General features: G+C 40.8%; 8 protein-coding genes and 1 non-coding gene across 9 annotated transcripts in view; 1 reads left to right on the top strand and 8 right to left on the bottom strand.

Annotated features, from left to right (window-relative positions):
• The window catches only part of LOC111762772 (protocadherin beta-15-like), a 13,179-nt gene extending 2,053 nt beyond the window's left edge, over positions 1–11,126 (bottom strand). The window contains exon 1 of the mRNA XM_023587129.3: positions 1–11,126. This exon is cut by the window's left edge and continues 2,053 nt beyond it. Within this exon, the coding sequence (XP_023442897.2) occupies positions 8,381–10,753 (2,373 nt within the window). The 5' untranslated portion in view covers positions 10,754–11,126 and the 3' untranslated portion in view covers positions 1–8,380.
• A 622-nt stretch (positions 11,127–11,748) lies between these two features.
• Positions 11,749–18,664, bottom strand: LOC101446173 (protocadherin beta-15-like). The gene has a single exon (XM_023587130.2). The coding sequence runs from the start codon at positions 15,509–15,511 to the stop codon at positions 13,160–13,162; it is 2,352 nt and encodes a 783-aa protein (XP_023442898.2). The 5' UTR covers positions 15,512–18,664; the 3' UTR covers positions 11,749–13,159.
• On the bottom strand, positions 18,596–20,179 carry LOC101433381 (protocadherin beta-18-like). Its single transcript, XM_058285102.1, is given in 4 exon segments — positions 18,596–19,770; positions 19,773–19,908; positions 19,911–20,023; positions 20,026–20,179. Coding segments are annotated over 4 exon segments (1,578 nt in total).
• Positions 20,180–36,057: 15,878 nt separating this feature from the next.
• On the bottom strand, positions 36,058–40,020 carry LOC101445710 (protocadherin beta-14). The gene has a single exon (XM_004452573.5). The coding sequence runs from the start codon at positions 38,917–38,919 to the stop codon at positions 36,538–36,540; it is 2,382 nt and encodes a 793-aa protein (XP_004452630.2). The 5' UTR covers positions 38,920–40,020; the 3' UTR covers positions 36,058–36,537.
• Positions 40,021–41,650: 1,630 nt separating this feature from the next.
• Positions 41,651–41,759, top strand: LOC111762783 (U6 spliceosomal RNA). The gene has a single exon (XR_002795810.2). It is a non-coding gene; the product is annotated as a U6 spliceosomal RNA (small nuclear RNA).
• Positions 41,760–45,821: 4,062 nt separating this feature from the next.
• On the bottom strand, positions 45,822–48,752 carry LOC101432940 (protocadherin beta-12-like). The gene has a single exon (XM_058285931.2). It carries the CDS (start codon positions 48,551–48,553, stop codon positions 46,172–46,174), a length of 2,382 nt encoding a protein of 793 aa, XP_058141914.1. The 5' UTR covers positions 48,554–48,752; the 3' UTR covers positions 45,822–46,171.
• A 6,575-nt stretch (positions 48,753–55,327) lies between these two features.
• Positions 55,328–58,919, bottom strand: LOC105745576 (protocadherin beta-10-like). Its single transcript, XM_012522964.4, has one exon. It carries the CDS (start codon positions 58,379–58,381, stop codon positions 56,027–56,029), a length of 2,355 nt encoding a protein of 784 aa, XP_012378418.2. The 5' UTR covers positions 58,382–58,919; the 3' UTR covers positions 55,328–56,026.
• Positions 58,920–60,207: 1,288 nt separating this feature from the next.
• On the bottom strand, positions 60,208–63,293 carry LOC101444351 (protocadherin beta-16). The gene has a single exon (XM_023587127.3). The coding sequence runs from the start codon at positions 62,924–62,926 to the stop codon at positions 60,557–60,559; it is 2,370 nt and encodes a 789-aa protein (XP_023442895.2). The 5' UTR covers positions 62,927–63,293; the 3' UTR covers positions 60,208–60,556.
• A 119-nt stretch (positions 63,294–63,412) lies between these two features.
• Positions 63,413–69,480, bottom strand: LOC131272968 (protocadherin beta-8). The gene has a single exon (XM_058285911.1). It carries the CDS (start codon positions 69,478–69,480, stop codon positions 67,099–67,101), a length of 2,382 nt encoding a protein of 793 aa, XP_058141894.1. The 3' UTR covers positions 63,413–67,098.
• Between the last annotated feature and the right edge of the window lie 1,831 nt (positions 69,481–71,311).

Here is a 71,311-nt window from a genome sequence, read left to right as displayed (position 1 = left end):
ACATGTAGTGCATTTCCACCATCTACCAAAGTCATCCCACACATACGCACAAATGGACACATACTCTGGGTGCAGCTGTGGAGTTGTAAATTGTTGCGGCATTATTATTCTGTATAATGATAGAACATTTATTGATTTTTCTGGACTATGCTGTTAAACTAGAAGTAATGCTCTTTTCCAGTTATTCCAGATTAATCCAAGAAAAAATAAAAGTATTAATTATTTGGAATGCCTCTAAATTCTACATTTTCCCAAAAAATTCTTTGTAAAGTAAGATAAAAAATGAGTAGTAGATACTTTTCATTTAGGTCTCTTGTCCTGAGTTAAAACATACATCTGCATCCAAGACTATTAAAAAAGATTGTTAGCTTTAAAAAAAAAAAGATTGTCAGGAATTATATTAAATAAAAAAGGAATAGGAATGAGCTTCCTTCTCTTGTTTGGTATTCTAATTGACATTATCTTAAAAATGACCCTCATTGCCTACAAGTGACAGGAACTACTTCTAAGGACTTGAGTGCTACTGATAAGTGACTGGAGGAAATAGTATTTGCTGCCCTCTAGCCCATTAGGAGACATAATGGGTATCACAAGTATGGGCCCAACTCCTGAAAGTGGTGATATTCACCAGACATTCTATAAAGTCCCAGTTTGTCAGAAACTGTATGTTAAAAGCAATTGCTGCTGTCAGAAACATAAAAAACAAAACTTAACCAAGGAGCTAGATCACTTTGATATTGCATCTCTTCCTTTGATATATTACTGAGGGTGTGGTTAGCCTTGTGAGAAAAAAATCACTGAAGAAAACATGCTAATGACTACAGTAGTGGCTAAAATGAATGTTTCAAGGGAGACTTTGGAGAAGAAAGAGGTATTACAGGCTTCACTGGTCTTATTTCTCATTGAATGAGGAAACACCATCCATCAACTGCCACCACTCCAGAAGGTCTACATTGATCTCCCTTGGCATCAGTTTTCTTTAGGGAGCTCAGTAATTTACTTAAATTCAGCATGATTGCTGAGTTATTAAATAGAACCATTACACAGAAAAATTTCTGAATGTTCCAAGTAATTGACATACCATCTCTCTGCTGCTCTGATTGTGAAATAAAGTTCTTTAATTTTTGTGGATATACACATAAGAGTTAAGAAAGGTTAGCTGTGATTCCCTTCACCTTAAATCACTAGTAGTTTTGTCTACTGACATATACAGATATTTATTTGCTTCTCTTTATTCTGGGGAGAACATGTATCTCTTACCCCATTATAATATGTGAAACAAATGGGAACAGCTATATTATTTAAGAAAAAACAACACCCACCTCCTGCCCACAGCTTAGAGCTGACACATACACATTCCCAGGATTTCTAAACTTGGGACCAGAAAAAGCATGAGTCAGTTTTGGTTAAAAAAATAACTGAGCAACTGCAGGGAGAGGGAAGAAGAGGTGTGATTTGGGGGCATTTTCAGGACTTGGACTTGTCCTGAATGATATTGCAGGGACAGTGCAGGATATTATATATCCTACCATAACCTACTGAATGGACTAGGGGAGAGTGTAAACTACAATGTAAACTATAATCCATTTGCTGTAGCAGTGCTCCAAAATATATTCATCAAATGCAATGAATGTGCCATACTGATGAAAGAGGTTGTTGATGTGGGAGGAGTGGGGGTGGGGTGGGGAGTGGGGTATATGGGAACCTCTTTTTTTTTTTTAAGATTTATTTCTCTTCCCTTCCGCCACCCCCCCACGTTGTCTGTTCTCTGTGTCTATTTGCTCTGTCTTCTTTGTTCGCTTCTGTTGTTGTCAGTGGCATGGGGAATCTGTGTTTCTCTTTGTTGTGTCAGCTCTCCATGTGGGCGGCACCATTCTTAGGCAGGCTGTACTTTCTTTCGTGCTGGGCGGCTCTCCTTACAGAGTGCACTCCTTGCGGAGTGCACTCCTTGCGTGTGGGGCTGCCCTACGCGGGGGACACCCCTGCGTGGCACCTCTGTGTGGCAAGGCACTCCTTGCGCACATCAGCACTGCACATGGGCCAGCTGCACATGGGTCAAGGAGGCCTGGGGTTTGAACCGCGGACCTCCCATGTGGTAGACGGACGCCCTAACCACTGGGCCAAGTCCGCCGCCCCATCTTATGTTTTTTAATGTAATATTTTGTGTGATCTGTTATCTTTTTTTAAAAAAAGACAATAAAAGATAAATTAATTTTGAAAACCTGAGAATTTTTAGGCTCTTGAAACATGAAGATATATTTTGCCATGTATAGGAAGCTGTTCTGCAGCAAAAAAAGAATAAAACCAGCAGGTAGAAAAGAGCACAGGACAGATAGGATAGAGATACTGGTTTTTCAAGTCCTTGTTTCTAGTTGTTTTTAAGGTCTTGCACTTCAGTCAGTTGGTTTCCATACATATCTTAAATTATACTATATACTCAAATACCTTTTCACCTAATTCTGTTTTTTTACTTCTTGAGTTTGAACTGGGTTTCTTTTGGTTACAACTAAGAGAATTTAGAACAAAACAGAGATATGAAGTTTGTAAGAGATCTGTCTGTTTACTACATTTCTTTGTTACTGTCAAGTATGAATTTCTAAGTCATGTTTAAATAATAATATAATAGAGATGTGGAAAATCATATGGTTTCTGTGGTATGTTGAATTATGAACTCCAGAAAAAAAACGTTGTTATTCTTAATCAATTGTTGTGGGTGTGAACCCATTGCAAATAGGACCATTTAAAGATGTTATTCTTAGTTAAGTTGTGGCCCAACTGGATGAAGCTTGGCCTTAATCCTGTTACTGGAGGCTTTAGGAGAGAAAATCAGGGTAAGAATCCAGAAGCCAGTAGAACTTGGTAGAGAAAGGGGAGGATATTGTCATATGATGGCTCAACCCAAGGATCGCCAGAAGCCAGTGCCAGAACAGACTTCACGGAGAAAGCATCATCTTGCTGATGCCTCAATTTTGGAATTCTCCTACCCTCAAAAACCATGATCCAATAAATTCCCATTGTTTAAGCCAGCCCATTGTGTGGTATCTGTCTTAACACCCTGGAAAACTGGAGATGGGTTGAGAGAGATGAGGGTCCTCCAAGAAGTATGCCCAGGAATATCTTTAGCTTCCATTCTCTGTGTTCTGAAATTAGGGATGGTGTGGCTTCTCTGAGACAGATCAGACTTTTAATAACTGTCATACAGAAATTTCATGTCAGAAAGTGACAGAAATTGGTCAAAGGGATTTTTGTTTAGCATCTAATGTAATGTCCAAACAATGGACATTTTCAATAATTTGAATAGCTCTGGTTCTTGACCCACTCACTCATTTTTGGTGACTGACAGAAAGTGGTGCCGATGACTTGTGGTAGAGCCCATGCAGCAGTTTTCAGGCTAGTGATCCAGCAAATGGAGAGAATGTTCTGATTATTTTTTGTTGCTTTCTCAGCATAAGTGGTGGAGGTTCTGCCCAGATTCAATTTCTGCACATGGAATATTCTAATTAGGCCTTCTTTCAAGTTAAAGTTCCAATATCCACCATGAAAGCAAATTCTCATTGCATATTTTGCTGTATTTGGGGAAAAAGGCACAAATCCCTCCCTAAATAGATTGGGAAACATAGATAAGAAAAAAAGTTTCCTTTGTTTAGCACCTATATTCTATTGTTTTTACAGGAAAGTGATAAGAGAATAGGCTTTGGATTAATAAAAGTATTTATTATTTTCATGTATTCTCATTCTCATATGAAGAAAATATATCATTACAGAGTGCTCATCTAGGATTTATGAAATATATTAGGGGTTTATCCTAAGAATAACTCATAATATTCCATTATTACTTCCTAACACCCAGAAAGATCCCTGCTGGTATGGTCAAAGTTCCAAATTTCACCATACTTCCTCAAAATTTAGCCACCAGACAAAGTAGATTCATTCATATACATGCATATATTAATATCAGCTAATTTTCCATTTTTATGTTAATAGTGCTAGAATAGAGGCAACATGATATTTTCAACAGTGGTTTGGAGGACAGTGAAAGAAATGCTGCAGCTCATTTTCATGATTATGTCAAAAAATACAGTGAATATAATTCTTAGGAAACCATCCTCCACATTTAAATACTTCTCTGTGAAGGATTTAAGCTCTTTTACTTTCCATTTATTGGGCTAAGGTACCTCACATATGAATGATGTTGTGTGACCACAAACACTTATGTTCTCCAAACAAACTCTATTTGGGAAGAAAGGACAATTGCCTTAGCTAATATCATAAAAGGCAAATTGGAACTCACAGAGACTTTGAAGGAAGGCTACAAAGTCTGAAAGAGAAAAAAGGAAGGAAAATGAATGATTCTATGCTGATGGAAGTTTCTATCTTGGTAAGCCTACTTTGGAACAATGTTCAAGATTCTGTTCTAGGTGCTATGTGTGACACAAAGATTTCAATTCTCATCAGCAGCCATTTCCTTTTATAATTTCAGATTGCTGACAAGCTTATGAAGATTTTCAAGATCTATACTAAATCAATTAATTTCACTAAGTAAAATTTTTGGCCCTGCTATTTCCATGCCTGAGAGAGAACTGGGTGTTCTGGATTGCTAAATAAACACCATAGTCTTCTTGCTCAAGACATCATTAATGCTTGTTTGAAAGTATGTCTGGCATTCTATTCCCTAAAATTCAACTGTTTTGGATGCCACTAGCCAGGAATGTTCGTTTGAAAGCTTAATTATCTGTGTGGTGTGTTTTGCATTAGCCAAATCAAGAAATAGTTGAAAATATAAAGTCAATACTAGAGGCTCAGAGTACAGAGCACTTTTCTGCCAAGCGTCTCATACATCCTCAATAGACAATGTGGAACCCAGTCAGACAACGGTGTAACTAAATCTTACTCTTAAGTAGGAGTGATATATAGTTTGGAATACATTTATTTGTAATCCAATGGAAAACCCAAATGAAGTTGCATAAACACATAGGTGATTATCTTTATTATGCAACAGAAAACCTGGAAAACACAGTGTAGAATTGTTTCATCAGCTCAACAATGCTATCAGTAATTTAAGGGCTTTCTATCTTTCCATTTTGTCACTCTTAGCATATAATAAGCCTTTGTATTAGGGTATTCATCTCATGGTTGCCAAGTTGGTTGCTTCAATTCCAGGCTTATTCCCCATTATGCATTCCAGTGAAGAAAAAGGAAGAAGGGTAAAAGATTTAAGGACCATGCCACTTCAGACAAACCTGTTGAAAAGCCCAAATCCCCCAACTGAACTTTTAAACCAGTGACAATAAGTGGGGAGTCATATGACACTCCTAGCTGCAAGGGGTTATGGTAATGTGAATATGTGGGGAGGCAAGGAAAAATAGACTTGGGAATGCTTTTTTGGGTAGACATTTGTATTAGTTTCCAAACACTGCTGAATCAAATTACTATAAACGTAGGGACCTAAAATAATATGAATTTATTATTTCTACAGTTCTAGAGGTCAGAAGTCCAAAATTGGTCTCATCAGGAAAAAAATCAAGGTGTTGGCAGGGCTTTATTCCTTTCCAAAGGCTCTAGAGAGAATCCTTTTTCTTGCCTTTTCCAGTTTCTAGAGGCTGCCCACATTCCTTGGCTAGTGACCTCCTGTCATTTTCAAATCCACAATGGCCATCAAGTCTTTTTGACATCTCATCACATCACTCTGACACACTCTCGTTCTGGCATCCACTTCTACTTCCAAGGACTCATATAATCATATGTGTCCACCCAGATAATCTAGGATATATTCCTATTTAAGACCAGCTAATTAGCAACCTTAGTTCTATATACAATCTTAATTCCCCTTTGGGATGTAATTTAACCTACTCAGTTTCTGGAGATGAGGACATGGACATCTTTGAGAACCATTGTTCTCCCTACCACATTCCACTCTCTGATCCCCAAAGATTTACATCAGTCTCAAATGCAAAATTCAATTGCTCCATCCCAAGGTACCCAAAAGTCTCATCCCATTACAGCATCAATTAAAAATTCAAAAATTTATCTATTAATAATTCATCAGCTCAAAAATACCCAGTCTCATTATCTAAAGCTTCTAAATTAGGTATGGGTGAAAATCTGGATATGAGACTTCCTGGGACACAATTCCTTCCACCTGTCAAATTAAACAAGTTTTCTGCTCCCAATATGCAGTGATAGGACAGGTGCAGGATGTACAGACATTTCAGTTCTAGAAAGGAAGAAAATGAAATTAAAAATAATCACCTTTCCCAAGGTAGAAATTCATGCAGGAAAACTCCATTTTCTCCATTCAAGGCCTGGGAATAATCCTCTATGGCTTGCACCTCCACCCTCTGGACTTGAGGCTCCAACTTCTGAGTCATCCTTCCTTTTACTTGAAAGATAGCATGTGTTTGCAGGTGAGTAGTTCATCAGCCTGGTTTCTTGCCTATAGAATTTGATGTGTATAATGATCTTATTTCATTTTGTCTTCTCTGTCCCTTTCAGTCCAAGCTGGCAGTGTGTGGGTCTGTTGGTATAACATTCTCAAGAATCTTATTGGTCTCCTGTGTATGTCACAGAGATTTACTTCATTAGACAAGAAGCTCCTCCACAGTTCTTTCATGGATAATCTCATCTCTTTTCCTGGTTTCTGCTGAGTGGCATGCCTAATATACTCAAAGAGCCTTCTGTGTGGCTGAATACTCTGACCTTTTGATCTTTTCAAGGCACTAGCAAAAGATTGTCCAGCTACATGGTTGGCTTCCTCTTTAATGTATGATTTTATGGCAGTGAATTTCCTAATGTTAGCATCTTTTGCAGTCTGGATAGGTTGATAATTTCCCAAATTATCAAGTCTTAATTCTTTTTTGCTTTACAGTTTCCTTTGTCAATTTCACTTCTCTTACTTTTTACTGTAAGCAGCAAGAAAAAAATCAAGCCACATCTTCAATACTTCACTTGGGAATTACCTCAGCTAAATACCCAAGTTCACTGTTTACAAGTTCTGCTTTTACATGACTACAGGGCACAATTCAGCTAAGCTCTTCCTCCCATTATAGAACAAGGATTCCTTTTCCTCCAGTTCCCAATAACAATTCTCATTTCTTTTTGAGTCTTTACCAGCAGTACCTTTAACATTCATATTTCTACCAAAAGTCTGTTTACAATGATTTAGGCAAAATATATTTTAGCTACCATGCTTCTCATTTCCTTCTGAGTCCTCACTAAGCAGAGTTTTAACATCCATATTTCTAGTAACAGTATGTGCAAAGCATCCTAAGCTTCCTTTATAAAGCTCCTCAAAATTCTCCCAGTCTTGTCTCCATTGCCTAATTCCAAAGCAACTTCCACATTTTTAGGTATTTGTTACAGCAGCACACCACTTCCAGGTATCAAAATCTGTATCAGCCAGGGTTCAACCAGAGAAAATGGACATGTATGGGATATATGTTATGAGATTTATTGTAACAAATTGACTTATTTGATTGTGGGAATTGTCTAGGCAAGTCCAAAATCTATAGGGCAGACCATGGGGAATTGCAGGTGAGAACTCTGGGGCATGAGCTGAACTGCTGTCAGTAGGAAGAATTTTCTCTTTCTACTAGGGAAACCTTGGCTCTGCTTTTAAGGCCCTGAGCTGACTGAACCAGGCCCACCCAGATTATCTAAGACATTCTCCCCATACAGCTTAATAACAATCCTAATTCATATGAACTTCTATTTCCCTTTGCCATATAACATAACATATTCACAGGTTCCAGGGATTATTAGGTAGTCTTTTGGGGGGACCATTTTTCTATCTATCACACCATTCTCTAGTATCCACAAAGGTGAGAGGCTCCTGGAGATAGAGGAGTGCCGGCACTGATTATTTTTCCAAATCAATCAACCTCACTCCAAACTATTTTTTAATAAATGGAAAAATACAGTCATTGAGAGAAACTGGGCAAGGGTAAATATGTACTTCTTCCACCCCAGAATGAAAAAGGGTTATAGAGAAGCCATGGCTCTGTAAATAAATAAATCTAAAAGGGGTTCTATTATTTTTAAAATACAGTAGGATAAAAGGAATTACACATTTTTCGGTAGTTTCATGTAGTATGAAAGGTACTTATAAAATCAAAATTATGCTTATAGGAGGGATTAACTTAAATCCATCATGAATAATAAAAATTTAATTAGAAATAGGAAATTGTGAAATTCCCTGACATAGTTTTTACTAAAATGGAATAACTAGAAAAACAATTACAGAACCTAGTCAATAAGTCAGGAGTAATATTAGTAAGGAAAATAGTAGAGAAAAAAGAAAAAAGTGGAATTACAGATTATTACAGGATTAAATAAAAGAAAGAATAATAAAGGAGACTAAACTAATAAACTCAGTGGGGAAGTTTTAGATATCTAAACTGTTCGGGAAGACGGGGTTTCCTTCTGTTTTCCTCCCAGGTTCCTGGCCCAGAAGGTTGGGAAAGACAGGCTTAAAGAATTTGAACTCATTACTCTCAGAGCCTCCCCTCAGACACACCTCGTACTGGTAGCTCTGGGACAGGGTCCCGGTGCCGCTCACGTCCACCAAGTGGCCCGGAAAGGGCCCCGCGGGCACCGAGGCCGCCCTGCTCCTCCTGCACAGCCGCACCGCGACGAACAGCAGCACCGAGAAGAGGAAGAGCGACGACACCGAGGCCAAGGCCACCACCAAGTAGCCGGTGAGCGCGTCGGCCCGCGCAGGGCCGGCGGCCGCCTCGGGCAGCGGCAGGTAGGGCTGGGAGAAGCCGTCCACCAGCAGCACGTGCAGCGTGACGCTGGCCGACAGCGGCGGCTCGCCGTTGTCCCTGACCAGCACCAGCAGCCTGTGCTTGGGCGCGTCGCGCTCGCTCAGCAGCCTGGCGGTGCGCACCTCGCCGTTGTGCGCCCACACGCCGAACAGCCCGGGCTCCGTGGCCTTGAGCAGCTGGTAGGACAGCCAGGCGTTCTGGCCCGCGTCGCCGTCCACCGCCACCACCTTGCTCACCAGGTAGCCCGCCTCGGCCGCCCTGGGCACCAGCTCGGTGCAGGGCGCAGAGCCGTTCTGCAGCGGGTACAGCACGAACGGCGCGTTGTCGTTGGCGTCCAGCACCTGCACGCGCACGCGCGCCTCGCTGCTCAGCGCCGGGGAGCCCGCGTCGGCCGCGCGCACGCGGAACTCGAACGCCTGCAGGGCCTCGAAGTCCAGCGCCCTGAGCGCGAACAGCTGGCCGCTGTCGGCGTTGACGGAGACCAAGGAGGCGAGCGGCAGGTGCGCGTCCTGGGGCGGCAGCAGCGAGTAGGTGACCTGGGCGTTGGCGCCCGCGTCTGCGTCTGTGGCGCTGACGCTGCCGATGTGCAGCGCGGGGCTGTTGTTCTCGCGGACCAGCAGGGTGTAGGAGGTGCGGGTGAAGGCGGGCGCGTTGTCGTTGACGTCGGAGACCTGCACGGTTATCACGTGCTCGGTTTTTAGGCTGGGGGATCCCAAGTCGGTGACTGTGATGGTGACGTTATACTCGGCTCTGCTCTCTCTGTCCAGTGCACCTTCTGTTACCAGGGTATAAAAATTCTCTGCAGATGGTTTCAGGAGGAAGGGGAGATCACCCGCGATCGAGCACGTCATCCTTCCGTTATCTCCTGAGTCTCGGTCTCGTATCCTAAATAGTGCCACTTCCGTTTCAGGGGAATTTTCCGGAATGGGACTGGTAAGTGATGAAATAGTTAATTCTGGGGAGTTATCGTTAATATCCACCACCTTAATGGAGACCGCGCATTTTCCAGAAAGTCCTCCACCATCAGTTGCCTTTATATCAAAGTCATATGAGGATACTGCCTCAAAATCTAATTTTTTAATTAATCGAATTTCTCCTGAAAGGCGACTTAACTCAAAGGTTTTGCTTATCTCCTGAGAACTATAAAAAAGTGAGTATGACAGCTCGCCATTAATCCCAGCGTCCAAATCCCTCGCGAAGACCTTGGCTACTAGGGAACCTACGTGGCTGTCTTCTGGGACCTGCACCTCGTAGAGCGTCTGCTCAAACTCAGGCGGGTTGTCGTTGATGTCCAAGACCACGATGCGGACCTGGGCTGTTCCGGACCGCGGCGGAGAGCCGCCATCCATCGCTGTGAGGGTTAATCTGAGCTCGGGCTGCTCCTCACGATCCAGCTCTTTGTCCAGCACCAGCTCTGGGTATCTCCCGCGGTCCCCCCGGTTTTGGGTGGAAACGTGGAAATGAGAGCCAGGACTTATATCGTAGTTTTGAACGTCGTTGTTGCCCACGTCCCAATCCTGGGCTTTTATCAAAGGAAACACAGCCCCAGGAGGGCTATTCTCTGGGATTTTCAAGGTCATTTCTCCTTCAGGAAACTCGGGAGAATGGTCGTTTACATCTCCCACCAGCAGCTCAGCTCGAAATACTGCCAATGGTTTTTTCAGTAACACTTGGAAATACAGGACACAGGGCTCGGTGGGGCCGCACAGCTCCTCCCGGTCCAGCCTCTCATTTAATATCAGCTCCCCGGTCCGCAGGTCAAGCTGCAGGCGTTGTTCATTATCCTCAAAGACCACCCGGGCTTCCCGCACAGCCAGCTCTCCCACTCCCACCCCCAGGTCTTTGGCCAGATTGGCCACAAAAGATCCCCTCTCAGTTTCCTCCATAACGGAATAACGCCGGGGTTCCCAGCCTGCCAGAGCCACTCTCAGCAAGAAAAAGAGAATCAGGACTTGCCTTTGTTGGGGAAAGCGCTCGCCTGCGGCCTCCATCTTTATTTCCGTAAATGCCTTTAGATTAGCAGGGCCCAGCTCTAACTCGCAGAGCTGAGGGACTGAGACAGCGATCGAGCTCGGTTGATAACCGTCCGGAAATGTCGGTGAGTAGCATGCTCTGGAGACTTACTAGTCCCAAGCTCTGCTTACGGGCATTTCTTTTGGCTATACAGATCTGAGGTAGAGTTCTTAGCATTTACTGGTGTCTTTTTTTTTTTTTTTTTTTTTTAATGCTTAGCCTGCAGCGCCACCATGCGTTGTCTTTGCTTTGAAAAGACTCGAACAAAGGACCTAAGATTTCTTTAAATGCTCTCAGGAAAACGGGTGAATTCCTCTAGGTTTACGTGTGGATTAACTCAGCATTCTCTTTCAAATTCTAAACAGCCTATATGCTAGAATTGTGGTTCTCCTTGGTTGAATTATAACAAGGAAAAAACTACAAGTATATTCTAATTTATGACACTTTCCACATAAGACCAGAGAGTTCTGCTTTTATGAGACTTTCAAACTATGGGGAGATGTTTGTGAGGGCATTTCCTAGCTTTTCTCCATGGTATATGTGTAAATAGTAAATTGTTTTTCTGTATCGCTCATGAGTGTGAGAACTTTTTTTGTTCTCTGTCACATCCCAACATCTCGAAAAATGCCTGGCACATAAGTAAGTGCTCAACAAATATTAATTGAATGTCTCAATGGGGGAAAAATCACAATTTAAAAATCCGACAGATAGATTCTCCTCCTACTGTAGAAAGCCCGTCTTTTGCTGGGATCCCAGTTCATTATATGAACTGGATAAACAAGATATCAGGTTCGCAAGTAGCTATTTTTTTAATCCCCTTTTGAATAGTACGTTGAAACAACTTGGAATTCTCTAAAATACTTTTTCTTTAAATGACAAAATATCTTGGCTTTTATAAGAAAAGGAATACATTATAAAAAGAAATTACATAACAAGAAGGCTCTGATGATTCTATAAATAAAGCTTACATTCCTTTTATATACAAATTTTACATTGACAATGTTTATTTTACACTGATGCTATTAATATTGTAACACTGATGACTTCAGAAGAAGTTCTTTCTTATATAGTAGAATTTTCCAAGAACTTCTGTTAAACCATCCAAAAATTGAACATTGGAAAGATCCATCAATTACTCTCAAAATTATTTGTTCTTTTAAAAACTTTGTTTGTCCCTTACAAACTACCAATATTCTAGAAACTTTTTATCACAAATATTAATTATATTAATGTGAAAACCCACAATAAAATATTGAATTAATCATAAGACCCAGCTAACCAACCCATGCAAGAACATTTTAACATGCTTTTGACAAGAAGAAAACCCACTTAGCTATTTCAATTAGAAGGAAATTTATTATAAGAACACATGTTCTTCCAAAACTCAAAGAAGGAAATAGACTTGGGTGGTACTGGAAAATCCACAAAAAGGTGACCTTCATGATGCTCTGCTTCTGTTTATGCATCTTCTTTTATTCTTGTCTTTCAGTGAATTGACTTTCTGTGTTTCTTTCCATGCACTTAGGCAAATATGATATTACTTTCTTGTTACGTTCTTAACAATGAGAGTATATTATATCTGGTTTCTAAAGCCACTTTTAAAGCAGAGAGAATCAGATTGCTCTGATCAGCAATTCCTGCCTCCTTGTCTGATTATTTGAAATCACAGAGGGAGATAGGTCACCTGAAATGAACATGGCGGCAACATGTTCTGCTGAAGAGAGGAGTGGTTGCTAGAGAAAGAGGGGTGTGGCCTAGAGAGATACCACATAAGGGATTTATTCTTGTAAAATCTTGAGATAATTTAGCCGTCTTTCAGTAATATTCATATATATCATATATTGAAGGTTACTATAAAGAAGGGGGGAAAACTAAGTATGAGGGAGATTGTAGTATTTTCCATTTAATGCAACTGTGAAATAAAACCCTTTTTGCAAACATTTCTCCATTTAAAATTTTAAAAAAACATGTAAGTACAATATTGGATTAAACAAAAGACACATTACTAATTAATTATATTTGTATCACAATTGTCTTCTAAGGAAAACCACAAGTATCAACAACTTATAAAAAAGTTTTTGGACAGCAATGGCACAGAGAATAGGGCTGGGATGATCTTCAATAGTATTTGAAATAGAAATGTTGATAAATTGAACAAATATGATTTTATGTAATGGAATAAGATGGAAGGTTCTATTGTCTTCATCAAAATGGAAATAAAAGAGTAAATATGAGGATATACTAAAGGAAAATTTCTAATTTCCTTATGTAGGAAAATGAAATTAGGAAAAGAAAATATATACAGACCCGAATACCTAATGCAGAAGTATTATATTAGAAAGAAATAACTTTCGTGATAACTGTTCTGAAAGTTCAACAGATTCCTAACTGAATCCAAAACCATCTCCAAAGTTGGAATTTTCCTCCACATGATTGATAGACTTCTGTTGGTTGGGGACAAGAGACTTCAGGCACTTGAACTCTCTGCTCTCTGAGCCTCCCGCCAGATACACCTCATATTGGTAGCTCTGGGACAAAGTACCAGTGCCGCTCATGTCGACCAAGTGACCTGGAAAGTGGTCCGAGGCCGCCCTGCTCCTCCTGCACAGCCGCACCGCGACGAACAGCAGCACCGAGAAGAGGAAGAGCGACGACACCGAGGCCAAGGCCACCACCAAGTAGCCGGTGAGCGCGTCGGCCCGCGCAGGGTCGGCGGCCGCCTCGGGCAGCGGCAGGTAGGGCTGGGAGAAGCCGTCCACCAGCAGCACGTGCAGCGTGACGCTGGCCGACAGCGGCGGCTCGCCGTTGTCCCTGACCAGCACCAGCAGCCTGTGCTTGGGCGCGTCGCGCTCGCTCAGCAGCCTGGCGGTGCGCACCTCGCCGTTGTGCGCCCACACGCCGAACAGCCCGGGCTCCGTGGCCTTGAGCAGCTGGTAGGACAGCCAGGCGTTCTGGCCCGCGTCGCCGTCCACCGCCACCACCTTGCTCACCAGGTAGCCCGCCTCGGCCGCCCTGGGCACCAGCTCGGTGCAGGGCGCAGAGCCGTTCTGCAGCGGGTACAGCACGAACGGCGCGTTGTCGTTGGCGTCCAGCACCTGCACGCGCACGCGCGCCTCGCTGCTCAGCGCCGGGGAGCCCGCGTCGGCCGCGCGCACGCGGAACTCGAACGCCTGCAGGGCCTCGAAGTCCAGCGCCCTGAGCGCGAACAGCTGGCCGCTGTCGGCGTTGACGGAGACCAAGGAGGCGAGCGGCAGGTGCGCGTCCTGGGGCGGCAGCAGCGAGTAGGTGACCTGGGCGTTGGCGCCCGCGTCTGCGTCTGTGGCGCTGACGCTGCCGATGTGCAGCGCGGGGCTGTTGTTTTCGCGCACGAACAGGGTGTAGGAGGTGCGGGTGAAGGCGGGCGCGTTGTCGTTGACGTCGGAGACCTGCACGGTTATCACGTGCTCGGTCTTTAGCCTGGGCGTGCCCAGGTCAGTGACGGTGATGGTGATGTTGTACTCGGCTCTGCTCTCTCTGTCGAGCGCTTTTTCTGATACAAGCTTGTAGAAATTTTCAACAGAAGGTTTCAGCGTGAATGGGACATCTTCTTGGATGGAACAGACCATCTTTCCATTTTCCCCAGAGTCTCGGTCTTGAATACTGAAAAGAGCTACCGTCATCTCAGGGGAATTTTCTGGGATGGGGCTTGTAAGTGAAGCCACTGCCAATTCTGGGGTATTATCATTTATATCTATCACTTGCATCAGGACAGTGCACTTTCCAGAAAGACCTGCCCCATCAGAAGCCTTAATATCCACCTGATATGATGCACTTTTTTCAAAATCTAGTGCACTAATTATTTTAATGTCTCCTGTGAGTTCATTAATTGCAAATGTCTTGGCAATCTCTTCATCCCCGTAAAAAAATGAGTAAAATATTTCACCATTTATTCCTGTATCTAAATCTCTAGCAGAAACAGTGACAATAAGAGATCCAGGAGGGCTATTTTCAGGGACCTGCACTGTGTAGAGCGGCTGTGCAAACTCAGGGGCATTGTCATTGATGTCCAGGACGTCAATGAGGACCAGGGCGGTGCCAGTCTTGGGTGGAGCCCCTCCATCTACTGCCATGAGGGTTAACCTGAGCTCAGGCTCTTCCTCACGATCCAGGGCTTTGTCCAGAACCAGCTCTGGGTATTTTCTGCCTTCACTGCCATGGCGGGTGAGAATGTGGAAATGGGAGTTGGGATAGATGGTGTAGTTTTGAATGCCATTGATGCCTACGTCCAAATCTTGTGCATTTTTTAGTGGAAACACCATCCCCAGAGGACTATTTTCCATGATTTTCAGCATCATTTCTCCTACTGGGAACACAGGGGAATTGTCATTTATGTCACTGACCAAAATGTTAAACTTATATACCTCCAAAGGTTCCTCTAGTAACACCTGGAACTGCAACACACAAGGTTCAGTAGAGCCACACAGTTCTTCCCTGTCTGGTTTCTCATTTACTTGCAAATCTCCAGTCTGAAGGTTCAGCTGAAAATACTTTTTGTTATCGTTACTAATGACGCGAGCCCTCCGCCAGGACAGTTCACGTACCCTTAGCCCCAGGTCCTTTGCCAGATTGGCCACAGAATAACCACTCTCTGTTTCTTCTGCCACAGAATAACCTACGCGTTCCGAGCAAGTCCGAGCAAGCAAAACAAAGAGAAGAACTTGCCTTAGTCTAGGAAAGTGCTCCCCTTTAGCCTCCATTTCTCCAACACCAAAGCCTTTCAGGAAATAAGGCCTCAGACTGTGCCGTGTCCGGGTGCCTGTGTGGATCTGTATGTAGGCAATCTGCTCAGAGATGTAAGTTGGTCTGGGAAGCAATCCTTGCAGCACCTCAATTCCGTTAAGAAAGCCTCTTCTCTTATATAGATCTGCGTATGACTGCCTGTCTGAGCAGTAACCATCTGCAGTTCTGTTTTTGAACCTTAGCTTAGAGCGCCACCATGTGCTAGACTTAAACCTAATTTGTTAGAAATGTCACAAAACATAAGTTCCTCTTATATGGATTTTTGCAAAAAAAACCTGATTACATATATGGGGTGGTTTATAAATAAAAATGGTAATTTCTATTCTCCTATGAGATTTATGAATGTGGAAATTGTGCCAGACACTTTGGGAAATGATGCAAGCATAGAGTTAACTATATTTATTTGTTTATTCAACAAATATTTATTGATTTTTATATTATGTGTGAGGAACTGTACTGAGTGCTTGGAAAGCAGATCCCTTCTCTGGCCTTATGGAACTTGCAATATAGTGTCTGCTCTATTGCATGGTGAGAGTTCTGGGGGTGGTTGAGCAGAAAAAAAATGATGTGTAGCCATCAGTCTGTTCCTACAGAAGGAATATACACCACTGAACTCTTAAGTCATTGAAAGCATAGTAAATAAGAAATTCATTCACACATTTCAAAAGTGATAGACCAGCTAGAACTACTTTATTATGTAAATGCAATAGACAGCTTAAGAGACTGTGGATAATATTTCTAAATATCATCTAAGAACAATGTCCCTCTGTGAGCATGTTATATTCTCTTGTTACATTGTCTTTAACAATCTATAAAGAACATTTATATCTGTTACTAAAATTAAGGTGCATACATGTTGAAGCTGAGATTTACTGAATATTGAAAAGAGGAGAGCTAACATGTTTAAATTCATGTGAAATAGCAGGCTAAACTTATTCATAGGTAGGCATACTCTCAACTCCTTTTCATCAAGGAACTCCTGTATCCCTAGAGGATATCTTGGGATCCTGGTGTCCTTGCTTAGGACTTATTCCTAAGGAGGGGAAAACACCTTGTGGGGGATCCAGGTCTCTCCAATTACACTAACCATTAGCTAATATTTTAGTAAATGGTAGGCAATCTCGACTATTGTAATACTCTAGTTACTTGGCTAAGTGGGAAAACTTAATGTAGAGCAAGCATAAAAGTTGTGTTTCATATTGCCTTAATTCTCTTAAGATACAGGTCACTCAAATTGACATTCTATTTATTTTCCTCCAGAGAGTGAGACAAATGTGTTTTTAAAAAACTTTTAATGTGTGAAAACATGCTGGTCACAGTTAAAATCAGACAATTTTTCTTATAGAAAGATCTTAGTAATGGATCCAAACTCTTTATATGGACTTAAATGTCCTAGAAAATATGTCCCTAATGTAAATGCAGTTTTAATATTCTTGAGATCAAATTGGATCAAAGTTATTTGTCCACTCCCATGGTTCATCTCTCAAAAAAATGTTCTTTTTAAGATCATATTTTAAGCCTCCTAACTTAGGAGGAAGTTTGAAACTTTTTTCATGAGACTTTCTAGTAACAGAGTATGTGTCAATTCAATAATATTTATTGCTATTACTGAAATAATAAATATAATAAAGTAACTCACATGATCTATACATTAGGATTATATATATCGAGAAGATTTTACATTAAATGATAAAATAATCCTGTTCACATTGAACTCAATAAGCAGTTTTTAAAAGAAAATCTGTAAGGGAGGGTATCATGATCCTGAAAATAAGTACAGACCCCCAAAGAATAATCTGTGTTACTTTATAAATATTCCTGCAGACACTTAAAGTAATGGAGGGTAACCCAAATTGGAAACTCATTCCATAAAACCCTTTGTAGCACTTATCTGTTGAAAGATCTCACAAATTTAAATCTTATGACAAAAGTCTCTATTAATGATTAGTTATCTCTAATCTGTACATTTTTTATTCCATTCATTGATTAAGTCAATATTGACAGCGTGCAACACAGACCTGGGTTTGATGGAACATAGTTTGAGTATACAAAGCTGCAATTATATGTCATGCCTCTTTCAGTTGTAAGAAATCTCCAAGATAGGTTAAATAAAAGTTCTATTATTAGAAAACTGAAGTTCTGCTATAGAACCCAAGGGTTATTATATATTGGGAACCTAGGAAGGGCTGGAATTAGAATATCTTAATTGCAAATTCAGGGGCTGAGAGAATGATTCCCCCATCTTTTATCAGGAGTACATTGGACCAATTGAAATGGCCAGGAGAGGCAAAGAAAAGTAATGTAAACACAACAATAGAGATCATCTCCCTTGGGCAGTACAGGGAAATCCTCAGAAAAGGTAGGAGTCTGGGCTGAATAATACATTTTGCTAAGGATCCAAACTATTTTAACAAAACTATCTACCAGCAAAATGTACAGTTCACAAAATATTTATAAAGAAAAGTAAGTGCAGAAAAAATTCCTGCAATATTCGACAGAAAAGTAGAATGGAAAAATTGGTTATACTAAAAAAGAGAAATAAGAACCCCACCTAAATTTTTAACATCTTAAAAACCAATCTAACTAGATATCAAAACAATTTATTTTTTATTCATGTCATGCATTTTTCTTTATAATGTCAAACATATAAAAACTGATTTGGTAGGAGGATCTAGGGTACAGAACACCCAGAGAACATGACTGGGTCAAGTGTGCAATTAAGCTTGAAGGGAAAATGCTATATGTTCGAATAAATTATTTAATGTTGCATTTTGGAGCAAAGTCTAAGAAAATCTCAACTCCCTTAATTTTTTTCACAGTAAAATATAAAGAATAGCAGAAAATAAAGACAAATAACTTTGGAGTATTGACTACTCCTAACGTGAAGTTACCCAACACCAAGACTCTTACATTACAATAAATAAAATTTCAAAGAAATATCACTCATTCTAGAGTTCTGCATCATGATCAGATCCCTAATTGAACTCAAAACCATTCAGAGGTGGAATTTCCTTCCGTTTCCCTTTCAGTGTCCTGGGGTGCTACTTGAACTTCCAGGCCAGATATACCTCATATTGGTAGCTCTGGGACAGGGTCCCGGTGCCGCTCACGTTCACCACGTGGCCCGGAAAGGGCCCCGCGGGCACCGAGGCCGCCCTGCTCCTCCTGCACAGCCGCACCGCGACGAACAGCAGCACCGAGAAGAGGAAGAGCGACGACACCGAGGCCAAGGCCACCACCAAGTAGCCGGTGAGCGCGTCGGCCCGCGCAGGGCCGGCGGCCGCCTCGGGCAGCGGCAGGTAGGGCTGGGAGAAGCCGTCCACCAGCAGCACGTGCAGCGTGACGCTGGCCGACAGCGGCGGCTCGCCGTTGTCCCTGACCAGCACCAGCAGCCTGTGCTTGGGCGCGTCGCGCTCGCTCAGCAGCCTGGCGGTGCGCACCTCGCCGTTGTGCGCCCACACGCCGAACAGCCCGGGCTCCGTGGCCTTGAGCAGCTGGTAGGACAGCCAGGCGTTCTGGCCCGCGTCGCCGTCCACCGCCACCACCTTGCTCACCAGGTAGCCCGCCTCGGCCGCCCTGGGCACCAGCTCGGTGCAGGGCGCAGAGCCGTTCTGCAGCGGGTACAGCACGAACGGCGCGTTGTCGTTGGCGTCCAGCACCTGCACGCGCACGCGCGCCTCGCTGCTCAGCGCCGGGGAGCCCGCGTCGGCCGCGCGCACGCGGAACTCGAACGCCTGCAGGGCCTCGAAGTCCAGCGCCCTGAGCGCGAACAGCTGGCCGCTGTCGGCGTTGACGGAGACCAAGGAGGCGAGCGGCAGGTGCGCGTCCTGGGGCGGCAGCAGCGAGTAGGTGACCTGGGCGTTGGCGCCCGCGTCTGCGTCTGTGGCGCTGACGCTGCCGATGTGCAGCGCGGGGCTGTTGTTCTCGCGGACCAGCAGGGTGTAGGAGGTGCGGGTGAAGGCGGGCGCGTTGTCGTTGACGTCGGAGACCTGCACGGTTATCACGTGCTCGGTCTTCAGCCTGGGGGTGCCCAGGTCGGTGACTGTGATGGTGACGTTATACTCTGCTGTGATGTCTCTGTCCAGTGGGTACTTTGTTGTTAAGGTAGGAATTTTGAAGGTAGGCTTTAGTAGAAAAGAGAGATTTTCCTGAGTTGAATAATCAATCTCCCCGTCATTCCCAGGGTCTTTGTCCTACGCTGGAAAGACCACAATCTTGAGCCGATGAGCTCTTCAGGTGGGTTGGCATTCACACGTACAACTCGAATGACAATGAACGATTTTCCAGAAAGGTCCCTACAGTCCTTGGCCTGTGCATTTATTGTATAAGACTGAGTTAATTCAAAGTCTAGAAGGGTTTTTTAATGACTTTGCTAGAAATTGGGTGAATTTTGAATGTTTTTCTAATGTCTCTGGAGGCGTGGAGAAATGAATGGGATAGTTCTCCATTTATTCCCGCATCTAAATTGTAGCAGACACTGCGACGACCAAGGAGTCCAGAGGGCTGTTCTCAGGTACTTCAATCTTATAGACCTGCCTCTCAAACTCGGGGGCATTGCCATTAACTCCAGGCCCAAAACGCGAATCCCTGCTGCCCCAAACCCTGGGCGGAGAACGGCCGTCCATCACAGATAGCGTTCAACTAAGTTCAGGCTCCTCGATCCAGAGACTGGTCCAGTAGCCACCCCTCATCATCACCTTGAAATTGATGGAAATGGAGATTGGGCTTGATGAACAGTTTTGGACACCCTTCCTTCCTACATCCAAGTCCTGAGCAATTTTCCATTTGGAAGGAGGTTCCTGCAGTCGTACCTTCTGAGAGTTTCACCAGTATATGTCTACCTAGGAGCGTGGGAATGTGATATTTTGTCTTTGAAGCAAAGCTCACCCCTTCCCCCCCAAATTGCAAAGGAGTTTCAAATAACACCTGGAAATGCAATATACATGTCTCATTGACATCGCAAATTACCTCCAGGTCCAGTTTCTCACTTAGGGGCAAGTTGCCTGTCTGAGGATCCAACCACAAATGCAGCTTCTAGTCATCAAATAGATTCTGTCCTGCCTTGCAGCCAGATCTTCCACATCCAAACCCACGTCTTTCTCCACTCTGGCTTTAAAGGAGGCAACTTTGGTTTCCTACTTCAGGGAATAGCACTAGGTCTCAGGACCTGCCAGAGACCCGCCCAAGGAAAACAAAGAAGAACAGCACTTGCCTTATCTGTAGGTCTCTCCCCTCTCCCAGCTCCAAGCCTCCTTAGCTAAACATCTTTCTGTGGAACGCTTTAACTCAATCTCAGACAGCTCTAGGAATTGGCCAATCAATGGTTTTCGGTATAATACATGGTTGTGCAGTCATCACTTCAATCATTATTAGAACATTTTCATTATTTCAATAATAGTAGTAAACAAAAGAGAGAAGCAAACCAACAAGAAAATTCCTCATCTCTCAATTTCTGTTTCCCCTGCTGTACAAAGCTGCTATTTCTGAATTTTTTTGCACAATTATTTCTTTTTTTATCATATGGGATGAGATATATTCACATACCATATGATCTATCCAGACTGTACAATCATTGACCTTTAGCATAATCACAATGTTGTACATTCATCACCTCAAAAATTTCAGAACAGTTTCATTACTCCAAAAAGAAAGACTCCACACCCCCTAGCATTCATTTCCCAGCCCTGCTCAATCACCAATCTAATTTCATCTCTATAAATTGATCTAGACTTACACTCTACACAAATGGAAACATACAATATGTAGCATTCTGTGCCTCGTGTCCTCCACTCAGTACAATGCTTCCTTTTTGTCTGGTATAAACATTTTGTATTATTAACCTATAGTTGTTCAGCTTCAAAGAAAACCAGTCTTATATATGCAATTTTATCCATATTCATATTTCACATAATATATTTATATTCCATATAATATATTTAGTTCATAGTAGCACAGTCATACAGTATTTGTCCTTTTGTGTCTGGCTTGCTTCATTCAACATAATGTCCTCCAAGTTCATCCATGTTGTCATATGCTTCATTACTTCATTTCTTCTTACTGCTGCATAATATTCCAGGTGTAAATACTGCAATTTGTATATCTGCTCTTAGTTGATTGACACCTGAGTTGTTTCCAGCTTTTGGTAATTGTGAATAACACTGCTATTCTCAGTTGATTGACACATGAGATGTTTCCAACTTTTGGTAATTGTGAATAACACTGCTATGAACATCTATTTGTGTCTCTGCTCCCAGCTCTTCTGGGTATATACCTAGTAATGGTATTTCCTGGTCACATGGCTAGTCTATATTCAACTTCCTTAGGGACTTCCAAACAGTATTCCACAGTGCCTATACCATTCTACATTCCCATCAACAGTAAATAATGTTCCTATCTCTCCACATCCTCTCCAACATTTACAGTTTTCTGACTTTTTAGTAGAGGCTAGTCTAATAGGTGTGAAATGACATCTCATTGTAGTTTTGATTTGAATTTCCCTAATGGCTAGTGATGTTGGACATTTTTTTCATATGTTTCTTTGCCATTTGTATTTCTTCTTTGGACAATTGTCTTTTCAAGTCTTCTTCCCATTTTTAATTGGGTGGTTTGTCTTTTTATTGTTGAGTTGTATGATCTCTTTGTATATCATGGATATTAAATGCTTATCGGATATGTGATTGACAAATATTTTCTTCCATTGAGTTGGCTGCCTTTTTACCCTTTTGACAAAGTCCTGTGAGGTGCAAAGGAGTTTAATTTTTAGGAGATCCCCTTTGCCTATTTTTTTCTTTTGTTGTTTGTGCTTTGAGTTTAAGGTTTAAGGAACCACTGCCTACCACAAGATCTTGAAGATGTTTACCTACATTTTCTTCTAGGAGTTTTATGGTTGTTGCTTTTACATTTAAGTCTTTAATCCATTTTGAGTTAATTTTTGTATAAGGTGCAAAATAGAGGCCCTCTTTTCTTTTGGATATGGATATCCAGTTTTCCCAGCACCATTTGATGAATAGAATGTTTTGGCCCAACTGACAGAGCTTAACAACGTTTTCAAAAATCACTTGACTGTAGATGTCAGGGTCTATTTCTGAGTTCTTGATTCACTTCCATTGGTCAATCTGTCTGTCTTTATGCCAGTACCATGCTGTTTTTACCACTACAGTTAAGTAATATGCTTTACAGTCAGGAAGTGCAAGTCCTCTAACTTTGTTCTTTTTATGAGACATTTTTGGCTATTTGTGGCCCCTTACCCCTCCAAATAAATTTGCTTTTCCATTTCTGAAAAATAAAAGGCTGCTAGGATTGTTATTGGGATTGCATGAATCTGAAAATCAGTTGAGTAGAACTGACATCTTAACAATATTTAGTCTTCCCATCCATGAACATAGAATGCCCTTCCATTTATTTAAGTCTTTTTTGGTTTCTTTTTTGCAAAGTTTTGTAGTTTTCTGAATAAAGGCCCTTTTTGTCCTTGGTTAAATTTATTCCAAAATACTTTATTCTTTTAGTCACTATTATAAATGGAATTTTTTCTCATTTCCTTCTCAGATTGCACATCAGTAGTGCATAAGAATGCTATTGATTTTTGTGTATTAATCATGTATTCCTCCACATTGCTGAACTTGTCTATTGTAGTAGCTTTGTTGTGGATTTTTCAGGATCTTTTAGATATAGGATCACATCTTCAGTGAATAGTTTAAGTTTTACTTCTTCCTTCCCTATCTGGGTGCCTTTTATTCCCTTATCTAGATTAACCGCTCTAGCTAGAACATGTAGCACAATATTGAGTAACAGTAGTGACAGTGTGCATCCTTGTCTTGTTCCTGATCTCAGGGGGAAAGTTTTCAGTCTTTCACAATTTAATACAATGCTAGTGGTAGGTTTTTCATATGTGTACTTTGCCATATTGAGAAAGCTTCCTTCTATTCTTATCTTTTGTAAGATTTTTATCAAGAAAGGGTACTGTATTTTGTCAAATGCTATTCTGCATCAATCGAGAGGATTATGTGATTTTTCTTCTTCAGTTTATCAATGTGGTTAATTACACTAATTGCTTTTCTTGTGTTGAATGACCCTTGCATACCTGGGATAAAGCCCACTTGATCGTAGTGTATAATTCTTCTAACGTGCTTTTGGATTTGGTTTGCAGCTATTTTGTTGAGGATTTTTGCATCTCTATTCATTAGGGATGTTGGTGTATAGTTTTGTTTTTTATAGTATTTTTATCTGGTTTTGGTATTAGGGAGATGTTCACTTTTTATAATGAGTTTGGTACAGTTCTTTCCTGTTCAATTTTTTGGAAGAGCTTGAGCAAGATTGGTATTAGATCATCTTTGAATGATTGGTAGAATTCACTGTGAAGCCTTCTGGTCCTGGGCTTTTCATCTTTGGGAGGTTTTTGATGACTGTCTCAGTCTTTTCATTGGTATTGGTTTATTGAGGTTTTCTGTTCTTCTAGGGTCAATAGAGGTGGCTCATGTGCTTCCAGGAATTTGTCCATCTTGTATTGTCTAGTTTTTTGGATACAGTACTTCATAGTATCCTCTTATGACTTCTCTCATTTCTGCGGGGTCAGTGGTAATGTCCCCCTCTCATTTCTGAATTTATTTATTTACATCTTCTCTTTTTACTTTGTCAGTCTAGCTAAACGTTTGTCGATTTTATTGATCTTCTCAAAGAACCAGCTTTTGGCTTTGTTGATTCTCTTTAATTTTTTTTTTGTTCTTAATTTCATTTATTTCTGCTCTGTTCTTTACTGTTTCTTTCCTTTGGTTTGGGATTGGTTTGCTGCCTTTTTCTATTTCCTCCAGGTGTGCAGTTAGATCTTCATTTTTAGCTTTCTTCTTTTTTAATGTAAGCATTGTGGGCTATAAATTTCCCTGTTAGCACTGCCTTTGTGGTGTCCCACAGGTTCTGATATATTGTATTCTCATTTTCATTCATCTCAAGATATTTGCTGAATTCTCTTGCAATTTCTTATTTGTCCCACTGATTATTTAAGAGTGTGTTATTTAATCTCCATATATTTATGAATTTTCTCTTTTTCCATCCATTATTGATTTCCAGCTTCATTCTATTATGATCAGAGAAAGTGTTTTGTATAATTTCAGTATTTTTAAATTTTTTGAGTCTTGTCTTGTGACCAAACATAGTCAATCCTGGAGAAGGATCCATGGGTGCTTGAAAAGAATGTACACCCTGCTGTTTGGGGATGCAATGCTCCATACATATTTAGTAGGTCTAGCTCATTTATCATATTATTCAAGCTCTCTGTTTCTTTATTTATCTTCTCTTCAGATGTTCTACCCAATATTGAGAGTGGTATGCTGAAGTCTCCAACTATTATTGTATAGACATCTATTTTTCCCTTCAGTTTGGCCAGTAGTTGTATCTTGGGGTACTCAGGTTAGGTGCATGAATATTTAGAATTCTTGGTGAATTGCCCTTTTTATTAATGAATAATGACCTTCTTCATCCCTTATAACAGTTTTGTATTTAAAATCTATTTTGTCTGATATTAGTATCATTACTCCAGCTCTTTTTTGGTTACTATTTGCATGGAATATCTTTTTCCAAACAGTCACTTTTAACCTGGTTGTGTCCTTACATCTGAGGTGTCTCTTGTAGACAGCATGTAGATGAATTATATATATATATTTATTCATTCTGTCAGTCTATGTCTTTTGATTAAGGAGTTCAAGTCATTAAAGTTCAACGTTATTACTGTAAAGGCATTGCTTCATCCATTTTGTCCTTTGGCTTTCTGTTGTCATATCTCATTATTGTCTGTCTTTTACCCTTTAATTTATTCTTCTTAATAATCTATTTTCTACACTATTCTCCAAGTCTCTTGCTCTTGTTTTTTCTTTTTCAGGCTGCAGGACTTCCTTTAGGATCTCTTATAATTCTGGTCTTTGGGTAACATACTCTCTCAGTGTTTGTTTGCCTGTGAAGACTTTGAACTCACCCTCATTTTTGAAAGACAGTTTTTCCAGATACAGAATTCTTGTCAGGCAGTTTTTTCTCTTTGGTACCTTAAATACATCATACTACTTTCTTCTAACCTCTGTAGTTTCTGATGAGAGTTCAGCACTTAGTCTTATTGAGTTTCCCTTGTATGTGATGCTTTGCTTTTCTCTTGCCGCTTTGAGAATATTCTCTTTATCTCTGATATTTTTCATTCTGAATAGTAGGTGTCTTGGGGTAGGTCTATTCGGATTAATTCTCTTTGGGTGCATTGTCCTTCTTGGATATTGATATTTACGTATTCTATAAGAATTGGGAATTTTTTGGTAATTATTTCCTCAAATATTCTTTCTGCCCCTTTTCTATTCTCTTCTCCTTCTGGGACACCGATAGTGCATATGTTTGTGCATTTCACATTGTCTTCAATTCCCTGAGACCCTGTTCCATTTTTTTTCATTCATTTCTATTACTGTTCTCCTGTCTGTTCCAGTCAGATGGTCTGTCTGAACTGACCTGATTGAAATCACTAATTCTGTCTTCAAACAATTCAGATCTGTTCTTATGTACCTCTAATGTATTTTAATCTCCTCCATTGTGTCTTTCATTCCCATAAGCTCTGTTACTTTTCTTTGCAGCCTTTCAAATCATTCTTTATATTCACCCAGTGCCTTCTTAATATCCTTTATCTCTTTAGTCAGATTTTCTTTCAATTCTTTAAATTGATGTAGGAGATTTGTGTGATTATCATTGATTAATTGTCTTAAATCCTGTAACTCTTCAGGATATTTGTCTGGGCCATATCTTCCTGTTTACTAGTATGGTTTGTAATTTTTTGCTGCTGTCTGGGCATCTGAATATACTGGTGAATTTACTCTGATGGTCAATTTCTCGTTCTTGCCTAGTGTTTCTTTTTTCACCTCTTTTCTTTGATTTTTGGTTCAACTTATTCTAAACCTTTAAAATTTCCCAGCTTAAGTTATCAAAAATCATGCCAGAGACTCACTAATTGGGCACAGATTTTCTCACAGGAGATCAGGATAACAGACACCTCAAAGCAGGTCTTCTCTGTGCAATTTCCAGACTGGCCAGCAGTGGCACTCCTTGGTGTACCTTTCTTCCAAGGTGTTTTTATCATTCTCTGCTTTCCTGTGTTTTGGTCTGTCCAGAGCTTAGATTCAAAGCCAGCTCTGTTGGCCAAATTCACTGAAGAGAAGTCCCTTGACTGCCCCTCCCTTTTCTCTTGTAACAGCTGACAGGGAAAAAGAGGGCTGTTCCCCTCTCAGTGACCTGCAGTGAGCCAGAGGTTTTATCACAGTTTAATATCTTGGGGGAGGGAGGGGGGGGGGGATGAGAGCCCTTCTCTGCCTCAAGGGAGTGTGGCAACTCACATTTGTTGTTTCTTTGTCTCTCTGTCTTCCACCCTCCTGGGAATTGTGTAACACTATCCTGGTCTGCTGGCCCCCAAAGCAGGTCCCTCAGACAGTTGAGCCTTGCCTGCTCACTCCAATGCCATCTTTCCTGAACTCTCAAAAGCCTCTTTTGTGTATTTTTTTGTGCACTATTGTTCCACTGATTACAAGAGACTAGATGTCTGCTATGCTGCACAAATGTCACCATTTTATCCTGCAATAACACCACATGAATCTGCAGATTTTAAGGTTTTAGACAAAGTCAGGTAAGTTTGAAGCAAAATATTATTTTACTTGTGTTTTTTGATGACTTTAAATTATATTTTCTCCTACATTCTTTTTTTCTGAGGTGTATTCTTTGTAATTTGTGGTGCTATGACCATTTAATCATTAACACTATAAGCAATAATCTGTTAAAGCTGTGGTGGATATAAAAAGCATATTTAAAGGTAGCCCCTGCTTCAAGATAAATTATAATCTCCCTGTAAGACCATAAAAGAAACAAAAATAATTAAGAACACTCTTCAGGTAATTGACTTAATGATCAAAGATTCTCAGCAAAGTTGGAAATGGGAACCAAAGATCTCAATCTTCTGTAGCTATCAGCAATGACTCTTAGAAAAGACTGAGTAAGAACAAGGTCATGCACTTGAAATTGAATGTGGTATATACAAATAGTTGTTTGGGGGAGGCTGGATATTTCAGGCTGCCTAAGGGATACAAGTTATTTGGAAATACTCGGTATGAGACTTCCCTGAGAGTAGTAGAAAGTAAATGTTTAACAGTAATGAATAAAGTGAGATATGAAGGACAAGACTACTATAATAATCAATTGTTTCATTCCAGATTCTGACAACATTAAAAAAAATATTGGACAAACTAGACCTTAGTTTAGTTGTGGACTTTCATCATTTTTAGAGGTATAATCCTAAATATTTCATGCATCAATTCACTAATTTGTTCAGCAAATGTTTATATATTTGTGCTAGACATAGTGACAAGTTTTACAAACAGAGTGGTAAAGAGTCCAGACATTATCCTTGCCCTGAAAAAAGGAGGCAGAGAAGTGATCACACATTAGAAGAGAGAGTGCATAATGAATGCCATGATAAAGAAAGTTCATGCTACTAAAAGACCATAGGTGAGGACCATCTAACCAGAGTTTGGAGGTACAGGAAATACTTTCCTAGAGAAAGTATATCCTAAATCAGTACGTGAAAAATGAGTATGAGTGATCTAAATAAAAATTGGGTGTGGGGTAAAATTTTCCAGGCAGACTAAACACATGATTGTACAACTCCAAGATGACAGAGGTGGCTTGGAGGAACTGAAATAAGATTATTATGGCTGAACCACATAGCAAAGGGGAGACTGGTGAGAGTTGAGATAGGAAAAATATTTTGTAAGTCATTCCAAGGCATTTAGACTTTACATCAGTGGAAATGAAAGGTTATGTAATGGTTTTAAATAGAAAAGTGACATGATAATGTTTTCATTTTCAAAAGATCACTCTGTTTCAGGGTGGAGAATAAACTAGAGAGGAGTAACACTAGTGGCAGGAGACGTCTTAGAAATGATTGTGGAAATACAGGTAAGAGATGATATTGGCCTGAACTAGAATGCGGTAATATAATTGTATTAGAAAAATAAAAAGGAAATATACAGGATGTGATGATAGATTAGAGAGAATGGAATAGGAAGAAGTAAAAGTAAATATACTTTTTTTCAGGCTTAAAGAACCAAAGGGGTGTTGGTGCTATTAATTGACTGGGTGAACACAGAAAGAGAAGGGAGGGAAACAGGTATTGAGGTGGAGAAGATATGTTTAGTTTTGAGAAAAGGGCATTTTTAATTAAAAACCTGCTGAGCTTTAGGGGTCCATAGAGCATCCCTATAGTTATATAAATGAAGTTACATATATTTTTATATATTCATTATATAAATGAAATTGATAGAAGAGGTTGGAGTTGCAGAGACAAGTTTGAGCTGTATCAGTATAAATGGTGATTGAAGTACTTCGAGTAAGAAATTAAGTTGTAAATTGAAAAAAAAAAGGTGTTTGAATCTGTGAATTCAGAGATGGTACAGCTTAAGAAACTACCATATCTGGAGAGTGGCCATGGTCGTAGGGTACTGGCCCATAATAGAAATGAATGTCACTAGAAAGGAAGAAAGATGGAAAACAGGCCAATCTTCTGGTCCCAAAATTGTGGAAAGGATAGGCAAAGAGGAAGACTGTAACAAGTTATATTTGAGCAATAGAATGTCTCTATGTCCCTTCTCTCTCATGTTTTAGATTAATTTAAAACTAAACTGATATTAAGTTGACTTTATTCTCAATTTAGAACTAATATGTGCAAATACTGTTTAGGCAGGAAGTTTTGCTCATTTCTTTCAGGGTACTGGAGATATTATCATACTTGCTTTTAGTTTTCTTTGCTACTGTTGAGAACCTCTCAGTCTGTTACGCCATTGAGGGGTTAAATATCATTTTCCTGTGGCCTTTTTAAAGATTTGTCTTTGGTCTTCTGCAATTTCACTATGTTGTTTCTAGGCATGGATGTCTTTTTAATTTATCCTGGTTAGGTTTATTTGGGTATCTTGAATCTGTGCATTGGTATTTTCACCAGTTCTACAAAATTCCCAGCGATTATTTCTTCACATATTGCTTCTGCCCCAATCTCCCTCATATCTCTTTCTAGAATTCTGATTAAATATGTTAGACTTTCCTACATCTATCCTATTAATATGTTTTTACCAATCTCCTGTGTATTTTTCATTGGTTAACCCTGAACTGCTTATTGAATAAATTATCTTCTGATCTTTCTTTCACTTCACTGGTGCATTATTTAGTGGTATCTAGTTTTTATCAAACCTTTCTCTTCAGTTTTAAATTTTTATTATTGTCTTTTTCATTTCTAGGAATTCTATTTGATTCTTTCATAATTTGCCACATTTTACAGTTTTTTGCTCTCTATACATCTTCCAGTGCATTTTTAAATTTCGGTTAAGTAGCTAGCATTTTACATACCTATAATTACATGCCTATAATTACAGTATTTAAAATGCTTGCAAATTTATTTATGTGTTCTACAGTTTCTACTGGTTCTTACTCATAGTGTCATGCTTCCTTGTGTATGCAGCTATCTTTGACTGTGTTCAGGTCATGGACATAAAAATTTTTTGTACTGTATATATGACTAATTTGAGGCTTCTATCATAGAAGATCTGTATACCAGGACTTGAGTGTACTGTCAATGACCACCTTAAATCAAGTTCAAAGCTGAAATTCCAGATACTCATCCATGCCCAGTTTACCCTCACCCTGATGGTGTACCTGTTGTGAATATGTGCTTATTGATGGGAGGGTCTTTCTGTAATCTTCTCATTTTATTAAGCTTTGATTTTCCCTTCATTATATAAACCAGCAAAACTGGGGTTCAGATTTCTCAGGAACCCAAATGTTCTCATGGAAAAGGTATATTTTATGCTCATTTATCTCTCTGGATTTTCCTTCTTAATTTCATTGTTAATCTGACAATATATTAATGTCTTATTAACAAATTAATTGGTTTCATTCTCTTTAAAACTGTTAAGTTTGTAAGTTATTTGTTATGCCTAAACCCTTAGCTTTCATGGGATATGGGCAATAAGCCTTCTCAAGAGGCTAGAGAAATAATTTTTATTTCTTATCAACTTCAGATGATTAGTAAGTAATCAAGTCTATAATGCTGCAATTAATTTAAGCAATATCTTGGAAAAGACATTTTCTGTCATTGACATTTGCATTAGTTCCCATTTCTCTCTGCACCACTAATATTCATATTTATATATATACGCACACACACTCATCTTCTCTTTCCTACATCTCTTCTCCTGTTCTCTCTCTCCTACACTCAGGTGAATAGAAATGAGTTCTTCACACTCCTTTTTTATGTGTCACAATCTCATCAATAGTCCTTGAAAGCCATTTGCTTATTTATTTCTTCTTTCATATCAAGTTCAAACTTAGCCCTTGTTGGCACCAACACTAATGAATTAATAAATTTTTCCAAAAATTATTTCTGTCTTCAAACATCTCAAAAACCATAGACTGCTTACCCAACATCTATTTAAATATTTAATATACTTCTTTGCTTAAACATGTTGAAAACAGCACTGGTGCTCTTTCACTCAACCTGACCCATTCTTTTTAGTTTTTCTAAAAGATACTTTATTTTTATTTTCCTTTTTTAAGGAGGTGTTAGGGATTGAAACCGGGACCTCTCACATGGGAGGAAGGCATTCAACTACTGAGCTACATGCACTCCCTTGATCCGTTTTAAGTGACAACTCCATTCTACCGTGGCTCAGGTTGAAAACTATAGAGTCATCCTTAATTCCTCTCTTTCATATTCCATATCAATTATATCAGCAAAACTTACTGGGTCTATCTTTAAAGTATCTCCAGAATTTAACCATTTCACCACTTTCATTTTTATCACCTTGGTTAAAGTCACCATAATATTTCACCCAAATTATTGCAATAACCCTCTAATTGGTGTTCTTTTTTCCATCTCTGTCCAAATACGACATATTTTCAAGTCAGAAATCACACTGATTCTTTAAAAATATAAGTCCAGTTATGTCATTCCCCTGCCCTAAACTCTCTTAACTGCTCATATACTCAACCCCTCACAGTAAAAGACAAATGCCAAGCAATCCTGTTTCCTGTTACCTTTCTGAACTCTTCTCAAATTATTTCCCCGCTCAATCCCTCTGTCACAACAGAGATTCCCTCAAAGTGTATTCTAGGGACTCCTTGCAGTCCCCAGGATCCATTCATGGGAGTCACAAGGTCAATGCTCTTTTCATAAAAATCTTGACATAATGTGTCTTTTTTTTTTTACCAGCATTCTCTTATGAGTGTACAGTGGAGCTGTCCAGATGCTACATGTTTAATATCACAATAAATTGATTGCAGGAGCAGAAAAGAGAATACAGTTCCCTTCTATTAAACCAGACATTAAAGTAAGATTTTTTAAAATGTAAAATCATGCAATTCTTCTAACTATTTTCTGTTTTAGAGAATGTAATTAATTTTTTAAAAAAAGGTTACTTAATTTAGTATGTGATAGCTTAACAGTTATTTTAAAACATATTAATAAATATTTTTTAAAACATTTCAGCTTTAATGGCTAATACAGTAAATATGCCCAGCCTACTTGGCCTCAGGGCTTTTTGTATTGACTGTTCTCTTATGGAATTCTTTGCCCTCAGACAGTCTCCAGAGTTCCTCCCACATATCATAAAGGCTTTATTCAAATACCACCTTAAAGAGTGAGGCTCATTTTGATAATCCAATTTGAAATCGAAACTCTCCAGAATTTCTCTTCCTTCTTTTCCTGCTTTATTTTTCTACAAAGCAAGGAAATGTTTCAACATAATGTATAATGTATTTATTTATATGTTCTTTTACTAGAATGTAAGCTCCAGAAATAGAGGGTTTTTGTGAACTTTCTTCACTGCTGTATTTGAACCTAAAGCAATATCTGACACATTGTGGACATTCAAAATATTGAACAAATGAATGAACCCATCTCCAAAACGTTTATTTAAATATTTGTATATTTCTACAAATATAAGATATTATGTATTATATGGATGATTTTAAAATGTGTTATTATACTATAAAATCTGTCTCTTCCCTTTAAAACATTTGAAATTTATCCATGTACTTATATATGTATATAGTTCATTCCTTTTGATTGCTGCATAATACTCCTTCACAAGTATATTCCACATTTTACCTAACAATTTTCCACATAAATGGACTCCTGTTCTTTGCTACCACAACCTAGCCCAAGACAAACATTCTCATACACAACTTTTTGTAAACCTGTGTAAGAGCTTTCTGGTTTATATACTTCAAAGTAAAATTGCTGCATCATAGGGTAAGTACAAATTAAATTTCGTTAAATACTACCAGGAAATTCTCCAAATAGGCTGTATTTGAGATTTCCTATCATTTCTATCATTTGTTATATTTCAAATTTCTCATCTTTACTACTCTTATGGATGTAAATTGGCGTCACATTTTAATGTACATCTCATCAAATATTAATGAAGTTGAACATAACTTCATGTTCTTTTCAGACTTTCCATTTCTTCTTTTGTGAATCTCCTCTTCCTTTTTTTATCTGATTGATTTTCCTGACATATTTTGCTCATTTGCAAGAGTGATTTGAATTAATCTAAATATTAATCCTTTTCAGTTAAAATATTACAGGTAATTTCTCTCTGTCAAACTGTTAGCATGTCTAGGTTATCCTCTAGTATTAAGGTATTAACATCAGTTTTTGTCTTTATGGTTTATACTTTTTACAATTTTGTTTAAAAAAGTCAAACCAATCCTAATGTCATAAAAATATATTTACCTTTATTTTTTAAAAGTTCATAATATAAATATTGTAAATTCAGTTCTTAGATCCATATAAAGTTTACTTTTATATGGCATGTAATGGGGATTCTGTTTCTTATATAGTGAACCTATTTTTTTCTTTTTTAAATTTTATTGGAGTATATCATTCATACATGAACATACATATATAAATGTATAGTAAAAGTTGTGAACTTACTAAATAAACATGCATAACCTCACATGGGGTCTCACATATCACCCTAGCACCAACACCTTGCATTGTTGTGAAACATTTGTTACAAACTATACAAGATTACTATCAACTATTGTCCATATCTCACATTTGGTGTATTTTCCCCCAGCCCATCCTATTATTTTTCTAATGTATATTTTTATTACAGAGGTTGTGAACTTACAAAACAATCATGCACAGGTGTAGAATTCCCATACAAAACCCCTTCACCAATGTACTACACCTTGGTGGAATATTTGTTACAGATTATGAGATAATAATATCAGACTATTACACCAACCATGGTCCATAACATGCATTTGGCACACTGTTTCTGTACCTCCCCCCCCCCCCCTTATCAACACAGTACAAGTTTGGCATTGATGCAAGAATATTACAGTACTGTTGTTAACAACAGCCCATAGGTCACACCAGTTGTATTTTTCCCATGCTTCTCCACATTCCCACCACCCTGCAATAGTGATGCACATCTGCTCTAACTCACAGAAGGACACTCTTGCATTTGTACTATCAACCACAATTTTCATCCACCTCTGGGTTCACTGAGTTATAGTCCCTAGATTACTCTCTAGCTTTCTTTCAATTGATATTTACATTCTTAGACTACCCTTTTCCAACATAGTCCCATTTAAAACCCAGCTGCTACTCACTATAGTGTGTTACCATCAACTCTATCCACTTCCACACTTTTACAGTCAGGCTAATTAAACCGTCTATATACATTAAACTTCAGTAGTCCTTCTCAGCCCTCCTTTTATCTCCTAATATATAGTGAATCAGTTTTTCTAATAACCTTTGCTAGGTATTAAGTTTTCCCCCAAAGATTTTGACACCTCCTCTATCAAAATCCGGTTCTTTTATATATACGAATCTGACCCTGGATTCTCTCCTATCTGGTCATCCAGTGGTCTGTTGCTGAACCATTCAAATAGATTTATTTCCTCAAATTTGTACTACATTCTAATAACTATAGGGTAAGGCATTCCCACTGCTTTATAAAAATTGTCTTACCTCTTCATGCAAATTTTTCTTCCATGTCAATGTTAGAAATTGCATTGAATTTAAAAATTATTTTGGGAAGAATAGACATCTTCATCAAGTTAAGTTGCTCTATCAAGAAACCAGTATCTTTCTCAACTTTTTCAGTTATTATTTCATTTATTAATTTATTGATTTCATTCATTTTTTTCTATAAAGTATTTCTGAATCCTTGCTAGTCTAATTCTTAAAGTTATTATAGTTTTTATTATAGTTTCTTTCTTTCATTTATCCTTGGACTGCAATGATAGTAAGCAAAATAGCTGCCATTTTCTCCATCGAGTTCTTCAGAGCTCCTCCAGCTGATTACTATTTTAAATGTTCATTTCTAACTGAGTCATACTGGGGGTAAAAATACAATGCTTTTAATTCTTTTTCCATCTCACTTTTTTCCTACCTTCTTATTCTATCCTTTCAGCTCTTCTTCCTTTCTGCAGTATTTACTCATTAAATATTCTACCGACTTTCATTGGCATAACTTTTTTTCTAGTGATGCTGAGGGATAAAAATGTCCCAAACATTCTTTTTAAGGATTTTATTATTTAAATGTCAGTTTAAATGAAATTCTCACAACTAGTAAATACCTGTTGCAACCCAAAATAAAACCAGTTAAAATTGCATGACGTGGGGAAAAAAGATGCCTAAAGAAATCAAAATTTGTTTCATTCATTTCACAATTGCAATCCATTTTACTACATCTAGTTTATATTCTTTAGTTGTGGTATTTTTTGTTTTTTCTTTTTCTAGGTATGGGGGGCCTCATATGTCAGAAGCTGGTGCTCAACCACTGAGCCACATGGACTTCCCTGAGATGGCGTTTTCATTTGTTTTGCTTGCTGTTTGTTTACGGGAAACAAAACCCGGAACTTCCCATGTGGGAGGCAGGAGATCAACCACTTGAGCCACATTCTTTCCTCCATATGATTTAGTTTTATGAGAGCACATAAAGAAGTGTCTGTACACACTAGCTATATATCCACACTAGATTCCAATTAGCAAAATCCATACCTAAAATCTTCCATTGAACTGTCCACTTGTAAATTAGAGACATTGCAATTTGTAAAACAATTGAAACATATATAAATTAAAAATGAGGACACATTCCTTCTTTGCGAATATCTGTGTAGGACGTAAAGGATATTTTATATTCACTCTTCAGAATGAATAGGAAAGTGAAGTTAAGTCATTTGAACTGTTTGGATTTTCAGTTCAGTTTCTTAAAAAGTCTTCATCTTTTACTCTTCTGCTGAAGGTTATTATTTAGAGTGATATCATGAACTACATTCTGGTTACTCAGTAATGAACTATATAAAATAATAGTAATTTTAAGTTACTAAACATAGTGTATTTAAAGAAAACAAAATAGCAATGTCAAGGCCAGAATATTATGACTACCACACCACGGGCTTCAACAACAAAAATAGCCAAGAAAAAATTAAATTCTTAAAAAGTCAATAATGTCCATTTTATTTTATGAAATGAGCTAAATATATATATATACACACAACAACAAAAGGTTCTCTTGCACTGAATATGGAAAGATAGCGCCTTTTAAAATAATTTTTGTGAATAGTAGATAAAATCCAATACACTTTCCACTCAGACGCAACAATATTTTGGAATTTTGCTTTATGTTTTTTATGAAGTAAATAATGCATATTGACATTTATTCTTAAACACGTCTGTATGCATATCCAAAAATTAAGAATATTTTTAACAGGTTAACAAAAAAACAGAAAATGCAGATTATATTTTCATTTCATTATACTCACTGATATTTGTAAAACAAATGTTTTATTTAAGACAACAATGGCGTGTGCAACTGTAGTACAACCTAAAATACATTACAGATTAGCAAAACACATCAGCAGTTCGCATATCAAGAAAAACACAAAGATAAAAATATTTTAAATTTTTATTTTATTGGATGTCGAATCCAAAGCTATTACGGAAGTTGGCGTTTTCTCCCTTATTGCTACCAGAGTCTTGGACTGAAAGGTTGGTGAAAATCGGCTTCAGAAATTTGAACTCATTACTTCCGGGGTCTCCTGTCAGACACACCTCGTACTGGTAGCTCTGGGACAGGGTCCCGGTGCCGCTCACGTCCACCACGTGGCCCGGAAAGGGCCCCTCGGGCACCGAGGCCGCCCTGCTCCTCCTGCACAGCCGCACCGCGACGAACAGCAGCACCGAGAAGAGGAAGAGCGACGACACCGAGGCCAAGGCCACCACCAAGTAGCCGGTGAGCGCGTCGGCCCGCGCAGGGCCGGCGGCCGCCTCGGGCAGCGGCAGGTAGGGCTGGGAGAAGCCGTCCACCAGCAGCACGTGCAGCGTGACGCTGGCCGACAGCGGCGGCTCGCCGTTGTCCCTGACCAGCACCAGCAGCCTGTGCTTGGGCGCGTCGCGCTCGCTCAGCAGCCTGGCGGTGCGCACCTCGCCGTTGTGCGCCCACACGCCGAACAGCCCGGGCTCCGTGGCCTTGAGCAGCTGGTAGGACAGCCAGGCGTTCTGGCCCGCGTCGCCGTCCACCGCCACCACCTTGCTCACCAGGTAGCCCGCCTCGGCCGCCCTGGGCACCAGCTCGGTGCAGGGCGCAGAGCCGTTCTGCAGCGGGTACAGCACGAACGGCGCGTTGTCGTTGGCGTCCAGCACCTGCACGCGCACGCGCGCCTCGCTGCTCAGCGCCGGGGAGCCCGCGTCGGCCGCGCGCACGCGGAACTCGAACGCCTGCAGGGCCTCGAAGTCCAGCGCCCTGAACGCGAACAGCTGGCCGCTGTCGGCGTTGACGGAGACCAAGGAGGCGAGCGGCAGGTGCGCGTCCTGGGGCGGCAGCAGCGAGTAGGTGACCTGGGCGTTGGCGCCCGCGTCTGCGTCTGTGGCGCTGACGCTGCCGATGTGCAGCGCGGGGCTGTTGTTTTCGCGGACCAGCAGGGTGTAGGAGGTGCGGGTGAAGGCGGGCGCGTTGTCGTTGACGTCGGAGACCTGCACGGTTATGCTGTGCTCGGTCTTCAGCCTGGGGGTGCCCAGGTCGCTGACTGTGATGGTGACGTTGTACTCGGCTCTGCTCTCTCTGTCTAGTGCCTTTTCAGTAACCAACGTGTAGAAATTCTTGAAGGTCGGCTTCAGGAAAAAGGGAAGGTCATTCTGAATAGAACAAGCCATTCTTCCATTGTCCCCCGAGTCTTGGTCGCGGACACTAAAAACAGCGACGAGGATCTCTGGGACGTTTTCTGGAATTCTGTTTGTGATGGACGACATGGTTACTTCTGGTGGATTGTCATTTATATCTATCACTTTAACCAGAAGCGTGCATTTTTCTGAAAGACCCCCACCATCTGTTGCCTGGATATTTATAGTGTAGGTCTGTATTACTTCAAAATCCAAGTGTGCTTTCAAAAGCACCTCTCCAGATACTGGGTTAATTTCAAATGTTTTACGAATGTCTTCTGATGCATGGAAAAATGTGTAAGATATTTTTCCATAATTTCCTGCATCCACATCGTTGGCAGAGATGGTGATAACCCATGAGCCAACGGGTGTGTCCTCCGGGACCTGCACCTCGTAGAGGCTCTGAGCAAACTCAGGGGCATTGTCATTGATATCCAAGACTTTGATTAGGACCAAGGTTGTCCCAGACCTGGGCGGAGAGCCGCCGTCCAGCGCTGTAAGTATTAATCTGAGCTCAGGCTCCTCCTCGTGATCCAACGCTTTGGCCAGGACCAGCTCTGGGTATATCTTTCCATCACTGCTGTCTTGAATTTTAATGTAAAAATGAGAATTAGGGCTAATTGTGTAGTTTTGGAGACCGTTGCTTCCTACATCCAAATCTTGAGCACTCTCCATTAGGAATGTGGTTCCGACAGTGGTACTCTCTGATATTTTCAAAAGTATTTCTTTGTCCAGAAATGTAGGGGAATGATCATTTATATCTTTGATGTGTAGCTCAGCCCGAAAAAAACGTAAAGGGTTTTTCAATAACACTTGAAAATGCACTACACAGGGCTCAAAAGAGCCGCATAGCTCCTCTCGGTCCAGTTTCTCATTTAGGAGCAAATCCCCGGTTAGCAAATCAAGGTGCAAATGCTTTTTATTATCATCAGACATTACCCGGGCCTCCCGTGAGGACAGCTCTTCTGCCCCCAGACCCAGGTCCCTTGCCAGATTGGCCACAAACGAGCCAATTTCTGTTTCCTCTGCCACAGAATAGCGCGCAGATTCAGGACCTGCCCGAGATAATCCCAACAAAACAAAGAGAATAAGGACTTGCCTTTTCCGCAGAGCTAGCACCCGTCTGATCTCCATCTTTCCTTTAGGTAACTTCTTATGTGGACAATTTTAAGCTCGGCCCTAGTTTTGGAAGCCAAAACTCTGCTTTTTCTGTATGGAACCTTTGGAAGGTATATAACCCTGCAGCAGTTCTGTGGGTTTAACTCCTCTGAAACCTCTCTTCTCAGTGAACCGGATGCTTTCTCTTCCCCTGAATAATTGCCCCACCGTGCATTGCCCAGGCTTTGTTTTCATCTTATCCTGCAGCGCCACCATGTGTCTTTATGAAATTTTTTCCCTTAAAATTGTTTTCCACTTGGAACAAGTAACTCAGAAATACATCTAAAGTATTTTAAAGCAAATCCTAGACATCCTATATTTTACCTCTAAGTATTTCAGTATACTCTAATAGAAAAGGACTTTTGATATATAATCACAGTATCTCTATTTCAACCAACAAATTTAGCACTTATCCCTTAATATAATTTACATTTAGTTTGTGTTTGATTTTCTCCATTTTTTCGTCAAAAAAATTTTTTAAACTGTTGGTTCATTTGAATATGGTTCCAAAGAAGGACTATACTCTACATTTAATTATTGCTTTTTTTGAATGCCTGGCAAGAAAGAGCCATTAAAATGCCCTTGGCTAAAGGAATATTTGATTCAGGCCATTTCCTGAGTAATTACAAATATATTCTCTCATGCAAATGCTAGTTGAGTTCATTCGTTTATAGTTAGTATTGTCATTACTTTTTCATTTCCAGTTTTAAAAACACATGTAGGTTAAAATCGCAAACACTACAAAACGGTACAATTAAGAATAAGTCTGTTTCTCTAAGTTGATCCCCAGTCTGCTTTCTCTGAGGAAATGTCAGTCTCTTATATTTCCTTCTATAGACATCTATGAATCTAGCCTATATATAAGTAAAATAATTTTATCACATTATATACCAATTATACATCCATTTGTGGTATATATAAAGAACTATAAAACATGTTATTAAAAAGCTTAAAACATTTTAAAATAAAAATATGAAACAAGTTGTAAATAACTGGTAATCGTGGGCAGTAAGTACTTAGGGAAAGTGAAACTGTGCACCCACGAGTGCTATACTGTATTCCTCTAGCCTCTGGTAGGTGTTCACATAGCAAGTGAAATTGGGATTGGCCTTGAACAGGGTATATGTTGCTGAAGGATAACATTTCAAATGGAAGCAGAGTATGGCATCATTTAAGATATACAGAGGAGATATCTCTGATAGCAGGATAGAGATAAACAAGAAATAAACAGTACCATAGTCAGAAATATGATCACAGAGTAGTTTCCAATTCTGAAAATCTACAAAATGATTTTTTATACATTGTACTTTATTAGTTGCTAAATTAAGTTGAGTCAATTTCCAGAAGAAAGTTTGTTCTTGAATAAAGCCAGAGGCATACTTTTAAATGCTTTTATTTATCTTTTCATTCAGCATGTTTTCAAATACTTTCTAAATTTCTGTCATAGAAGTAGGCTTTAAGACTATGGCATGGAAAGGTATATATAATTCTTGTCTTTATATCTCTCACAGCCTAGAAAAATCAGCAGGCAAGTAATTAAAATATGTTATAAAGGCAAGCATGGTTAAAGAGTGATAGCGAAATACCTAAAGGTGTTATCTTGTACCTTGGAGGCAGCATCATAATTGTTAGGAACTTGGATTCTGGAGCTAAAATGTCTGCTGTAGACTTAGGCAAGTTCCTTAGCCCGCTGTGCCTTTGTTTCCTCACCTGTAAAGTGAGGGTAATAATAGTTATCTATCGTCTAGGATTATCATTGCAGGAATCTAATCAGTAAATATTTATAAAGTGGCCAGTGAATGCTAGTTATACATATATACTCTACGTGTATATATGTTGTGTGTATATAATTAAATAAAAATAAAAATATAAATATAAACATGTAAAATTGAAGCATAAGAAATAAATGTATGTTGTAGATATGGGCTTTGAAATTCATCAGCATATATATGGTAATTGAAATCATGAGAGCTCTAAGATAAGCAAGCAAAAGAGTGTTGAGTAAGAATAGAAAAGGACTGGACACAGAACTCTGGGAATCACCTTTGTTTAGAAAAAAGAGGTTAAGAAGTTAGCCCAAGGCTCAAAACCATGAAATCTAAAGAAAATAGCATTTCAAGGAGATGAGGATGGTCAACAATATCATATGCTTCAGCAAAGTCAATACATACAGTGCTAGATTTGTCCATTGGATTTAGGAAGATGATCATTCTGCCAAATGTTTGTCTCTTAATTCCATAGTGATAGAGTTGTACCCAGGCATATGGCTTTTCAGATAGCCTGCCTATATCAGCCTCCCTTGTAGTAAGTTAGATTGTCACAGGTGAGTTAAATTCTCACAGACTCTGAGCAAACTTTTGCTTGCTACTTGCCGGTCTAGAATGGAAGTTCTGGACATGCATCCTTCCTTCCAGTCAGCTAGAACCCAGATCTGGCAGTGACCTACCTATGGTCACGCAGACCATGACATTACGATAGGAATTTGGAACAAAATTTGGTACCAGAAGGACCATGAGGAACAAAGCTGCCCTAATCATTTATACCGGAAATGTTACACAAAAGAGACACACAATTCTACAAGCTACTGTGTGTTTGCATCTCTTTGTTTCAGCATATACCATTAACCAACTTATAAAAAAATCTCTGAAACCTTTACAATGGCAGTCTCATTAGAGAGGTTTTAATGAGAATTAGATTGCAGTTGGTTGTGCTCTTTCTTAGGCAGCACATATACTAAAATTGGAACGATACAGAGAAGATTAGCATGGCCCCTGCGCGAGGATGACACGCAAATTCATGACGCGTTCCATACTTTTGATAAGGATAGAAGCAGTCACAGAAGAACACACAGTGAATGGACAGAGGGCAGACAACTGGGGGGGGAGGGGAGAGAAATAAAAAATAAATCTAAAAAAAGGATTGCAATTGGTTGAAAAGTGAGAGGGATGAGGAAGTGGAAAAAGAGTAGGCAAATCTTCCAATAAATTTGACTGTAAAAAGAAAATAGATAAGTATCTGAAAGAGAATTTAGATAGACTCAAGAAGATTTATTTTGAGATTAGAGAGACTTGAAAATATTTTAAATGCTGGTGTGTAGTACTCAGAGAGGGAGAACTTTTAAATGCAGGTGAGGAGATAATCAATGTAAGACTTCTAGAAGATAGTGTAAGATGCGATCCAGAGGATGTATGAAGTTATTGCACATATACAGGTGGAAAGGACTTCAGCAGGAGAAAAATAAAGGTACAAATGTTGTCAAAGGTGTAGGTTTAGGCGCAAGACTTTGGTGGGTTCTATGTTCTCTGTAAGGTATTAGGTAAATGGAGTGTAAGTGGTAGGATGAGAAGTTCAAAGTAGGTTTGAAATAGTTATTATGAAGAAAAGAGGCGAGAACTAATTAGGAAAATATGAAAAAAAAATAGGTTTTGTTGAAGTCCAGTAAGGTTTGGATATGATAAATTAATGGTGACAACAGTTTTAATACTTTTGTAAATTTTCTCTTATAGAATGCAGCATCCCAGTGCAACAGAGGAGAGAAACAATTAAATTCTTCTGAGTGGAGTTTCATCAGGTGCTTTTAGTGACGGGATAAAAGAAGAGATTTGAGAATATGGGCAAGAGAGTGATTGAGAGTGGTAAAACAGGGTATCAGTTGAAAAGGAAAGAAATTAAAACAGAAGAGGACTGATGAGTAGTAGCAGCAGCATGGAATTGAGGTCCTCTAAGGTCAAAGACAAGATGCGATGGGAGTAATGGAATGAGAGGATTAAAGGAATAGAAGATTGTGTTTTCAAAGGAGATACCAAAGTTGTTATTTCGCAGAAGAAACAGTTCTGGGAGCAAAAAGTACAGCATCTAAGCAGGGCACTAATGATTGAACTGGAGTAGAGGTGACGACCTAGGGTCTGAGAGCCCATGTTGTTAGATTAAACAGTGGACTTAGTAGTGGTGGCAGGACTTGAGATGGAAAGGAAGATGGGGAGAAAAATGTTTGGAAGCTAAAATACCCTATATCCTTTCTTTTCCATAGTCATGCATAATTCCAAATGTAATTGTTATTTTTATTATTAAGGGCTTTCAAGAAAATCTGTCTGAGGAACCTGTGCCATATCTTCCACCTCCATTTTGTGAGTGACCTTTTCCCCACTGGATATAAATCCATCTTTTAAATTACTTAAAACCTGTAGTCCCTTAGCATACAGTTTGCTGAGGCAGCTTGATTTCTATGCACTGATTTAAATTTAGCTATAAGGCATTTGATGTATAAGAGCATTATTTCTTTTTTGCAATGTATTTTTGGAGAATTGGTTGGTTACTTATATCTGGGCACCTGAGCTCCTGAAGGCCTGGCCACTCTCCTTTAGAGTCATAAAATACATAATTCTTCCCATAAACAGAAAAGTCCTGCTGTGCATATATCTGGAAAAACTCAAAGCAAAGGAAAAATACCTGGTTCCTCTGTTGCTGCACTTGTTAGATTTGTGATCTGAGATATCCGAACTGCTCTTTCCCTCTCCCATTACAGATGAGTAAGACCTCGCTTGCTTGGTACCACAGGCTTCAAGATACACCCAGTTTTTATTTTTAACAGCTTCATTGAAATATTTTTATACCATAAAGTTCACCTGCTCAAAGTGAAAATTCCAATCTTTTTAGAATATTTATAGTTACCTAATTTTAAAACATTTTGATCATCACAAAAAGAAACCTCGTACCCATTAGCAATCACTTTACATTCCCCCTCCTTCCAGCCCTAGGCAACCACTAATCTACTTTCTGTCTCTATATTTGCCTATACTGAGCATTTCCTATAAATGGGACCATAATGTGATCTTTTGTGACTGTCTTCTTTCAATGAGCATGATGTTTATGAGGTTCATCCATGTTGCAGCATTTATCAGTACTTCATTTCATTTTATTGCTAAATAATAATTTCATGGTGTGGAGATACCACATTTTGTTTATCCTTTCATCAGTTGATGGACATTTGGGTTGTTTCCACTTTTGGGCTATTATGAATAATGCTCTAATGAATATTCATATATACTTTTTTTGTGAACATGAGTTTTTAATTCTTTTGGCTAGATACATAGGAGTGGAATTGTTGGGTCCTAGGGTAACTCTATGTTTAACATTTTGAAGAACTTCCAGAATTTTCCACAGTGAACTGCATGATTTTATATTCCTACCAGCAACATAAGAGGGCTCCAATTTCTCCATATCTTCACAAACACTTTTTGTCGTCTGTCGTTTTTATTATAGTCATTCTAGTATGTGTGAAATGGCCATCTTTATTATTCACCTTCAACATTCCATGTAATTTGTCTGGCATGGTAAGAAGCTATAACCCTTTACATCTCTTTCAGTTCGTGGTCTTCCATCTTTTCCTCACAAGGTACAGGAAAGTCATGAAGTGATCTTAACACTTGACCTTAGTTTACCAATATCTTATGGATTTTTGTTCTCCACTTAAAGACACTTTTATTTAGGAGGGAAAAAATTGTTCCTAGTCCTACTTGAGAAAATAGAAAAATGAGAATGTAATTAGCCTACATGCAACACAGTTGACTTCTGTTCTCGCCATTCGTCTTCAATGCAAAGAAATATTCATAGGTCCACACTGATTTATTTAAAAGAACATATTGTTAAATATTAGCTTTTAAAAAATATAAACATTCAATTATCTTTGACTTGCTAGAGAGAAAGATTGAACTTTTGGCATTATCAGGTAACTGATACACAGTACTTCTAGAATGATAAGATAAAGCTTTAAAATATCTTCAAGAGGCAATTTATGGCATTGACTCTAGACTGTGGCTCTAAAAGCAAACATTTTACGCATCCCTTTTCATTTCCTCTTTCCCATGCCTGCTTTCTCTCACACACAAATTTTCTCTCACACACAAATTTCCTCTCCCACTACATTCGTACTCCTTTTGTTCATCCATATTTTCCTTCCGCAATACATAGTCTTTAGACTTTTTGATTAAATTCATAGGAAATTTCCCCAACCAACAATGAAGGCTTTTTCTTCTATAATGTAGTCATTTCTTAAAGGCAAGAGTGGTTGGTTGGTTCTTGTGTAGTATGAGATAAAACTTCTCTTCCTACAACGGTTTGAAAAAAAATTTAATGAGAACCATGAAGGTCTATCTTTTGATACTTCTCAATGCTCTATATTTGAAAAATCCACTAGTAAATACCATACTTTTTATATCCAAGAAAAGTATTTCTCAATCTTTGGATTGCTACCCATTATTAGGTAGTGAGATCAATTTAGAGGATCAAGACCATTTAAGAAATTAAATCGTATAAGCAATTTCACATTGCACCAAAAAAAAAAAAAACAAGCTAAGCATTATTCATGCAACCTTTCCTTCTATTATAAGTGTGTATTTGACTATTGATTGTGGTTTTTTAAAAAGTTTGAAAAATGCTGTCCAGTACATATACATTAAATTATTGGAGAACACGTGCAAATAAGTATAAACATTAACACAAAAGTCCACTTTGTTATCCAAATTACTCAGGTGCCTACATTCAACTGAATTGTGTTATAGCTTTGTAACACTGATTAGTCATCTGGAAAACTATAGCCTCATATTCCAAGACTCCATGAGGGGCCACAATATTCACCTGCCTTCACAACCACTCTTCACTACTAATAAGGAAGCAATAACAACAAAGTTGCCCCTGGCCCTTTCTAATCAGATAGCTACACATATGGTTGTGTCATAGGACACAATTTCTCAGGTTTCTTTTCAATTGTAATAAACATTTCAAATGTTAAAGAAAATGTATTGGATTTAAAGAGAACAAAAGACATATCTGAATAGCAACCCATTATTAAACTATGAGAAGAAATGCAAAAAAATTAAATGAAGAAATGCTTGAATTGCTAAGTTTTATTTTACCATATGCAGAATTGTGGGTGAAAGTTTAATGGAAGTGGAAGAATGAAAACAAGTGATTTGAAGTTATTTTAGAGGGATAATTAATTTAAAAATCAAGACCTCTTGGCCTAGAGAATAGATTATCATCTCATTACAACCACAACTAGAGACACTTTTACTTAAAAGCAAAGGTGAGAGAATATGAGAAAATGTAACAGCAGCATCAATACAATTTAAAATACACACAAATGGGGGAAATTTATTCATGATTTTCCAAAGATTAGATTGGTACTGGCACAAAAAAACCCACTATGAAATATAAAAGTTAATTATAGTCAGTGATTATTGAACCCAACACTGTTGTTGAAAGTAACTTTCTCCTCTATTTCTCTCCCAGGGCAGTGGGGAGAGAAGTTGGGGATAATCGGCTTCAGAAATTTAAAATCATTGCTTCCAGAGTCTCCCATGAGACACACCTCGTACTGGTAGCTCTGGGACAGGGTCCCGGTGCCGCTCACGTCCACCAAGTGGCCCGGAAAGGGCCCCGCGGGCACCGAGGCCGCCCTGCTCCTCCTGCACAGCCGCACCGCGACGAACAGCAGCACCGAGAAGAGGAAGAGCGACGACACCGAGGCCAAGGCCACCACCAAGTAGCCGGTGAGCGCGTCGGCCCGCGCAGGGTCGGCGGCCGCCTCGGGCAGCGGCAGGTAGGGCTGGGAGAAGCCGTCCACCAGCAGCACGTGCAGCGTGACGCTGGCCGACAGCGGCGGCTCGCCGTTGTCCCTGACCAGCACCAGCAGCCTGTGCTTGGGCGCGTCGCGCTCGCTCAGCAGCCTGGCGGTGCGCACCTCGCCGTTGTGCGCCCACACGCCGAACAGCCCGGGCTCCGTGGCCTTGAGCAGCTGGTAGGACAGCCAGGCGTTCTGGCCCGCGTCGCCGTCCACCGCCACCACCTTGCTCACCAGGTAGCCCGCCTCGGCCGCCCTGGGCACCAGCTCGGTGCAGGGCGCAGAGCCGTTCTGCAGCGGGTACAGCACGAACGGCGCGTTGTCGTTGGCGTCCAGCACCTGCACGCGCACGCGCGCCTCGCTGCTCAGCGCCGGGGAGCCCGCGTCGGCCGCGCGCACGCGGAACTCGAACGCCTGCAGGGCCTCGAAGTCCAGCGCCCTGAGCGCGAACAGCTGGCCGCTGTCGGCGTTGACGGAGACCAAGGAGGCGAGCGGCAGGTGCGCGTCCTGGGGCGGCAGCAGCGAGTAGGTGACCTGGGCGTTGGCGCCCGCGTCTGCGTCTGTGGCGCTGACGCTGCCGATGTGCAGCGCGGGGCTGTTGTTCTCGCGGACCAGCAGGGTGTAGGAGGTGCGGGTGAAGGCGGGCGCGTTGTCGTTGACGTCGGAGACCTGCACGGTTATGCTGTGCTCGGTCTTCAGCCTGGGGGTGCCCAGGTCGCTGACGGTGATGGTGACGTTGTACTCGGCTCTGCTCTCTCTGTCCAGTGTTCCCTCGGTTTCCAATGTGTAATAATGTTCAACTGAAGGCTTTAGCAGGAATGGCAGGTCCTCTGGGATAGAACATATCATCCTCCCGTTGTCTCCAGAGTCTCTGTCTCGGATACTAAAAACCATAACCACAGTCTCAGGCGAATTTTCTGGGATTGGGCTGGTAATTGATGACACCGAAACTTCAGGGACATTGTCATTCACATCCATTACTTGAATTCGGACTGTTGATTTTCCAAAAAGGCCTCCCCCATCTGTGGCTTGAATGATTATGGAGTATGATGCAATTAATTCAAAATCCAAGAATGCTCTTAGACGAACTTCTCCAGATTTTTTATTAATTTCAAATGTCTTGCAAATATCTTCTGAGGCATGGGAAAATGTATATGATATTTCCGCGTTTGTTCCTGTATCTAAATCCCAGGCTGAAACAGTGACAACCAGGGAGCCTAGGTTGCTGTTCTCTGGAATCTTCACATCATAAAAAGGCAGCTCAAATTCAGGGGAGTTGTCATTAATATCCACGACCACCACACGAACTAAGGCAGTCCCTGACCTAGGCGGAGACCCACCATCTAGAGCAGTGAGAGTCAAACTGAACTCTGGCTGCTCTTCATAATCCAGTGCCTTGTCCAAAACTAACTCTGGGTATTTCCTATTGTCCGGATCGACTCTAATTTTAATGTGGAAATGGGAGTTGGGGCTGATAGTGTAGTTTTTTAGAGAGTTGATTCCTACATCTAAGTCCTTTGCACTTTCTAGTAAGAACACAGCACCAATAGGACTATTCTCTGGGATTTGTAGGAGCATTTCTTTTTCCAAGAAGATGGGAGAGTGGTCATTTATGTCCATGACTTGAAGCTCAATCCGAAAAAACTGCAGGGGATTTTTCATTAACACCTGGAAGTGCAGCACACACTGCTCCGTGGAGCCACAGAGCTCCTCCCGGTCTAGTGTTTCGCTGAGGAGCAAATCGCCAGTGTTTACGTCCAGCTGCAAATGCTGTTTGTTATCATTAGAGACCACCCGGGCCCCCCTCGAAGACAGCTCGCCTACCTCCAGTCCAAGGTCCTTTACCAAATTCCCTACAAAGCTTTTGCTCTGCATTTCCTCCTCCACAGAAAAGCGCCCTGGCCCAGAGCCTGCCCGAGATATTCCCAGCAAAACAAAGAGAGGTAGGACTTGCCTTATCCGCAGAGTGCCTGCCCCTTCCTTCTTCATAGCTCCTTTCCCGAAGGCTTACGGTTTCAGCTCCACTTCGCAATTCTGGGAAACGTGCCTCTGATCTGTCCACCAGATCCTTGGAGGTCTAAGAATTTTAACCCTGTTGAATGGCTTCTGTGTCGAACGTTAAAGGCCTGTCCTCTCTGTCCTCCCGAATCTCTCCCAGCACTGGGTAATTGTCCAGACGCTCATCCGATGTAATTTTTCCCCCCACAATATTATCCTACAGCGCCACCATGCGTCTCTTCAGAATTTCACAATTTGATGTAAGCTACCTAAATTCCACTGGCATAAATGTCCTCTAGCAGCAAATATTGCTTTATCCATTGTGTTTAACTGGTTACAAATATATTTTCTCTCTCATCTTAATTGTTTTAGATTCTTTAGTTTGTGATGTTGTATTTGTTTTAAAACACCCGTTAAGTATCCCTTCCCACTTTACATACAACCAAATATGCCCAGTTGTGGTGAATGCAGAAGTATAATATGTGGTTCCTGGACTTCAGGAGGTGAAAATCTTTCTAAGAAGACTGAAAATATGAAATAAGTGTGGTATTTCATATTGATTGTTATACTGAACAAAATTCCTTCACTACTTGTACTTCCTTAGGTAGGAAAGGAAAAGGAAACATGGTTGGGCCTCATTTCAGAAGCCCTTTCAGAAGATATGCAGCTGGATTAACCATGAGATGGGACATACGAAGATAGTTGTTATAGCACCAGAAGGCCCTTCTTCTGTAGACTACTTTCCTTGATACTATGAACTGTAGGCAAAGAAGTAATTTATATTAGGTAAATCTACAATTTAATTTCAATTTCATAATTTATAAAAACAATAAGCACACAAACATGTTTACTGAATATATATCATAGTACCAATTACTACCTTATTGCTCTCTATATACATATTTATTTGCTTATTTGTTTGATGTATGTCCCACCTTTTTGAATGTATGTGGGTTTTTTTGGTCAGTTTTGTTCATTGCTGCATCCAGTTCCTATAATAGTACATATTTTTGGATGAATGATTTTATAAAGTGGAGTTTATCATTTTTCAAAAACGTAAGAGTCTCAGAAGTGAAATATCCTTTACTATCATTCCATTTGATCATTTTTGGTTACAAAGATATTCATTGGATTTGGTTCTTTGGATTTCCTGAATCTATATACACCCAAATAACTAACCTTAAAGGAAAAATTGTTATATATACACAAATTAAGGTTCATATGTTTATATGATGTTCCTGCATTCTGGTTCATATGATGTTTATGCATTCAATCATCTCAACTGTGCTAAAATGCTCACTCTGTCTCTACTCTATGATGAACAAATCCTTAGCATGGAATTGGCAATTTCTGGAACTGATGTTTACTACTCCTATTTCCTGATTTACTCCTGTCTTCCCAGCTCTTTAAATCCCTTTTCCTTCTTTATTCCTTGATTTTTTTAGTAGTATCCATGGACATTTTTTTACCTTCCTGGGGTACAAATAAGGTAAATGAAGGCACACACTACTTATTATAAATATCTAATAATTAGAAGTATGTAAAATGGAAGTCATTTCTATTGCTGTATGCCTCTCAAAGATGAGGCTGATACTCATGAAATGCCATGAAGCAGAAACAAAGAAAATAATAACATAGAGGAAATATAACTTTAAAACTTTAACTATGCACTCAGATTTATTAATATATCAAATTTACTACTGAGTTACATATATGTCATTTCCTAGAATTTATGTATTTAAATATGCATCAATATATAAATCTATCCATAGAACCACATTATGTATTGAACAACTTCTCCATATTTGTGTTTGTTTAACTGATTATGTTTAAACTGGACAGACCACAAATTTGTTACCCTTATGAAGCAACTTAATCTTAAATGAAAGCATTTCCCTTATTTGTTAATTTTTACAAGATGCTACAACATTGAGTAGATTCTTCATTTGGAATGCTTTCAGGTGTAAATAACATGGCTAATAAAATGCAAGTGTCCAGATATTGAGCAAGCTTCAAGCAAACTATATCATCAAGGACCAGGACTCTTACCTGCTCTGTCCCACATCTTCATGATGTTAGCTTTTTTAAAAAATTAAAGCAAGAATACTCTTAAAACTGGCATTTCCTCAGATTCCCAAAATTTCTTACAGCAGCAATATGGCTACATGTTTTCTTTTTCATCTCAGGAAGAAAGCAGGAGAGATTCTCTTCCCTAATCATAGAACAAAAATGACTTTCACTCTAATTAGACCAACTAAGACCATTTCCTGCTAGTGAATGAATCAGTGTTTCAAGAGGTGTAAGATTATAGTTGGAGACTCTGGTTCCAGAACATGAATACCCATCGTTAACTCTTACTTTGTTTAATCCAGTCAGGAGTCACCCCTGAAGCTTGGGGTAGTTTCCAGCCCTAGCCAAAGGGCATAGTTACTAACGAGGGAGGTGTTTGGAACAGATGTTGAGATCCCACAATGATGTACACTATAGGAAGCCTCAGAGTTCTCTCAAAAATGGATAGAAGAGGGATCTAACAAGTTTGCCTGAAAGCTTTTAATTTCAAAATACTTTTTAAAAATTTAAGCTAAAAAATCATTAAGTAAGGAAAGGTAGAAATCAAAAAGCACATGGATTGAATACACAGATATTTCTCTTCCCTTTAAAAGACCCCCTAAAATGACAAAAAAGGAATAGAAATGATACAAATTCACAAGGCCTAAGAACGCACAAGAGAATACATGTGATTTTTGATGACAGAAATCAGATGAAAGAGAAACTGACTTAACAAAATCAAGAAATGTCTGAAGTTCCTGAACTGACAATACTCACAAGAAACTCGTTTATCCCACATAAGTCCATTTAGGTTCAAGATTTGGAGAGACCAGGTACACAATAAGGTTGAATTCCAAAAGGATTAAAAAACAAGCTATTCCAGAGGGCTCTGGAGACATCCAGACACTATAGTCAAGGCAGACAGCTCAGAAGTTTGGCACCCTGCCAGGGGACCTTACCTTGGAATTTATGCTCCCCACTGTGACTGAGTTGGACTCATTTGTGGTTTCCCTACATGTGGCTCTTCTGCCCCTTCTATTTCAACCTATAGTTAGTACTATACTGATAGGTGTATGTCCAAGAGACTTAAAGCTTTGGTCTTTCCATGTGCCAGTTGGGCCCTGAATCTTAGCAGAGTTGCAACACCTACTCTCCAATTCATTGGACTCACCCAGGACAACTAAAAAGGTGTTGATGATGGACAACACCCATCCCAAGAACAGAGAGAATCTGTAACTGCAAGCAAGAGAGTTCCATCCATTTGCCCAACAGGATCTAAGCTTCCTCTCAATTAGAGGCAAAGTGGGCATCACCATCCCCAAATCCTCAAGACTGGGGAATGAACAATGGACTAAAGTAGACTTACTATTATTCTATTGTTAGTCTAGCAATGGAAGAACTTGTATCATTGATATAAAGACAGTGGACATTGGAGGTTCTAAGGGGAGGGAGAGGGAAAAATAGGTGTAATATGGGTATTTTGAGGACATTGGAATTGTCCTGCATGACATTGCAATGACATACAGGCTATTATATATTTTGTCATAATTTACAAAATTGCATGGGACAGAGTATAAACTATAAGGTAAACTATAATCCATGTTTAGTGGCAATGTTCCAAGATGTGTTCATCAATTGAAATAAATGTATCACACTAATGAAGGACGTTGTTTATGTGGGGAAGTGTAGGAGGGGGAGGGAGTAGGACATATAGGAATCCCCTATATTTTTTATGTAACATTTATGTAATCTAAAGTTTCTTTAAAATAAATAAAGAAGCTATTACTTGAAAGTAGGTATATAGAAGAATTTAATTCTCTGATTCTCTTACCAATCCTACATAGACAAGAATATACCTCCGGGCCAGCGAATGGAAAATTGATTTTCTAGAGAAATTAAATTAGAAGTATTTCTAGTCTTGGAGACTCTGGGCACAGTAGAAAGCAAGCATGAGGTGAGAAACCAAAATTAGAGAGAATTAGCAAAAAGTTATATTCAGAGTAGAGAGACTTCTAGCCCCTTCCACTTAGTACTCTCAGATTGTAGGATACAAGGCATACAATGAATCCCTCTCCACTCCATCTCTACACAGAGAATACTGCCAACTTATATGGAATATATGAAAAATCCAAATAAAGCTTTATATATATTGATATTTAGGAGTCTGCCAAGGTAATAGTGCTCTCCTTGCATGGTTACATTAGACTGAAGCCCTACCAACTACAGTCCCCTTGCATTCACAGAGAGCTTACAGTAAGCATTTCGATATTTCAATATTCTTAAATATAAGACAGCCAAACCACAAGAAATGTGAGAAAAAGGCTAAAACATGAGACAGAAAGGTCAAAAGTAACATTACTTCCACTACCACCACTAAAATGAACAGAAGAAAACAGATATAATAGAGAAAACAGAAGAAAGCCTTAGGTTGATTAATACCCCCACAGAAATGATTTCTAACAAAGCTAATACTTACTGAATTCTTGCATAGGCTGTGCCACCCATTGTTCTAAATGCCACATAGATAAATTTACCCATTTAATCTTTACAGTAATTCTAGGCAGTAATTATTCTTATTGCAAGAGGAAGAATAACTTAGGGCTTAAGGGTGGAGATTCTAGAATCTTAAACTCATCTTTGCCTTTTACTAACTGTATGACCTCAGCAAGTGAGTTCTGTAGCTCACTCTCCTTTATATCAATTGTTCATACTGCATAATGCATTTTAGAGGATAAATGGGTTAATGAGAGATGGGAAAAGATATTACATTTATAAATCTATAACAAGATGCTGTGAAAACCAGATAACAAAAAAAGGGCTCCTAAAAAAGTTAGTCAAAAAGAAAAACTTTAATATAAAGATTCAAAGTGGCAGCAGACTTGGCCCAGTGGTTAGGGCATCCGTCTACCACATGGGAGATTCGTGGTTCAAACCCCAGGACTCCATGACCCGCATGCAGCTGGCCCATGCACAGTGCTGATGTGCACAAGGAGTGCCCTGCCACACAGGGTGTCCCCCACATAGGGGAGCCCCACGTGCAAGGAATGTGCCCCGTAAGGAGAGCCACCCAGCACGAAAGAAAGTGCAGCCTGCCCAGGAATGGCACTGCACACATGGAGAGCTGACACAGCAAGATGACGCAACAAAAAGAAACACTGATTCCCATTCCGCTGACAACAACAGAAGTGGACAAAGAAGACGACACAGCAAATAGACACAGAGAACAGACAACCAGGGTGGGGATGGGGGTGGAAATAAATAAATAAATAAATCTTAAAAAAAAAAAAGATTCAAAGTTTCCAAATAGATGGAAATAAGAAAGGAAAGAAGTTTAGAGTCATAGAGGGTCAATCCAGGAAGAGAAATATTTAGCCAAATGAGATTCTGGTTAAAGTAAGCTTATAGAAAATTTGGGGAAGAAATTATGATTGAAACATATCAAGAAAATTTCTCATAACTAAAAGTGAGAGTCTGAGCATTAACAGATTATGTCCATGTGACAAGCTTAAATGAACAGCCTACAATAAGGCACATCACTGTGAATTCTCAGAATAACAGGGGTAAAGTTTTTTCAGTGCTTCCAGAAAGAAAAGGAAAGAAAACAAAACAAAACAAAATTCCACATAAAAATGATAGGAACCAGAATGGAATCAGTCTTCTGAACATCAACTCTATATGCAATAAGTAAAAGTAACTGTTCTTTCAAAAGCTCAAGGAAACGTATTTTCAATCTAGAATTTTTATACCTAGTCAAACTAGCAATCATCATCATCATCATCATCATCATACAGATCTTTCACAATGCAATGTCTCAAAAGTTTTTAACTCCTTCTGTATCCATCGTATGAATGTATTAAAAGCTGTGTACCACTAAATAAGAGATAAAACAAATAAGAATGTATTGGACCTTGGAAAAAGAGGACTTCCAATGGAAGGTACTGAAAGGGAAAATGTCCTAGGGTGACAGCCTCCTCTACAGCAGCCAGTTTAAATGAAGAACTAGTGAGTTCTGGGTAAAAGATCTCCAGGAAATAAACATCACAGATAGAGTATCTGATGTATCTTAATATGTTAAGGAGAAAAAGATGGATTTTCAAATGAAAGATAATATGAAAAAACAATGGCATATAGAAAACAATGCAACTAAAAAACAACTGTCAGCATTTAAAATGCTTTTCAAGAAATAAAATATAATCACAGTACACTGAATGTGTACTCTGAAGTAACTTGGAATATGGACACTATCTACTGGTTAACCTTTAAAACTTGTGAGTGGGTGTTGCTCATTGGTTTGAGATCCTGCTTCCCATGTGTGAGGTCCTGGGTTTGATCCCAGTTACCTCCTTTAAAAAAGTTTTTTGTGGGTGTGACAACTACATTGGAAGAATAGGAGAAAAAAAGGAATGTGCAATGTTTGCATGTGGGTTTGTTTGGAGAATATGAAAGTAAAATTATTATCATAGCAAAAAGTGATTACAGTATACAATTGAATGCCAAGTATAGCAGTATGAGTATATTACTTAGAAATTTTGAGGCAAATTGTAGAAGAAACCACTCTATGAAAGGGGACTAGAAGTTGAGTAGGTGCTAATTGAGAAATCATTATTTTTCATGATAATCTTTAGTTCTTCTTGATTTAAATTTGGTAAAATAAAATTTGCTAAATAAAATGAAAAGTGAATATATTTCCAACAAATCACCAATATACCCACACAAATTTTCAAAGTTTTTATTCATTTTTGTTTCCATGCAGGCTATTACATATAGCTTGAATTATAAGACATGACTATTTTCTATATCAGCAAAGATGAACATAGAGTATTAGCCAAGAAAGAGTAGTGTATTTAAAGGAAATAACACAATAATATACATACAGAATACTATTCATGTCATTTATATATATAACTTGCAAAACTCTCTCATTTCTCATAGGCAGAGTAATAGGTAAATATTTCATACTAAACTGTGAATTAGAACAAAAGATGACATAGTTTTTAAAAAATAAATAGAATGTTAAAACAAGTTAGGGAATGTAGTTATCTCTACTAACATGAAGTAAGTACAATACACAGAAGTGTTTAGGATCATAGGATGCAAGTTCTGAAATTTACCAGGAAAACTATCAAAACCTCAGTTTTTTACAATGAGAAAAAAACAATCTGTGCATTTTGAAAGGAATAAACTTTAAATATGTAATTTAAAAATTGATCATTCAATTAAAGGTAGCTGTCATTAATGAAAAAAGATGAAATAATGTTGGTAACACATAAGTATGTAGTAATTCAAGATTAGGCTTGAAGTAGCATAATTAACTTTGTGTTTTAAAACCAAACTAGTATCAGTATGAATACCATATACCAAAAGTACATGAAAATATGAACAGAATTGATACTGAATATTAAACCCAAAGCTATTTCATAGTGTGGGATTTTCTTCATTATTCCTCCCAGCACCCTGTGTCTGGATATTAGGGATAACCGGATTCAAGAACTTGAACTCGCTGGTTCTAGAACCTCCCATCATACACACCTCGTACTGGTAGCTCTGGGACAGGGTCCCGGTGCCGCTTACGTCCACCAAGTGGCCCGGAAAGGGCCCCGCGGGCACCGAGGCCGCCCTGCTCCTCCTGCACAGCCGCACCGCGACGAACAGCAGCACCGAGAAGAGGAAGAGCGAGGACACCGAGGCCAAGGCCACCACCAAGTAGCCGGTGAGCGCGTCGGCCCGCGCAGGGTCGGCGGCCGCCTCGGGCAGCGGCAGGTAGGGCTGGGAGAAGCCGTCCACCAGCAGCACGTGCAGCGTGACGCTGGCCGACAGCGGCGGCTCGCCGTTGTCCCTGACCAGCACCAGCAGCCTGTGCTTGGGCGCGTCGCGCTCGCTCAGCAGCCTGGCGGTGCGCACCTCGCCGTTGTGCGCCCACACGCCGAACAGCCCGGGCTCCGTGGCCTTGAGCAGCTGGTAGGACAGCCAGGCGTTCTGGCCCGCGTCGCCGTCCACCGCCACCACCTTGCTCACCAGGTAGCCCGCCTCGGCCGCCCTGGGCACCAGCTCGGTGCAGGGCGCAGAGCCGTTCTGCAGCGGGTACAGCACGAACGGCGCGTTGTCGTTGGCGTCCAGCACCTGCACGCGCACGCGCGCCTCGCTGCTCAGCGCCGGGGAGCCCGCGTCGGCCGCGCGCACGCGGAACTCGAACGCCTGCAGGGCCTCGAAGTCCAGCGCCCTGAGCGCGAACAGCTGGCCGCTGTCGGCGTTGACGGAGACCAAGGAGGCGAGCGGCAGGTGCGCGTCCTGGGGCGGCAGCAGCGAGTAGGTGACCTGGGCGTTGGCGCCCGCGTCTGCGTCTGTGGCGCTGACGCTGCCGATGTGCAGCGCGGGGCTGTTGTTTTCGCGGACCAGCAGGGTGTAGGAGGTGCGGGTGAAGGTGGGCGCGTTGTCGTTGACGTCGGAGACCTGCACGGTTATCACGTGCTCGGTCTTCAGCCTGGGGGTGCCCAGGTCGCTGACGGTGATGGTGATGTTATAGTCATCCCTGATCTCTCTGTCTAGAGCTCCCTCTGTCATTAGGATGTAAAAATTCTCCACGGAAGGCTTCAGAAGGAATGGCAGATCATCTTGAATGTAACAAACCACTTTTCCATTTTCTCCTGAGTCTTTGTCCCTAATTCTAAAAACAGCCAGTACTGTCTCTGGAGCGTTCTCGGCCACGTGGCTGGAAAGTGATGACATTATCAATTCAGGGGGGTTGTCATTCGTGTCCAACACTTCGACTAAAACCGTACATCTTGCAGAGAGGCCCCCTCCATCCATTGCTTGTATATTTATTTTGTAAGACTTTATTGCCTCATAATCAAGCAGTGCTGTGAGAACAATTTCCCCAGAAAAAGGATTGATTTGAAAAGTTGTTTGGATATCTTCAGAAGTATCAAAAAATGAATAAGATACTTCTGCATAGACTCCGGAGTCTACATCCCCTGCTGAGACTTTAACAATAAGAGACCCTATGGGGCTGTTCTCCAGAGCCTGGGCCTTATAGAGCGACTCGGCAAACTGCGGGGCATTGTCGTTGATGTCCAGGACCGCAATGCGTATAGTAGCGGTCCCAGAGCGGGGCGGAGACCCGCCATCCAGCGCCGTGAGTGTTAAACTGAGCTCGCGCTGCTCCTCCCGATCCAGCGCTTTGTCCAACACTAGCTCTGGGAATATTATGCCTTCATCAGTGTCACTAATTTTAATATGGAAAAAAGAATTGGGGTCGATAGTGTACTTTTGGACACCGTTAAGTCCTCTGTCAGAATCATGTGCTCTTTCTAGGGGAAATGATGTCCCTTCGGCTGTATTTTCTGGAATTTTTAAGACCATCTCTTTCTCTCGAAACACTGGTGAATGGTCGTTTATATCCCTGACGGTCAGCTCAGCCCGGTAAATTTGAAAGGGGTTATCCATTAATATTTGGAAATACAGCAGACAGGGCTCTTTGAGGCCACACAGTTTCTCCCTGTCCAGTTTTTCATTTGTGAGCAAATACCCAGTATGAGAATCCAGGAGCAAGTGTTGTTTATCATCATCAGAGACCACCCGGGCTCCCCTCACAGCCAGCTCCCCCTGCCCTAGCCCCAGATCCTTTGCTAGGTTGACCACAAACTTTCCCTTCTCTGTTTCCTCTGTCACAGAATAATGTCCAAACCCAGAACCTGCCAAGGACACTTCCAAAAACAGAAAGAGAAATAAAACTTGCCTTTGTCTCAGGAAGTGCAATCCTCTGTCTGCCATAGCTTCTCCTGAACACACCTTTTGTCAATTTCGATCACACCTCCATTTCCCAGCATGAAAGAAACAGCAGTCACAAATTCCAGACCTACACGGTGAAGTAGCAGGGGTGTGGGTTTTTCCTTTCCCAATCGTGGACCATAAAGCTTTTCTTTCCAGTCCATCTGTCCTGATCTTCCTTTTTTGTTAATGACTTCTGTAGCATAGCGATGGCGACTTTTCCCTGTATCTTTAGCCTGCAGCGCCATCGCGTGGCCTCCCACTGGCTCAAATGACGGCACCCAATTTCTTTAAGTGTATTTGTGTATTGTGGGTATTTATATAATTTTTATTGTAGCGGCTCCCTTAATTTTTTTCATTTTCTCTTATTTTGTTTGTTTTGTAAAAAAAATGTGAGGATAGAGAACTGTACACTACATAGATTAATGAGAAAAGTTAAAAATCCAACAGTAGAAAAAAGTATTTCTAGTAATAACTCTGCCACCTCACTATCCTAGCTATAGCTCTGCACTTGGCTTTTCACTCCACATACAACTACCAATATCTGGAACCAAACAGAAAATTTTGGTAACCCCTGGAACCACCAAAATAATAGAATATGTTATTTTTACAGAAACATGGAAATAGGAACACCAAAACTAACAAAAGAAATGTGTTGTACACCTTCTTTATTCAACAGACTTCTTCAGATTTTCATTGCATTGTCTAACAGGATTATCACTTTATAATCCATCACAAAGCATTTAGGCTGTCCCTTCTCTGTACTACCATAAAAACTTGTGCGTGCAACTGTGATTGCCCTTGTAAATACTATTGCCTCTTGTTTCATACCAGTCTGTTTCATCTTCAATACATGAGTTAGTTGAGGACAGGAACTATGTCTTAATCATATTTGGTTAGTATATCAGATACTCACTAAATGCTTGCTGTATTGATGCATACATAAATATATTCCAGTGAGTCGGGTATGAAACAATAATTTTCAGTCTCTACCTTTTGAAAATTTATTTCACTTGTTTGTTCTTATTTACAAGTCCTTTATTCAGTGCAATTTCTATTCCTTTTCTTTCTTTTGTTCTTTCTTTTCCTCATATTAGCCTTCAACTTACCTACAGAGTTAAAGAAGTGATTGACATTTATTTTAAGGCACCTCTGAACTGAAATCTAGTGGGTATAATTGCTTCAAAATGACTAAAGGGAGGTAAAGAATAAAGCACACTAACATCTATCCAAACACTTTTTTGAAAATAAGAACAACATTGTGATATCTACACCTCATTGTATTTATGCAAAGGTCTAATATTTACAAGAAAGTGCTACTTTTTCCATAATAAGCAAGGGGTACAGATTAAACTGAGAAATATTATATAAAGGAAAGACAAGATGCCACTGAGACAACACTCTAATTCTTGAATATAAATGCTACACTGTATAAACTTCTACTTAATGACTTCCATTGGGTTGTTAGCCATTGAAAAGTTAACATGGACTTCTGATTTTTTCATATAGAATTAAAAGCAACAAATTCTTAGATATTTCCACATGATGCTATAGAAATGCTTAAACTAACAGTTCCTTTTTTTTCATCTCCAAACTCAAACACACAATCTTAAATTGTTTTCCTTATTAGTTTCAGGTAAAGCTGACTGAGGATTTATTTATCATATAATTGATAATAGGAATATTATACCTCAGTAGTGAGTGTTAATACAAGAAAATAGAACCTTTTCTTAAAAAGGGGGCATCATTAAAAATTTGTTAAAATAAAAACTAAGACAACAAATCAATAACAGTTTTGAAAGAATAGAAGAAATTCCAAATAACAAATGTAAGTACCACACAATGGATTTATTTTAAATATTAAGAAGCTTTAGGAAAAGGACTAACAATAATGTGGACACTAACAATAATGTATAAATAGATATTTATACAGCAGAAGTATTCTTAAATGATATCTACTTTTAAAATAAATCCTATTTCACTCATTGGGACTCAGCTGAAAGACATCTCTGGCTGAAACATAAGGAAAAATAAACTTGTGAACTTAAGCATAAAATTGGGATTGCAGGATGAATCAAATAGAGGAAATTGAATAGCACTTTATTGGCTGTGATGGGCATGAGGAATTGAATCAAGAAAATACTAGAAAAAGATATGTCTTTTCTAGATGGCTTCCTATCAATTAAATGTAAAACTATTTCGGAAAGTGGGGTTTTCCTCAATTTTCTTCCCAGTACCCTGGGAAGGAAAGGTAGGGAGAGTTGGCTTAAGGAACTTGAACTCACTTGAGCCTTCCGTCAGACACACCTCGTACTGGTAGCTCTGGGACAGGGTCCCGGTGCCGCTCACGTCCACCAAGTGGCCCGGAAAGGGCCCCGCGGGCACCGAGGCCGCCCTGCTCCTCCTGCACAGCCGCACCGCAACGAACAGCAGCACCGAGAAGAGGAAGAGCGACGACACCGAGGCCAAGGCCACCACCAAGTAGCCGGTGAGCGCGTCGGCCCGCGCAGGGTCGGCGGCCGCCTCGGGCAGCGGCAGGTAGGGCTGGGAGAAGCCGTCCACCAGCAGCACGTGCAGCGTGACGCTGGCCGACAGCGGCGGCTCGCCGTTGTCCCTGACCAGCACCAGCAGCCTGTGCTTGGGCGCGTCGCGCTCGCTCAGCAGCCTGGCGGTGCGCACCTCGCCGTTGTGCGCCCACACGCCGAACAGCCCGGGCTCCGTGGCCTTGAGCAGCTGGTAGGACAGCCAGGCGTTCTGGCCCGCGTCGCCGTCCACCGCCACCACCTTGCTCACCAGGTAGCCCGCCTCGGCCGCCCTGGGCACCAGCTCGGTGCAGGGCGCAGAGCCGTTCTGCAGCGGGTACAGCACGAACGGCGCGTTGTCGTTGGCGTCCAGCACCTGCACGCGCACGCGCGCCTCGCTGCTCAGCGCCGGGGAGCCCGCGTCGGCCGCGCGCACGCGGAACTCGAACGCCTGCAGGGCCTCGAAGTCCAGCGCCCTGAGCGCGAACAGCTGGCCGCTGTCGGCGTTGACGGAGACCAAGGAGGCGAGCGGCAGGTGCGCGTCCTGGGGCGGCAGCAGCGAGTAGGTGACCTGGGCGTTGGCGCCCGCGTCTGCGTCTGTGGCGCTGACGCTGCCGATGTGCAGCGCGGGGCTGTTGTTCTCGCGGACCAGCAGGGTGTAGGAGGTGCGGGTGAAGGCGGGCGCGTTGTCGTTGACGTCGGAGACCTGCACGGTTATCACGTGCTCGGTCTTCAGCCTGGGGGTGCCCAGGTCGCTGACGGTGATGGTGACGTTGTACTCGGCTCTTACCTCTCTGTCTAGTGCTGTCTTCGTGACCAGTGTGTAAAAGTTTTTGACTGAAGGTTTCAAAAGAAAAGGAAGATCATCCTGGATGGAGGAAACCATCTTTCCATTTTCCCCAGAGTCAGGATCCGACACACTGAAAACAGCAACTACAATCTCAGGGGAGTTCTCTGGGATGGGGCTGGTGAGTGCAGACATGGTCACTTCTGGGGGATTATCATTCACATCCACCACCTGCACCAGAAGAGTACACTTCCCCGAAAGACCTCCCCCATCCGTGGCCTTGATGTCCACTTCGTAAGACTGAATTCTTTCAAAATCTACTTGTTTTCTCAGTCGAATTTCTCCTGTCATAGGGTTTATCTCCAAAGTTTTGTTAATATCTTCAGAAGGCTGAAAGAATGTGTATGATATTTTCCCATTGACTCCGATATCTAAATCGCTGGCAAAGACAGTGACAAGGAGGGAGTCTACAGGGCTGTTCTCGGGAATCTGCACCTTGTACAGCGGCCGCTCGAACGCAGGGGCATTGTCGTTGGTGTCCACTACTTCGATGTGGACCTGGGCGGTCCCAGATCTGGGCGGAGAGCCGCCATCCAGCGCCGTGAGGGTTAACCGCAGCTCCGGCTGCTTTTCGCGATCCAGCTCTTTATCTAGCACCAGCTCAGGGTATTTCCTGCCGTCGCTGCGTTTGCGGGTTAGAACTCGGAAAAAGGAGTTGGGGCTAATTTTATAATTCTGAACACTGTTGCTTCCTACGTCCGAATCCACAGCGTTCTCCAAAGGGAACGCATTTCCTAGGGGACTGTTTTCTGGTATTTTCAGAATCATTTCTCTGTTAGTGAACCCCGGAGAATGGTCATTTATATCTCTCACCGTCAATTCCGCCTGAAATATCTCTAAGGGTTTTTCCATTAACACTTGGAAATGTAGTACACAGGGCTCACTGAGGCCGCACAGCTCCTCGCGATCTAATTTTTCATTTATGAGCAAATCCCCAGTCTGAACCTTGAGCTGCAAATGCTCCTTGTTCCCCTGAGAAATGACCCGGGCCCCGCGGGTGGACAGCTCTGTCAATCCCAACCCCAGGTCTTCTCCTAGATTTGCCACAAAAGAGCCTCGTTCCATTTCTTCCACCACCGAATAGGGCCCCAACTCGGCACCCGACAGAGACATACTCAGTAAAACAAAGAAAAATAGGACTTGCCTTTGTGTCAGATTGTGCATCCATTCAGTCTTCATTGCTCTTTCCTGCAAATTTGGTTCACAGGAGCCTCGTGTATAGCCAAGATCCTGTTAGCACGGTCCTGAAGTCCCGAACGTTAGAACTATGAGGTTTAATGGATTTTAAAAGAGGTCTCACATTCGGTTTTGCTCTGGCTGAGAAAGCTTTTCTTTTCATTCCCGGCGGTGCTACACTGTTTAACTGGGTACTTTAACAGGCATAGGCGATTGTTTCCTTTCATCTTAACCTGCAGCGCCACCACGTGTTCTCACTGCGTCTTACATTTTGTGGTTTAATATTGGAGACAAAATTCTAAATGTACAATAGGCTGTCCAAACTGTGTTCTGTAACATAAAATACTGAGTTCTATTTTCATATGGTTTTATGGATAATGCTCTGTGTCACTGCACGGAGAAATAACTTACATTATTGACTGTTTAATGCTGTTGAGTCCTTAACGATTAAATAATTTAGTCAACATTTAAGTTGGAAACAATAGGCACTTAATAGTAAAATGTTTATGAAGTGACACTGGGAACCATTTCATAACTACATCTTTTTCATGGTACATTTTATCAAATTACAAAGGAGTGGGCACTGTAAAATTATAATCAGTGACGCTTCTAAAGGGACTATTTAACAAATGCATGATTAAAGAGTAGATCACTTATTCTTCTTTCCAACACTTAAGAATGAGAACTGTGAATTTTCACAACTTCCAAATTATTGGAAAATTATTTATCAAATAGATCTCAAGGTCGGGCCTCCCATGTTTCACATTCTTTTGTTGGGTATTCCATATCCATAATTTGAATTGGATTGCAGTAAAGAGTCATGATATCTTTATCAAGTCAAAGTTTTTGTTAGTGATTTTTAGAAGTCTGTCCATTGTCTTGTCTGGAGTGAAAACACCTAATCAACGAGGCCCAAGTTCCTGATATAAAGGTCTTCATGGTCCTTGTGCAGCCACAGGTGGTGCTATTAATCTGGATAACTCTCTTCCAAGCAGCTAGCCTGTGGTAGACAGAATAAAGCCACAGATGTCCGTGTCCTAATCTCCAGAACCTTGTACCTATGTTACATTTCATGGCAAAAGGGACTTTGTAGATGTGATTAAGTAAAGGATCTTGAGAGGGGACAATTATCTGGGTAGACCCAACCTAATCGTATGGGTCCCAAAAGTGAAAAGCCTTTCCCAGCTATGGTCAAGAGGGAGATGTCACTGCATACGAATGGTCAGAGAGATACAGTGATGCTGGCTTGGAATATGGAGAGAGGAGGCCACAAGCCAAGGAATGTGGGTAGCTTCAAGAAGCTGGAAAATACAAAGAAATGGATTCTTTCCCAGAGCTATCAGAAAGGAATACATCCCTGCCAACACCTTCATTTCAGTCTCATAAGACCTGTATTGGACATCTGACTTACAGAACTGTAAGATAATAAATTTGTATTGCTTTAAGTCACTATGTTAGTAATACTTTATCACAGCAGCAATAGAAAACTAATACAACCCAAGCTTAGATTCTCATGCACTCAGGAGCCGAGTCAACACAGATTCATCACTTCTACCAGAACAGTATTACCACGGCAAATGGTAAAATGTCTGATTCAGCTCTGGTATTTCATCCTCTCGAAATGCAGTTATGGCCCACACATGTATATTTTCAGCATGATTTTTAGAGGCATTTCTAAAACAATATGGTTCATTTTAACAGAAAATAACTGGAGCCCATCAGTTTTTTCCTACTAAATTTCCAGAATCTTTAAGTTACTTGGTGATAAAAAAATTTCTCCACATTACCTATACTTTTATGAAATTAATCATCTCATTTAGAATTAATACTAGAATAGCAACTACTTTCAAACAAATGATATGCTAATATGAATATAGTATATTTAATTAGAATAAGAAGCTTTAAAAACGTATATAATAGAGCAAGTTTCACTTCTCCAAAGAATAAAAATATCTATTGTTAGGTTAACAGAAGAAGGCTAAAGAAAAAAAATACAAAAATTTCAAGAAATACAAACACAGAGTAACTCTACTCGCTATTCAGGACACTCATTTGTGCATTAATGAATATGACTTTGAGAATGTACAAGAAGATAATCAGGCTGATTACCTCATGATGAAGATCAATTGAGGTGTCTGATCCAGCTTACTTAGGTCAGTTTCTATAGGACCTTTGGTTTTTTTGGTCCAAAGCAGTGTGGTCAAAGGTATATAAAAAAAAATACCAATTATAGGCTAGAAATTATATTTCTACATGGGAGTTCAGTTCTTGAAATAGGAATAGGAATTATAGATGGATTTCACTTCCTTAGTTAGGAAGACAATGCTACCAGATAATGCCTGTCTGTAGCATATTGGTTAAGAACTGAAGTATTAGGCTTGGATTTAAATATGATTTCAGATTTTACTCATTATTCCAGAATTGTGAGCAAGTACTTAACTTTTCTATCCTTCACCTTTCTCTTATGTAAAAAGGGGACAATATTACCAGGCCTCTTAAGGTTTACAGAGGATTAAAAAGGTAACGTAGGGAAGCAGACTTGGCCCAATGGATAGGGCGTGTGCCTACCACATGGGAGGTCCGCAATTCAAACCCGGGGCCTCCTTGACCCAGGTGGAACTGGTCCATGCACAGTGCTGATGCGTGCAAGGAGTGCCGTGCCACGCAGGGGTGTCCCCCCGCCCCCGTAGGGGAGCCACACACAACAAGATGATGCAACAAAAAGAAACACAGATTCCCAGTACCGCTGATAAGGATAGAAGCAGTCACAGAAGAACACACAGCGAATGGACACAGAGAGCAGACAACTGGGGGGGAAGGGGAGACAAATAAATGAAAAACAAATCTTTTTTAAAAAAGGTGATATATATAAAGCACTCTGTAGACTACTTTTGACTGAGTTAGAAATCAAGAAATAAGAAATCAAGAAAAAAGATCAGTTAGATCAAACTTTACACTTAAGATCTGTTCATTTTACTGTGTATATATAATATCTTATGAAAAAATCCTACTGTTTAAAAATTAGGATTACTTTCCACTGGAAGCAGCACAAAAACTAAAATGAGTGTGGCATAAATGAGATCAACTTTCCTTTATTTCTCGAGTTAAAGATATTCAGAAATAGAAGATCCAGGGATGATTTGATGATTCCCTGATCATGAGAGACCCTTGCTCCTTTTATCTTCATTCTACACTGCCCTAGTCCATTATTTCAAGCGTTAAGGTTGATTTATGGTTCAATGTGGCTGTCTGTGCTCCAGCTATCACATCCACATTTCAGGTAGCAAGGAGCAAGGGGGAAAGGGACCACTTCCTAGATGAGTCATCCCCCTTTAAGAGCCTTCTTGTAATTTTCCTGCAACATTAGTACATACATCTCATTGACTATAACCTAGTCATTATCTGGTTGTAGCTGCCAAGGAGACTGGGAAGATATATTCTTTTGAATAAACAGAGCAATGCCCTGAATACAGTTTGAAATCTTTTACCAAAGAAGAAAAGAATGGATTTTGGGGGCTACTAGAGTTTCTGTCACAGATAATTATGATCAATGTTTCTCAAAATTAGACCAAAAAAATCATTACTACCATGTTAGTTCATTTCACTGGATAAACATGATGTACATCCCCCCCCCCCATTTAACACCAATAAAACTAAATGGAAAGCAACGACCACTGATACAATGCTGAAAGGACACACAATTAGCATGATGCTGTAAGAGAAAACAACTTCAAAGAAATTTACTACCTTGAGGGCAGCATAAAGTAGTGCCAGACATCCTTACTGAACAATTTCTTTTTCTCACCCTTATACTGCAGGGTAAATGTTAGTACTTTACAGCTTTGTATGATTTACTAACTAATAAGAAAATGGAAGTGAAACATGTAAAGAAAAAAATTGCCAATGTTTTCCCCTAACATAGTCCCAAGATTGTCCACAACTAGAGTCTGTGGAAATTTAACTTCATCTCTGTTCTAAGACGCTAGATTTAGAGCCCCTCATCTTCTTATAGGAAGGAAGAAAAGTTAAGATACCTTTTTAAAAACAAGAATGACATAAGAAATTGCAAGCAAGAATTGTGCAATTTAAATATGATAATAGGTTTACAGAAAAAAAAATACCCTGCATTTACTACAGAAATTTTTAAAAATATAGAACATGAAAAACAATTGTGGTCACTGAATATTAAAACCAAAGTCATTCATAACCTTGGGATTTTCTTCTATTTCTGGCCCAGAGGAATAGCCCTGGACGTTGGGTAAGATTGGCTTCTGGAATTTGAATTCCCTGATCGCTGACTCTCCCATGAGACACACCTCGTACTGGTAGCTCTGGGACAGGGTCCCGGTGCCGCTCACGTCCACCAAGTGGCCCGGAAAGGGCCCCGCGGGCACCGAGGCCGCCCTGCTCCTCCTGCACAGCCGCACCGCGACGAACAGCAGCACCGAGAAGAGGAAGAGCGACGACACCGAGGCCAAGGCCACCACCAAGTAGCTGGTGAGCGCGTCGGCCCGCGCAGGGCCGGCGGCCGCCTCGGGCAGCGGCAGGTAGGGCTGGGAGAAGCCGTCCACCAGCAGCACGTGCAGCGTGACGCTGGCCGACAGCGGCGGCTCGCCGTTGTCCCTGACCAGCACCAGCAGCCTGTGCTTGGGCGCGTCGCGCTCGCTCAGCAGCCTGGCGGTGCGCACCTCGCCGTTGTGCGCCCACACGCCGAACAGCCCGGGCTCCGTGGCCTTGAGCAGCTGGTAGGACAGCCAGGCGTTCTGGCCCGCGTCGCCGTCCACCGCCACCACCTTGCTCACCAGGTAGCCCGCCTCGGCCGCCCTGGGCACCAGCTCGGTGCAGGGCGCAGAGCCGTTCTGCAGCGGGTACAGCACGAACGGCGCGTTGTCGTTGGCGTCCAGCACCTGCACGCGCACGCGCGCCTCGCTGCTCAGCGCCGGGGAGCCCGCGTCGGCCGCGCGCACGCGGAACTCGAACGCCTGCAGGGCCTCGAAGTCCAGCGCCCTGAGCGCGAACAGCTGGCCGCTGTCGGCGTTGACGGAGACCAAGGAGGCGAGCGGCAGGTGCGCGTCCTGGGGCGGCAGCAGCGAGTAGGTGACCTGGGCGTTGGCGCCCGCGTCTGCGTCTGTGGCGCTGACGCTGCCGATGTGCAGCGCGGGGCTGTTGTTTTCGCGGACCAGCAGGGTGTAGGAGGTGCGGGTGAAGGCGGGCGCGTTGTCGTTGACGTCGGAGACCTGCACGGTTATCACGTGCTCGGTCTTCAGCCTGGGAGTGCCCAGGTCGGTGACTGTGATGGTGATGTTGTATATAGATCTACTTTCTCTGTCCAGTGGTCTCTCTGTTACCAGGGTGTAAAAGTTTTCGACAGAAGATTTCAGGAGGAAAGGTAGATCGTCCTGAATGAAGGAACTTATTCTCCCGTTTTCTTCAGAATCAAGATCTGAAACACTGAAAACTGCAATCACGGTCTCAGGCGCGTTTTCAGGGATGAGGCTGGAAAATGCAGACATGGTGACTTCTGGGGCATTGTCGTTCACATCCATGACTTGAACCAAAACGGTGCATTTTCCAGTGAAGCTTCCAGCATCCCTGGCCTCGATATTGACTTCATAAGACTGAAAGGTTTCAAAATCAAGCTTTTTTTTCAGTCGAATTTCTCCAGTCGTGGGATGTACCTCAAAGGTGTTGCTAATCTCTTCTGAAGTCTGTAAAAGTGAATACGAAATCTCTCCATTGACTCCTATATCTTCATCCGTAGCAGAGACTGTGACAATCAGGGAGCCTACAGGAGTGTCCTCGGGGACCTGCACCCTGTAGACAGACTGCTCAAATTCAGGGGCGTTGTCGTTGGTGTCCACAACTTCAATGTAGACTTGGGCTGTGCCAGACCGGGGCGGAGAGCCGCCGTCCTGCGCTGTGAGGGTTAACCTCAGCTCAGGTTCCTCCTCACGGTCTAGTGGTTTATCCAGTATCAGCTCAGGATATTTCCTGCCGTCGCTGCGTCTCCGGGTGAGAACCCGAAAGTGGGAGTTGGGACTGATTATATAATTCTCAATATTATTTTGGCCTACGTCCACATCTTGAGCATTTTTCAGAGGAAACGTTGTCCCAGGAGGCGTACTCTCCGATATTTTCATTAACATCTCTCTATCCACAAACACTGGTGCATGATCATTTATATCTATCACTTGTAGCTCAGCTTGAAAAAACTCTAAAGGATTTTCTAGCAACACCTGGAATCGTAGCACACAGGGCTCGGTGTGACTGCACAGTTCCTCCCGGTCTAGCTTCTCTTTTAGCAACAAATCCCCTGTCTCCTGATCGAGCTGCAAATGCAATTTGTTCCCTTTGGAAACAACCCTAGCCCCCCGCCTAGAGAGTTCCTTCTGCCCCAGACCCAGGTCCTTTGCCAAATTGGTTATAAAGGAGCTGCCTTCAGTTTCCTCCACCACTGAATAGCGCCTGGGTTCCGCGCCCGCCAGAGATAAACCCAGGAAGAGAAAGAAAAAAACAACTTGCCTTTGTCTGCAAATGAGCGCCCCGCCGGCCTCCATGGCTCTTGTTTAGGACAGCCTCCAGGGAGAATGCTTCCACTGAACAGTAAAAACTCCAGTATCTGAAACGGTGTTTATTCCACAAGATACCTCAAAAATATTATGGTGAGTAGCTTTTTTGTTTTTGTTTTTCCAAAGAATCCAGTCCTTTTGTGACATCCAATCTCCCCGCTGGTTTCCAGGCTGTGCTGGTAAATTTAGCCAGTTAATGGAGCAGCGGGCGCAGTTCCGGTTTGTACCTTCTTATCCTGCAGCGCCACCATGCGTCCTTACAGGATCTTACATTTTCTGGGTCGGAACGGATGCGCTATTCCAGACGCCTCAAAGTACCACCGGCTATGTAGGATTACAATGCTATCTCTATGATCTCTGGACCCTTGCTGCACAGACAACAATCTGAAGAACTACACAAGAGAAATGAGAGTAGGGAATCTTCTAATAATGCTAACTGAATTTTGGGCAAAAAGAAGATAGCCTTGCAGGGAAGGAAGAATATCTATATAATTGGAGTAATGGAAAACTTTCAGAATTGTATGTATTTTATTACGATGAGCCATAGGAATAATAGCTGTAGACTCTGGAAAAATTATTTAGCCTCTCTCTGTCTCAGTTTCCTCATCTGTAAGGTGGATTATAATAGTACCTACTACATAGGACTGTTTTGATTCCCCCCTCACCTTACAAATGAGGAAACTAGGGCAGAGAATGATTAACCTTATAAATAAATATTATATCAACAATATAATGTGTTTTCAGAATTAAAATAGATGGTTTAAAGAATCAATAATACCTTATTCTGGAATAGGACACTTCCAATTCCTACCTCTAAATTTTAAAGTATGGCTATATTCATCTTTCATGCTTTTGGAAAAGAATCCCTCAAGCATAAATACTTATAGATGGGCCTAGCAGTTCCTTTGTCAGAAAATCCAATTCCACAATTGCATTGCATTTGTTTGTGGTATAGGGCATCTCTGTTACTTCTATTTTCTTGTGATTTATATCATGAAAGAAGCCTATGAAGTAGCCTATGACACTGTAGTGCCCACATAGGAGAACCAAGTTCCTGATAAAGCCCTTCATTCTCCCTTTCCCGTACCACTAGATACATCCCAAGAAACAAGGCAGACATATAATCTGATGCCACCAAGTAGCTGAATCTACCTGAATCCATTGCCATGACTAGAAAGACATATCGAAAGTCACACGGTAGCAGAGTGCATGATCAGGATGATCACAAATAGTTATCATCCCAAATGATAAAGGTGCCTGAACAAAGGCTAGAAAGTTTACCTAAATAAAGGTATAATCTGTGACAGCAGAGGTGATTCTGCATCTCAGAAGGAAGTCTTTTTTGTTACCTTCACTTCTCACAGCATCAACTTTTAAACTACTTTTATTTTTAAAAATTTCATATCCCACAAAGAAAGAATAATATGATGAAGCCCCATGACTCATAACTAGCTTCAACAGTTATCATTAACTCACCATAATTGTTTATTCTGTCCCCTAACATTTTCATATAGCAGGCAACCTAAATTTTCACCCAGAAATACTTCATTATACATCTGTTAATACTTTTAAAAACTTGACTCCAATATCACATCTAAGAAAATGAATAATTAATAACTTAATAGTATTTAATACCCACAATCTATATTCAAATTTCTCTACTAATTCAAAGTTGTTGTTTATTGAACCAAGGCCCAAACAAGGTTCACATTGCATTTGGCTGCTATGTCTCTTAGGTTCTCTCATGTGTAAACTTCCCTCCACTTTTTTATGTCATTGATTTGTTGGAGAAACAGGATAAGTCTTTAATAAGACTATG

This window comes from Dasypus novemcinctus, chromosome 2 (genome assembly GCF_030445035.2).
Source record: "Dasypus novemcinctus isolate mDasNov1 chromosome 2, mDasNov1.1.hap2, whole genome shotgun sequence".
Taxonomy (NCBI): domain Eukaryota; kingdom Metazoa; phylum Chordata; class Mammalia; order Cingulata; family Dasypodidae; genus Dasypus; species Dasypus novemcinctus.
Note: the sequence above shows the minus strand (reverse complement) of the source record. Positions and strands in the feature narration are given on the sequence as shown.

Excerpts from the sequence above, each read along its gene's own strand:
- LOC101446173 (XM_023587130.2), bottom strand. The coding sequence starts at position 15,511 with ATGGAGGCTAAAGGGGAGCACTTTCCTAGACTAAGGCAAGTTCTTCTC.
- LOC101445710 (XM_004452573.5), bottom strand. The coding sequence starts at position 38,919 with ATGGAGATCAGACGGGTGCTAGCTCTGCGGAAAAGGCAAGTCCTTATT.
- LOC101432940 (XM_058285931.2), bottom strand. The coding sequence starts at position 48,553 with ATGAAGAAGGAAGGGGCAGGCACTCTGCGGATAAGGCAAGTCCTACCT.
- LOC105745576 (XM_012522964.4), bottom strand. The coding sequence starts at position 58,381 with ATGGCAGACAGAGGATTGCACTTCCTGAGACAAAGGCAAGTTTTATTT.
- LOC101444351 (XM_023587127.3), bottom strand. The coding sequence starts at position 62,926 with ATGAAGACTGAATGGATGCACAATCTGACACAAAGGCAAGTCCTATTT.
- LOC131272968 (XM_058285911.1), bottom strand. The coding sequence starts at position 69,480 with ATGGAGGCCGGCGGGGCGCTCATTTGCAGACAAAGGCAAGTTGTTTTT.